This window comes from Dermacentor andersoni, chromosome 10 (assembly GCF_023375885.2).
Source record: "Dermacentor andersoni chromosome 10, qqDerAnde1_hic_scaffold, whole genome shotgun sequence".
Taxonomy (NCBI): Eukaryota; Metazoa; Arthropoda; class Arachnida; order Ixodida; family Ixodidae; genus Dermacentor; species Dermacentor andersoni.
This window is the reverse complement of record NC_092823.1, coordinates 15,868,298-15,940,386: the sequence shown is the minus strand read 5'-3', so window position 1 is coordinate 15,940,386 and position 72,089 is coordinate 15,868,298. Positions and strand designations below refer to the sequence as shown.

At 46.0% G+C, this 72,089-nt stretch overlaps 1 protein-coding gene across 1 annotated transcript; it reads left to right on the top strand.

The window, feature by feature from the left end:
• The first annotated feature begins 24,704 nt into the window (after positions 1-24,704).
• On the top strand, positions 24,705-69,461 carry LOC126518953 (insulin-like). Its single transcript, XM_050168563.3, has 3 exons — positions 24,705-24,824; positions 65,127-65,348; positions 69,099-69,461. The coding sequence occupies exons 2-3, from the start codon at positions 65,135-65,137 to the stop codon at positions 69,281-69,283; spliced, it is 399 nt and encodes a 132-aa protein (XP_050024520.2). The 5' UTR covers positions 24,705-24,824; positions 65,127-65,134; the 3' UTR covers positions 69,284-69,461.
• Positions 69,462-72,089: the final 2,628 nt, after the last annotated feature.

Sequence of the window (72,089 nt, the reverse complement as noted above, 5' to 3'; positions counted from 1 at the left end):
CAATGAAGACAACTCACAGAAAAGAATAATTACACATTTCAATCATGTGACAAAGTGCGTTTTCTTGATTTTACTAGGATGATGGCAGTAACTGTTTAGCGTAGTTGTTGCAAGCTTGACTCTTTGTGTATACCTTTGTTTTCAGGAAAGAGGAAGCAAGAGCAAAGAGATTTTAAATTCCTCGAAAAACGTATGAAGCACGAGATGGAAAAGAAAGGCAAAGACATTATGCTCGGGTCAAAGCACATCGCCCTAGAAGAGAGCGGCCAATCATGGGAAAAGGAATGAGCACTTCTAGACGCCCGTTTGAAAGAAACTGAGCTAGAACATAGGAAGGAGCAATTGCTACATTTCAATCTAATGCAAGAAGATATGATGATGGAGCGAACAGAAGAACGCCGCTGTAATGCAGCTCAACAGCAAGCTGTACTTTGCATACTGGAAAATATTGTGTCAAAGTTAAATAACATAGACTAAACATAACAAAGCATGTACTATCGCGCTATGTACGAGCTACAACACAAACGTTTTCGAGATTATTCTCAGCTACAATTTCAAATGCAATTCCTAGTAACAAAAATGTTCAGATTTTTCTAAATGCTGCACCACTGTCCATGTTTTGGGCACATTTGCTGGCTGGGTTTGAAAGCAGCACACTGACATTGACATGTGCAAATGTGGATAGGGTTGAAGAGTGAATGGTGCTCCAAATACTGAAACTGTCATTGCATTTTGACATATTTTATTTCCATATTGAACATACTCTATACCTTGAGGCATGTGTAAAGATGGATCGGGGTAGAGGTACAACAATCAGTCTCATCACGTGAAAGCAAATATTAGCTGCAGTTCTAACAATGCATCAGGCACACCTAACCAATACATGAATGTACTCTATTAGACATTCCGTGAAACACAAGAAAATTATCAGTAAGTCGCGTCGTCACACCATAAATGTAATGTTAAGAAAATTTCTACAACGTGACTTCATGTGCAAAAACAAAAACAATGTACACAATTTCATACCTGATACCACTGCAAGAAAATATATGGCAGAAAAGGATTTGCCGCACAGAGGTTATGAGGTTTGTCACTTTCACATGACTTCCGTGGGAATGAAAGACCTATGTGAGTGCACAAAGAGATATGGGACAAGACAAACATCTCTACTGTCAAATAATTCTCTACTCGAAGCTTTTCCTCCACTCAGCCGAGTTGAGCACAGCACCTCGACTGAAGAACGCTTACACATCTCAAAATATCGCCAAGGAGTTTCAGTGATGTGACTACTTCTGCAGAGGGGTGTTGCTGCCATCCGCTTTCTTGAGTCAAGATGCACCGTTGAGCGACGTGTATAGATACTTTTTCAGTTTCGCAACTCCTCACGAGCCGGGTGCCACCTGTTCCTGTGGACTGTGAGGGCGCTGCGGTTGAGGTTGTTTGCGTTATGTCTCGTGCTGGTAGACAATTTTATTTTCTCATTGTGTGTGCCTCGTCCCTGTCCTTGTACATGTGTCTGGCTGTAGAGATCTTTCACGTCATGGACAAGTACGCTAACCAAGGCCTGAGTACCTGCAACGTGGAGGTCAATAAGGCACATCGCGTGCAAACTTTGGTTGCAGGTCCACTTGTTTTTTCTTCTCCTGAGATAAATCCTAATCCTGGTGCCATAATATAATTAATATTATAAAACTTCACTACACATGCGGCTGTGTTTCATCCTTGTTTCCTCCAGCAGGTTCAGGAAGGCTCTACAAACGGCACAAAATTGGCTCCGTTGTCAGACTGGCGTTGTCGCTTTAGAAGTGGCAGAAAACCACCTACCCAACGAAGGAAGGTCTGAGCGTAAATAATGCAAGGTTTTTGATGTAGAGTTCCGGGGTGGTAACATATTCAAGTTACATGTTGCCTGTCATAAAAGCAAGTTCATCGAAATTGAGTATGGTGCATGTGTAAATAAATGTACAGTTCCTTGTCGTTGTTTTTTCCAAGTGCTTCAATCTGCTTTTCACGCTCGCACGCTTGGCACAAAGGGTGGCCGCAACGTCGCGGTGGCGGGAACGGCAGCGGGCTACCTGCTACTCGAACACCAGGTGAGAAGTTGGGAAACTAAAGAAGTGCCTATAAGCGTTGCTGTTGAGTGGAGAATAATATGGTAATAATAAAATAGGGCCAACAAAGTCAGCGTTAGCTTGACGCCAATATTACAAGCTTTTGCTGGCCTCATGGACTGCACCTTCTTTTCGCCTGTAGTTCCCTCATTCTAAGTGCACTTACGGATTACAGTGACGTGATGCTGACCATCAAAAATATTTGCTCAAATGCTGCGCAAGTGTCACTAGCTACGTATCATATAGTATGCAGTGAACAGCTGCTACTCTGCAGATTGCAGTGATAACAGATAACAATCATGCTTTGCATGTACACTTGACGACAAAAGCTAACGGACCACGCGAGCGCATGCCATACAACACCCGCAACACTTCGAATGCGTAAGCAGTCGTCTCACTCAATGGGAAAGGGACCGAAGCAGCACAAGAGAACTTTGTGAAAAGTGTACGTCATGGTACCGCTGATTGTGGACGGCTTTTGGTTGAAAAAGGACGAATATGGGTAAGCTGCTTCGCGTGGTCAGCATGGGCAATGGTGTCGTGGGTATACTCGCTGCATACTCGCTGCTGGAAGGGAAGCGTCCAAGGGCAATGCAGTGTCTCAACCAAACAAGTAAAACCGCGAATAACCAGTAGTTTCATGGCGTCGAAAATTGTAAACGAACGTTACATAGGGTTGTGCAATGTCCTAGTCACGGTGGCCGGGCAAAACGTACTTGGGTAACATGTCAGTGATGGTCCGGTTGAATCGCTCAGTCACGCCATTGGTCTGATGATGGTGAGAGCTTTTGCGCTAGCATTCTTGCTCTACCACGCTTGTGCTTGCTAGACCAAGAATGCAAGTTGTGGGCGATGACTAGGGAGAGGAAAGTACGACCACGGTTCGCGAGTAGGTGTCGTGGGAAACCGTGTAATAAATGATGTCGCGGAGGAGGGAATCACGTCACTTGCACAGCTGGTCTGAAGTGCTCAGGTAACGGCGTAGTGTGTCTTTTAATCAGTAGCCACAGCGACCCACCTGTTGCCGGACCTGGACTCGGGGGAAAGGAACGAGAAGGTGGAAACGAACTTGAAAGAAGAACTCTGTTGGGATGTCGAAGGATTGAAGATATCCGACTAGTGAACGAGATGCAAGTTTTTTTCCCAATGCTCACATGATTTGCATACAGCAATGTATTGCCGCACACAACGAGCAGGGCGGGGCCACTAAAAAGGACAAGCGTGCCCCTTATGCAGCAGCTGTCATCGTACCATCACGGAATGCAACTTCGAAATCTCTGCAGATGAAAAAAGGACTTGGTTGCACAGTGCTTGATGTTGCTACTGTTGCGGCAGCCGCAATCACGTGGCACGTATTTGCTGATGGTCGTGCAGCAGCGTGTGTACCAAGTTCCATTGTCGCCATTTGCCCATCCTCTGTAAGTTATTTAAGCCAGCTCTATCAACCACGACACCCGTGGCGACAGTGGATCAAGATGCACCGCGCCTTGCACCGCACGGCACCAGTGCGTCTTCGGTGACATCTGTCTTACCCGATTCGGTCCTGCTTCAGACAGAACTGGTATGAAATGAGTGCTGATGACAAAGACATCTAGTGTGTATTCTTCTTTAAAGCGGCGGCCAGAGCACCTTTATTCAAGCGGATCTCTCGAAGGACCTCATGTGCCCGGTTATCGGAAAAGAGGAGCTCTATCTCTTCTTACGTTAGGCCACGCCTAGCCCCGCCAGCTCATGCACCGTCGTCGGGTATCTTTCACTCTGCAAGGCCAACTAGTTGCAGTAACCGTTGAGGCTCTGGAGGCAAGTAGTCTTGCAGCTTCTGTTCGAGAATAAATGTGACGTTGCGGACAACTTTCACCCGGACACATGGCAGCCACATGAAATTAGCGTTTTACTTGGTTTCGATGTGTACTGGAAGGTTGCCACTGGAAAGATTGATCATTTGACCAGCGATCTAACAGCCGTGGAAACGAAGTTCAATGGACCATGCAGGGAATCGTGGAACTCAAAGGAGGTTCAACACCAACGAGTGCTCTGTTCCTGCATGACTTGTATTCCTAACTGTGATCTGTCTGTGTTGTGGTGTCTTGACATTATTGAATTTGAAATATCTGCAGTGGAAAATGGCAAGGTTCACCCAGAACTTGAGATATTTGAAGAGTGCATCACCAGGATTGATGGGCGCTACCAGGTACCGCTAATGATACAATCTGCAAGGATACTCAAGCTTCATCAAGCTTCAGGCAGCGATAATCGAGAATTAGCTGAGGGCCGTCTGCAAGCTCAACTCAATGAATTTCGACAGTCTGAACTCCTGAAGCAATTTAACATGGCAATCGGAGCGTATTTTAACGAAGGGTACACAGAGGGAATAGAAGAGCTACTGCCAAAGGAAAATGTGTATTATATGCCCGATCATGCAGTTGTCGGCTGAGATGCTGTCACGACATAGCTTCGAGTTGTATTTGACGATTCCTCACACGTGCTTGGTCATTCCTGGCTGAACGATGTTCTGTTCAAGGGCATGAAACTCGGTGTTGACATTGTGCAGCTGCTACTTGTCTTGCGATGTCACACAGTTTCCTAATTGCAGATATCAAAAAGCCATTCTTGCAGATCCTTATTCTTCCGGAAGACCGCGACATGCACCGATTCCTCTCGGTTGACCGGTTTGCCTTAGGTGCTGACCCATCTCCCCCTGTGGTGACGTGGAGGATGACGCGGGTCAAGTTCAGAGCCTCACCCAGTCCTTTTTTTGCTAGCAGCCACCATTCCCCATCACCTATCGGTTTATAGAGAGCTACATCCAGAGACTGTGGCTTTGCTGTAAAAGGTTTTTTTACTTCGATGACCTAATCGTGGGACTTCCGAATGTGGATTAAGGTGCAACAGTGTACAGTGAAACACGCCATATATTATCTGAAGCAAGCATGGAACTACGCAAGTAGGCCTCCAATTCAGATGTTTTGTGGAAACGCCTTCTGCGTAAAAAGATTGGTATGATGGATGATGATGATGGATGATGGATGATGTATGCCGCAATAGACGGCATTGCGCACATTTGTACATTTCGACTAGATTCGGGTCAGAGAATCAAAGAATTCGTTCAGAAGGTGTAAGTTCTCGAAGCAAGCTACCAAGAATTAGCTGTTGAGTGATCACCTGGGGCCCTTGGCAATATGTTGGAAATTGTTGCAGACAGGCGGCGACAGAGAGGAGGAAAAAGAGAAATGGTATGAGTGATAGAATGAAAAGATGGAGTGTTTGGGCTCGAGCTCGGCTCTTTATGACGCGACAGCTATCGCACTGAACTGAACCGTTCGAACTGAACGAAAATGTTCAAAGAATAAATAAATAAATGCAAAGTAATACACTGCAGTAGACACAAAGCAAATTTGAGGTGTCTATAGAATGTAGTAAGGGTAAAACAGGGAAGCGAAAACCTAGGGCGCTATAACGTAAAACTATTCCAAACTTTTCTATTCCAATTCTGCTATCAACTCTCCACGATTGGTCAAAAACTTTTTTCGACCACGCCCACTTCACCTGTCTGTCACGCGACGTCACGGAAACCGTGATACCTCCCTATCTGATATGATGTGTACAGACTGATTATGCATGATTTGACAGAAAAAAGAAAGACAGTTATTTCTGATTCGACCCCTTTTCGCCATTAGCCCTCGGCTATTGGTAAAAAGTTTGCGGGCTGCACCCACTTCACCTGCCTGTAACGCGACGTCACAAAACCGCACCAACTCACCGCGTCAAAGTGACGTGTACGCGATAAAGATGCATTAATATGCCGAACAAAACTTAATTTTCTTCGGAATAGCCGCAGGCTGCCCCGTTCCGAAAGGAATAAAAGATGGCTGCCGCCAATCGCTGAGACGCTGGCTACTCGCACCTGCCGGAGATCATGGGTATGTTTGCGTATAATAAAGCTTCTTGCGTGGCCGTGTAACGCTTACGAGCCCTTTCGGCACATTTACCACCTCATTCTGCCAACTCTTCTTTGCTGAGGGTCAACTTTAGCGTCATTCTTAAGCTTCCGTTGCATGCCGCCGTGCTTTTCGACTAGCCACCACAAGCTAAGTAAAGGAAAGCCGACCAATCGCAGACGCCGGCACCACCCTCTTCATCCGGTTATCGATTTTCAGTGCGCTGGCTCTGCCCCAGTGAATCCCTCTCCACTTGAGCGTTCTCCTCGCCTCTTGTCAGCCAATTAGATACGACAAGCCGCTCATTGTAGGCAGTGTTATTCGTTTTTCAAGCAAAAAAAGTGACCTCCTATGAACGAGGAGAGCGTTTGATTGGTCTGTTGAGACAACCCTGCGGGTGACCGCCCGGTGCTTACGTCGGTGGTTACGCAAATTTGACGTCAGGAGATTGGAATAGAAATATATTGGAATAGTTTTACGTTATAGGGCCCCTAGTTGTAATATAACAAAAAGCACTGCAGTTTGGAATGGAAGGCACTGAACGCAACAAAAGGTCTTCATTCGAAAGGAAGAATTAAGCAGGAATGAGATGTCGCTATTGCACTGAATTGAACCAAGCACATGTTGAAGGAATAACAAAAAATAAATGAGAAATAATACACTGCATGCAGTAGACACAAAACAAACTTGAGACATCTACAGAAAGCAGTAAGGGTAAGACAGCTAAGCAATTACCTACCGTATTTACTGAAATATAGCTCTAGCATGAATATAGGTTGACCCCTGTATATGGAACTGAAGATGAGATAAACATTAAAACTTTAATTTGGTCAGCCCCATATTTTCTAGAAAAACGAAAACCAAATATACCTTTATTTACTGTAAGCTCGGCTACTAAATTTCGTTGGTCGCCACTACAAACTGAATACTCGTCAGAACTGCCAGTAAAGCAACTTTAGATAATCTCCAGACCCACGTAACAGCATGAACGAAGAAAGAAATCCATTAGCTCGGTACGATTGTTTTTTTTTCATGAATATAGGTCAAGATTTTTTGGTCATGACTATAAGTTGATAGCTCATTTTGCGTAACATTACTGAAAAAAGAAACGCTGACCTCTGTTCGAACAAATACGGTAATTTGAATGGTAATTTCACTAGGAAAGAACTACGCAGTGTTCAAAATTCATGCAGGCAGCTTTAGGTATGATACAAGGTCACGAGGGTTCAAGCCAAAATACGATGAAAACTGGCTGCCGTATATGCAAGTGTGGAAGTTATTAAGGATTTTCCCTTCCTTGCACATCTGTGAAACTTCCTATTTGAGAAGTTTCTGGTTGTTCTTGTAGTCAAGGAAAGCAAACTGGGAAACAGTTTTACCGAATCCCCATTCAACTGCCTGTTGGACCTGGCTCGTTCCATAATTGAAAGCCTGCTAGGAAGATGTGGGGAAGGCACCACCATAAGGCTTCATTAGAAGTGGTCTCGATGGATACGCAGGGTCGCCGTCCACCTCGAAAGCGTCCATACCGACAAGCCTCTCAAGCTTTCCGTACGCTTGACTTTCGTGAAGTATGCCTGTAAGAAAGAGTAGCTACGCTATAAGAAACAACTTAACTCCAATGCAGAGTTGTAACTTCGTCTGTACGTAATTAATGACAATGTTAAACAAATTCTGAAGAAAGCAGTTACTAAAACAGCACTGGCACAAGAAACTCAGATCTTTTCTGTTACAATGCGTAGCCAAGAAACCAGTTAACACGTCACAAAACTTAATTTGCTTCTGCGTGCGACAGTTCATTATTTAGAGTCTTGGTTATAGTGACAAGTCCAGGTATGGCACCTGACAGTGTGATTCAGTTCGTCTGTTTTGTCCGTGGTCAGTGGAGCACAATCGACGTAGATAGTGCAGGAAACCTCAGCTGGCACTACAAACACTGTTAAGCGACACTGAGAGCATACAAAGCGGACCAATAACTGAGGATGACTGGGAGTGCAACAATGAAGGACTAGGTCGTGGGACGAGCAAGAGCTTGTACAAGAAGCCTGGTGGCCAACACAAACCAGTGACGTAGCACTGTTGTTATGCCCTGGGGTATTTAAAAATCCGCTCTCTTGATGACATTGTCGCGAGTGCTGCGTCTGGCGGTTTTCTGTGTGCACATACTTTAAAACTGATTTGAAATATGCTTTAAGCTCCATTCGCATTGAATATTTTGCAGGTGATGTGTGTGTGCCCACAGAAATCGATCTTACAAGTTATCTTGACTTCGAAATTTATTGTCAGTATTGCTTTAAGGCATTTTCTTTAGCGATGCCCTAGAACCTAGGCAAAGTAAACCTATATATGTACCAGTAAAGAACCAGGGCTTGCGTTATCTCTTTCGTTCCTCTTTGTGTCTGTGTTTGTACGCTTGCATTTATTAACAGAAATTCCTACCTAATTGCGCTACTTACAATCTTTGGTATCATAGCATGCCCTGCTGGTATTATAACTGCCGCAGTACATAACATGTGTATGGCTCGGCTAAGTAATGTTTCCCAAACAGGCCTGCTGTGTGCTATTTAAAATAGACAAAGAAATGTGTGACCTTCATGAGAAAACAACATAAGCGAAACCACATGTGGTAGCCTGGATGGTTTTACTACTAAGTACTGCAATATCTTAGAAAGGTATCAATAAGACTATGCTAGTCAACTATATGAGGCTTACACCATTAATATGAGGGCATACATGCGTGTTAGAACTCAGTTCATTTTCCGTTAAAAGTGTTAATTGTGTGTTTCTTTTTCAGTCTAATAATCACTGCTTGGGAAGCCAAAGTATCATTTATAACATGTGCTGTACCAAAACATGACTTGCACCTGTGCAAGAAAAAGAGTGGTGGCCGTGTTGAAAGGAGCGAGGAAGAGAACGATGCCAGCAGCAACAACTCGGCACATCACTCTTGAGCTCACCATTGCGATTAAAATAAATGTCCCCTGCACTTGTAACCATATGCGAAAGTCTTTCTAATTAGTGAGTTGCCATGTCAGTCTCTTTGCATTGCACGTTGGATGCTGATTTCACTAATTTAGCCTCTGAAAAAACAGTTCTCTATTCTGGTCTCTTGGCCACCGACGTCACTGAAATGTATCTGCACTGATAATTTCACGTAAATCTAAGCATGAAGGACCCTGGAGGACAGGAAAAACAAGGTGTGTTTGAAATAGTTATGTAGGAGCAGCATCTTGCACTGATTTCATTGTGCATTGACTAGAGCACATTTCAAGTTGTTTGTTGACATTTACTGAGTCAGAACAAGAGTGCACGGACTCATAGTAGCATACAAGGAGGCAACTTACCTGCATCCCGCCGCCTGCCAGGGTATGGCTTGTCCAGTTGGCGTATAATTCCGTTAGGGCACGTAAAAGGCTGATATTTTAAACAGTGCGCCCTCTTGTGTCCCGAAAAGTACGCCTGTTCGTTCCTCTTTGGGCGTCATGTGGGCCGAGCAGTTCCATCCACAAATGTCCAGCAACCATGGAGCGGTGCCCCGTTACTTCTGACAGCCTGTAGCAAGGGAAAAGAAATATATAAGAAATTTACCCTACTGAAGGTATGCAAATATAAATATTGAAATATGGCTACTCCTATTGCTGTACCAATTACAAATGGTCATCAACAAACAAATACAATGTATCCCACACCCAGTGATTTACAAAGAGATGCAACGCACACCACTTTACGATGTTATTCTCAGTTGGCTCGTAGTTGGTGTGATGACATTATATCTTTAATTCCTTTGTATGCAATTGAACACAAAAACTTCTTGCTTGGCCATCTTGGGACATTTCTTTAGCACTTCACATGTGCATGTAAACATTCATTTGATCACTGTAAATCTGCTCCCAGAGTGCCTAATCGATAAGCTTGCTTCCATAACAACACAGAAAGCATATTTACAGTATCTAATTTGCGGATGTTTAGTTAGTTGCTGCTGCTATTTTATGCCACAATCACCTGCAGCTATTAGTACTGGCATGAAGCACCAGAGTGCGTGTACCAGGAAATTGATTCTCAGGGTTTTAGCGACAGATAAGCCTGTACACAACTTCCTATGCAGACACACTTGCTCAGTATCACCGCTTAGTGAAGGAACGACATACCGGCACATTAAGAATTAGTCACTTGGATATTCCTATTAAGAGAAGAAATTCTACGTATCCTCTACATCAAAGACCTTGTTCTTGCCAATCTTAGCACGACAAACTCTAATGTGCCAAAAAATATGCATGCTGCGCTCACTTGCACAATAATGTAAACTGCCCAAGAAATAGCTTATGTAAGCCAGCAATGATGACGTTGCAGCGCGCCTTTGAACACTCGAATGCATTTTTGCAATAATTAAACAATTGCATATGAATCCTTGCACTTGTTGCTGCATATGCGAATTGACAAATGTGGTTTAACCAAATGTCAGCAAACGCTCTGCTTCTGTTGCTGGAAACAACAGAAATAATGCAGTCACACTTCACTTTTAGTACTTGATTAAATAAGCTTCAGCACTACTTTATGCTCTGATGGGTAGAGGCACACAAATCGACAGTGCTTGAATATGAACTTGTGCTGCGTGGTACTTACATTAGAAATTCCCTGAGAGAATCAGGAGAAAGCCAGTGGGGATTGTTGCAGTTACTCAACAGGTAGGCAAAGGTGACGTCACACTAGACATCACAGATTAATGCCTCCCAAAAATCGGCTCCGAATCGCACCATTGCTTGGGGTATACCAGCCGGCGCAATCTGATGCACAAGGCTTCACAGCCAGATACTGTAACGTTCTGAGCGCCGGCGATTTCCTCTGGCACTCTCAACGCAAAGAGCAGTTCTGTAATATCGCTCTTCTCAAATCGAAACTCCTGTCTAAACAAAGATTGTTCGATGTTTCTAATATGCAGCAGCCCATGACGAGAGTGGTACCTCTGCAGCTCTGACTCACGGCTCCGCCTATTTTCATATTCCAGCTCGTCGTCTATGAAGTAGTCGCCTTTAAGATGCGGTCGGTGCACACGCGCCAGCATGAGGTCGTCGATCTCCACCTAGGTTAGCGCGGACAGGAGGAGATGATCACTAAGAATACAATTCGGCATGCCTAGAGCTATTCGTAGTACACAGCGCAGCGATTGCAATATAATAAGCCGCACGCAGCGAACGAGGCAAGTAAACCCACGAACACGCTGCTTTCGGCTATAGTATTGCTTGGCTTAGCTCGATTAAAAAAAAAAAAAAAACTTAATTATGTTTGGCGATGTCGGGTGGCACTGCAAACCACGCTCATACACACCGATCGCACGTTATGCACCTCTATTCAGCTAACTTTGCGGAACTGCCAACTAAAACTGTCATAAAAGTTTGATGCTTAACGTACGCTGTAATATAGCGTATAGCGTACGCTATCATTGTGTACGCGAAACTGAAACTGTCATTTGCTAGCAGAGCAACTAGTTGGCCGCCTTCGAGATAACGCTCATATATAAGCGCACTCGTTTCCATGTACAGAGGGGAAGCGACAGTCTCAGGGTGTGCTTCTTATTGTATTTTCTTTAGTTGTTCGTGATGGCATACGTCATTGCGCGATATTCTAAATCTAAGGTTGATGCACCACGTGCTGGCGAAAAAAAGGACACTGAACGAAATGTCCCTAATTCCTGGGTGTCTTACAAAATTGTTTCTGCATTTCTTCACGGCGTGCCCAAATGCATGGGCATTCTGCATGGTTGTTATGTGAAAACCCTGTTGCAGTGTTGTCGGGGCTTTGATATTTTAGTTCTTTCGAGGTCAATCTTGATTGAATTGCGAAGCAGTACGTTGCGCTGAACCGTCATAGGCACATGAACTGCTTGATTATTTCTTCTTTCATTTCGTGTTGAGTTTTTGTAGTACGTACACATAGTTTCTACCAAGTTGCCAAACTAGTCAGGCCTGAGAATGTCCTTTTTGTCACTATTGGGGACAAGAGGCTGTGTCGGCAGCCAGTAAAGCTTGCAACTGTGTATTTATGGTTTCAGACTTTCTATGTGGCAGATGTAATGTAATAAGAGAATGATCGGACGTGAATAGAGTTCAGAGTTTATTTCTTTCTGAAAATGCTGTAAATTAAACAACCAGGACAATGCCATTCTTAAACATGGTAGATAGTTTATTCCGTATGGAATTTCAGTTTAGAAAAGTTCTCTCTTGTAATTAAGAGTAGATGTAATCATGAAATGGCTACCGGCAAAGTAGATTGGTTGGAGATGATACAAGCCACAATCTTCAAATGGGTGTAGTGTAGTACCCCACCACACCACATCGCCCCATGCATTGCACTGGTTCATATGGAAGCAGTAATTTCCTGTCAGAGACAGAACCGCATTGCAAGTCTTGTCTCGGTCAAACAGCCATCCGTGGTGTGCCGGACGCTACCGGCTCGAACGCTGCCGGACGCGCCGCGGAACTCACGGGCCGCTGGCGCATAAAAGAGCACTGGCAACTCTGTCCCAGTGCCAAAAGATGACAGTCAGGTGTATAGTGCCGTGTATCTACCTTTTCAACATTGCTATTGCAAATGACAAATAAAACTTAAGCGTATTACAAGTTACAGATAGCATGATATTGTGAGCAAACGTTTGGAAGAACTTGGAAGCAATATTTAATTTTAACTTGCTTGTGTAGTAACTAGCGTATGTAATACGGTCTTGATTGGTTGCCCGGTTCTTCTTGTTTGCGTGATCGGCAAACGGCTCTGGATTTGGCTCAAGCTCACTTAAGGTTCCCGACAGCGGGACCTAAAAGTATTTCATGCTTAAAGAAGATATTGTACGTATAGGAATTTGTACCTGCCAGGAAATTTGCGTCTACGTTCTATATCACTCATGCATACGCTTGAGTAATGCAACGATGTATGCGCATTTTCAGAGGACTACATACATGTGTGTCGTTACGCTTGCACTGACTCCAAGAGTGCTTTTCCATATTCATAGGCTGCATGTCTATACTGCTCATACGGATTCCGCAGGGTCCAGTCTGTGAAAATACTGCCATACGCTTTTCATACGCTACTTACAAAGATTTTGCATACGTACGGCACAACCTCTAGGCGCCTCCACAAGCCCGTATGTTGTGCTTATCTGCTTGTGCTTATAGAGTGGGCACGATGGCAACTTCAGCAACATTCTTCATGCTCGGCGCTTTTGCACTTTCCAGGTGCTCCTGGCCTGTGCTACGTTGTGGTTTTCGCCATCGATGGGTACTTCGGCAAACTCTGTTATCCCGTCCGCACTTGTCAGCGATTTCGGAAACCGCACACCGCCTGGCGGTGGCTTCATCTTTGGCTGGTCACCCTTGGTGCGCAGTACCTTCCGCGCATCAAGGTCATCTACGTATTAAGAGTCCGTAGCCGGACAGTCATTTCAGTGGGCGCGAGGGCAACTTCACCAACGTGCTACATGCTCGGCACTTTTGCGCTTTCCAGGTATGTAAAAGATACGCCTTGCAAACTACGAAAACTGAGAATCGTTTTCTCCTGTTGCCCCCGTGCCCACGGCTTTTCTATGCCATTATCTGTGAGTGTTTCTCAATGATTTTTCGGCCCCTGTGCTTTGGGGATATTGAAAGCAACCCGGGCCCTAACACTCGTAATCAAGCTTTACTCGATGTTGAATTGTTAACAGATAACCCTTCAGAACAAATGAAAATTCTTTTCTGTCCTTTATAGGATCTGCAGACGCGATCAATCCACTCGTCTAAGTGTCCCACAGAGATTGCTGCGGACGTAAAGGCTATTAAATCTAATCAGACAGACATAGTGATGAAAATTAACAGTATCGAGGAGAGGCTTCACACAATCAAGCTAAAAACGACGAGACTTGAAAATGTAGAACATGAAATGGTCGCTTTCCAGGATTCAGTGAAAAAAAATGGCGAACCAGATTGACCGTTTGCTAGCAAGATTGATTGAAATGGAAGACCATTCAAGAAGAAACAACCTCTCATTTCACGACGTTCCTGATTCGAATGAATCTTGGGCGGAAACCGAAACACACATCAAAGATATTTTCACCTGCATTACTGGCAGTCACTGCAGTACTCCATTACTGGCATTACTGCCATTACTGACGCCATCGAACGCGCTCATAGGCTGGGATCTTACGAATGAAATAAGTGTCGACCAATTATTGTAAAGTTCTCTGACTATATGCATAACGTGCTTTCCATGCGCGCGCAAATAAAAAAAAGACGCTTGTCAGCGAACATTTCTCGCCCACCACATGGCACGCCCGAAAAAGGCTTATCGAATTCGCTAAACACCAGTTTGAAGGCAGATGTTTTACATTACGATGAAACAAGATATTCATAAATAAAAAATTCATTTATGACACGGCATCGGACACGGTTGTTGCTTGTGCTCATCGAACAGGCGATAGCCCTTTTTCACGCAATACAGCATACACTGCAACGTAGGAACGCGTGAGGTGCCGTGAATGCCATTCATCACCTTTAATAGCTCTTTTCTGCAACGTAAGAAGTGTACTAAATAAACGTGGTTGTCTCGTTTCTACCAATAACACTTGTACTTTTGACATTGTGGCTCTAACGGAAACCTGGTTATATTTTAACCTTCGCGACACTGAAATATTTGCATTTATTGACAGTTTTACAATTTATCGATGCGACGGCGTCAATAGGCCTGTAGGTGGGGTTTTGTTAGCGGTCCCCAAAACTTTTTATTCTCAGAGCACTGAACATGCAACCTTGAAATGCTTTGGGCTTTAGTTGAAAAAACACAGGGAAAAGTTTTATAGGACTTTGTTACCGTTCTCCTTCATACACTAGCACTTTTGTAGATGAATTACATGATGCCTTTAACAGTCGTCTATCATAGTACCCCACTTTGCCACTGTTATTAATAGGATACCTTAACATCCCTAACATAGCTTGGCATTCTGGAACACCGTTGGCTTCCTTACAACAAAGTAGCACAATCATTTTTAGACTTGTGTTCCACATATTCACTCACTCATTCATTCACCAAGTCCGGCAACCTACTAGAATAACGCCGTCCATGTCGAACAATCTTGATCTGCTGCTAACATCGGAACCTGATTTTATTTGTAACGTTAGATGCTTGCCTGGCTTAAGTGATCATTCACTCATTACGTTTCAGATCAACACTTCACGACCTAAAAGAACAAAATATATAAGTTTATTAAAGATTACAAGAACGCTACCTTTGAGGCAATTAACCGTGAGCTCTGCACATATATAGACATATCTTTAACCACTTCAGCGACCGTAGTGTTCAATCTAACTGGAGCATGTTTATAGCAAAAATGGCTGAAATAACCAACAAATACATCCCTCTTCACCATCATCATCAGCCTTGTTACGCCCACTGCAGGGCAAAGGCCTCTCCCATACTTCTCCAACAACCCCGCTCATGTACTAATTGTCGCCATGTCGTCCCTGCAAACTTCCTAATCTCATCCACCCACCTAACTTTAAGCTATATATAAGGGTTGGTTATATTGCGCACATTTCTGTATCAGCTGATTGATAGTGTCAATATGGTCTATTGTTGAGTAGTCTTTACGGAATCCTGCCTAGTCCTTTGCTTGACAGAAGTCTAAGGTGTTCCTGATTCTATTTGCGATTACCTTAGTAAATAGTTTGTAGGCAACTGACAGTAAGCTTATCGGTGTATAATTTTTCAAGTGTTTGGCGTCCCCTTTCTTATGGATTAGGATTATGTTAGCGTTTTTCCAAGATTCCGGTACGCTCGAGGTCATGAGGCATTGCGTATACAGGGTGGCCAGTTTCTCTAGAACAATCTGCCCACAAACCTTCAACAAATCTGCTGTTACCTGATCCTCCCCAGCTGCCTTCCCCCTTTCCATAGCTCCCAAGGTTTTCTTTACTTCTTCCGGCGTTACCTGTGGGATTTCGAATTCCTCTGGACTATTCTCTCTTCCATTATCGTTGTGGGTGTCACTGGTACTGTATAAATCTCTATAGAACTCCTCAGCCACTTCAACTATCTCGTCCATATTAGTGATGATATTGCCGGCTTTGTCTCTTAACGCATACATCTTATTCTTGCTAATTCCTAGTTTCTTCTTCACTGCTTTGAGGCTTCGTCCGTTCCTGAGAGCATGTTCAATTCTATCCATATTATTCTTCCTTATGTCAGCTGTCTTACGCTTGTTAATTAACTTCGAAAGTTCTGCCAGTTCTATTCTAGCTGTAGGGTTAGAGGCTTTCATACATTGGCGTTTCTTGATCAGATCTTCCGTCTCCTGCGATAGCTTACTGGTATCCTGTCTAATGGAGTTACCACCGAATTCTAGTGCACACTCCTTAATGATGCCCACAAGATTGTCGTTCATTGCTTCAACACTAAGGTGCTCTTCCCGAGTAAAAGCCGAATACCTGTTCTGTAGCTTCATCTGGAATTCCTCTATTTTCCCTCTTACCGCTAACTCATTGATCGGCTTCTTATGTACCAGTTTCTTCCGTTCCCTCCTCAGGTCTAGGCTAATTCGAATTCTTACCATCCTTTGGTCGCTGCAGTGCACCTTGCTGAGCACGTCCACATCTTGTATAATGCCAGGCTTAGCGCTAAGTATGAAGTCTATTTCATTTCTAGGCTCGCCTTTTGGGCTCCTCCACGTCCACTTTCGGCTATCCCGCTTGCAGAAGAAGGTATTCATTATCCGAATATTATTCTGTTCCGCAAACTCATCTAATAACTCTCCCCTGCTATTCCTAGTGCCTATGCCATATTCCCCCGCTGCCTTGTGTCCAGCCTGCTTCTTGCCTACCTTGGCTTTGAAGTCGCCCATCAGTATAGTGTATTTCGTTTTCACTCTACCCATCGCCGGTTCCACGTCTTCATAGAAGCTTTCGACTTCCTGGTCATCATGACTGGATGTAGGGACGTAGACCTGTACAACCTTCATTTTGTACCTGTTATTAAGTTTCACAACAAGACCTCCCATCCTCTCGTTAATGCTAAAGAATTCCTGTATGTTACCAGCTATATTCTTATTAATCAGGAGTCCCACTCCTAGTTGTCGCCTCTCCGCTAAGCCCCGGTAGCACAGGATGTGTCCGCTTTTTAGCACTGTATATGCTTCTTTTGGCCTCCTAACTTCACTGAGCCTTATTATATCCCATTTACTGCCCTCTAATTCCTCCAATAGCAGTGCTAGACTCGCGTTACTAGATAACATTCAAGCGTTAAATGTTTCCAGGTTCATATTCCAGTAGTGGCCTGTCCCTCTTCACCATTTAATGTTAATTTACAATACACCATGCTGTAATCTTAACCTCAAGCAGCTAGCCATCAATATTGTTTCGTGTACGGTGATGCTACGGAAGAGCCGCCACAGTGTGGCTGCACTGAGGAGGAAGAAGACGACGTGGCCCCCGCTTGATATAGCGTCGCCATCTTTGCCACCGTTGGTCTACGTGTAAATATATTGTAAACAGACTTGTACATCAGCTACACGTAGCAATAATTTGGTGGAGGTGGACTTTCCCCGTACCCGTCATGGAGCTTCGCAGCGGTCGCAACGGCGACAGTGCAACTTCGGCTCCTGCTGGTGGCACTTCATCTACGCAACCATCTCCGCCTGTAGCCCCGACCTACGTCGCCGTTTCCCCCCCTCAGGGTCCTGGTGTTTGAACGGAGTCGGCAGTCCTGATGTTGACGACTGGCTCCGCCTATACGAACGCGTCAGCACCAGTCACAGGTGGGATCCGACTATTATGCTTGCGAACGTTCTTTTCTACCTCGACGGAGCTCCACTTGCTCACGACAGAGCTCCACTTCCAGACTCACGAAGAGGAGATCTCGAGCTGGGATCTCTTCAAACAGAAGCTCCGCGACCTTTTTGGCAATCCCTTCGGTCGCCAAGTCAATGCCAAGAAATCCCTTGCCAAACCTGTATAGACATCGACTGAGTTCTACGTGTCCTACATTCTCGACGTCTTGGCCCTTTGTGCCAAGGCTGACCGGACCATGTCTGAGGACGATAAGGTTAATCATGTCCTCAAAGGCATTGCTGACGACGCCTTCAAGTTACTGGTGTTTACGAACGTCACCAGCATCGATACGATCCTCAAAGAGTGCCGCCGTATTGAGCATGCTAAAACCCGTCGGGTATCCCAGCACATCACGCGACTTCCCAACACAGCTGCTACGTCATCCTGTGACGACCTCTTCCACCAGCCATCGCGATGTGACAACTTGACCCGCATCATTCGTCGTGAGGTCGAAGCGGTACAACCGGCGGCCCCTTCATTCCCGTCACCTGATCATTCTCTGGTGACAATGTCCTTAATCCAGGCCGTCGTCCGTCAAGAGTTGTCCAATGTCGGCCTGCAATCCATTCGTTCCTTAGGCTCGGAACCTCTTTCTCCACGCACGTCCCCACCGCGCGCTTCTTACTCCTCTTATGGACAGCGCAACCCCTCCGAATGGCGAACCGTGGACGACAAGCCGATCTGTTTTAACTGCCGACGCATAGGACATGTCGCTTGCCGCTGCCGCAGCCGCTGCCGCAGCCGCTGGACTTCTCCGGTGCGCTATTGTCCTGATTACCACCCTCGCCCCTCTAGCGCGTCCTTTTCCTTCGCCCCTTCTATGCCCACTCCATCATCTGACCCTGCGACACCTTTGACACGACGCCGCTACTCCCGCTCGCCTTCTCCCTCCCGCCGCCAATCTCGCTCGCCCCCGTCACGCCGTGCTCCTTCTCCGACCTACTCGCCGCACCTCCGACCGCAAAACTAGACAGTGCAGCTTCTGGAGGTGATGCTGCAATGACGAAATTGGCACAAAATCCACGCTTCACTTTACCCACTAACAAGAATCTTTTGGACGTTCTCGTCGACAATGTTCCTGTGTGCGCGCTGATCGACACCGGGGCGCATGTGTCCATTATGAGTGCTGCTCTTCGCCGTCTACTCAAGAAAGTTCTGACGCCCGCCCCGGACTGAGTTGTACTGTCGCTACTGTTGGCATGTGCTCTGCCCGCCTCACCATTGCTGAGAGACACACCGTCGTTCTCTTCACCGTCATCGAGCATTGCCCTCACGAAATCATTCTCGGTCTGGATTTTCTTGCCAATCATTCTGCTCTCATTGACTGCTCGGCCGGCTCACTTCACCTTGACTTGCCTCTTCTTGCCGACCATGTGGACCCGCCTCCAAGCCGTTTGAGCTGCATGGATTTTATTCGCCTACCGCCTCAATCTGTGACACACGTCGACTTGTCCTCACCAGCTGATGGTAATTACGTGGTCGCACCGTGTCGACAATTACTAGTAACCGCACCTGCCTTTCCCTTGTCAATTTCGCACTAACCGCGCAAGTTCTGCCTCAGGGGATTTCATTGGCTATAATTAGCGCTTTGCAGGATGGTGAGATCGAGCCATTCACAGTGGAAGATCGTCACAGTTCAGCCCATACCGTGTCGTCATCGCACGGTACTGACTTCGACATTGAGAAGATGGTTTCCTCTGACCTTACACCTGTTCAAGCTGAAGCTCTTCGCCGCGTTCTTGAAGGCTATCGCGACATTTTTTTACTTTGACAATCGACCCTTAGGTCAAACGTCCGTCGTGACCCATCGCATAAACACTGGCGATGCGAACCCTATTCACCGACGTCCATATCGTGTTTCTGCGTCCGAACGAGCTGTTATCGAACAGGAAGTCAAAAAGATGCTTGCAAAGGACATTATCGAGCCTTCTTGTAGTCCTGGGCTTCTCACGTCGTACTTGTCAAAAAGAAGGATGGCACATGGCGTTTTTGTTTAGATTATCGCCACCTGAACAATATCACAAAAAAGGACGTGTGCCCTCTGCCACCTATTGATGACGCTCTGACTGCCTGTACGGTGCCACCTAGTTTTCTTCTACTGCCTTACGGTCCGGCTACTGGCAGATATCCGTCGACGACATAGACCGAGAGAAGACTGTATTTATTACCCGTCATGGCCTTTATCAGTTCAAGGCGATGCCTTTCGGTCTCTGTAACGCGCCCGCCACCTTCGAACGAATGATGGACTCTGCTTTACAGGTTCAAGTGGTCCACCTGTTTGTGCTATCTAGACGACGTCATCGTTTATTCATCCACATTTGACACTCATCTAGACCGTCTTTCAGCGATTCTTGACGTGTTCCGCCGCGCCGGTCTTCAGTGAACTCGTCAAAATGTCACTTCGCTCGCTGCCAAATCGCCGTCCTTACACACCTCGTGGACGCCAGAGGCGTGAAACCTGATCCGGACAAAATTAGCGCCGTTACGAACTTTCCTGTTCCGAAGTCTACAGGACGTTCGTAGATTCGAAGGGCTGTGCTCTTATTTCCGACGCTTTGTGAAGGATTTTGCGACCATCGCACGTCCCCTTAGCGACCTCTTGAAGAAAGACGCCCTATCTTTGGGGGGACCTAACCATGCCGCATCTTTTTCGCAGCTCACTACTCTCCTTACCACGCCTCCAATTCTGGCCTATTTTGACCCGTCTGCCTCAACGGAAGTTCGAACTGATGCCAGTGGTCACGGCATAGGAGCAGTGTTAGTACAACGCCAGCATCGATATGATCGCGTTATAGCATATGCCAGCCGACTTCTATCACCCGCCGAGCACAATTATTCAATCACAGAGCGCGAGTGCCTCGCTCTTGTGTGGGCTGTTGCCAAGTTTCGTCCATACTTGTACAGACGCCCCTTCTGTGTCATCACTGATCACCACGCGCTCTGCTGGCTATGCTCGCTCAAGGACCCCACGGGACGACTCGCTCGCTGGGCCGTACGCCTGCAAGAACATACCTTCTCCGTGGTATATAAGACGGGACGCTTGCAGCAGGACGCCGATTGTTTGTCCCGCTACCCCGTCGACGACCCGGCTGATGCGGACGCCATCGCTTGCGTTTTCTCTGTTCCATTTGCTTTAAATCAGCAATGAGCAACGCCGCGATCCTTCATCACGAGCCCTCATCGACCATCTGCAGTCAACACCTGGCGACGCTATATCAAGCGGGGGCCACGTCGTCTTCTTCCTGCTCAGTGCAGCTACACTGTGGCGGCTGTTCTGTAGCAAAGGCGGCTTTATAGATTAGCCCGGTTACGTCCTGGGGACATGCGCTGGGAATCGTACAAACAGGCTTCCGAAGAATACATGACCTCTCATAAAAAGTTGAAGCAGAATTGTCAACAAAATACTTTTCCATGCGTATTGATAACCGTTCCGCGAAAGTTCTGGCGCTCTGTGAATCCCAAGGCTGATACATAGTAACCCTTATCGACAGCTCTGGTGGTGAATGTGATTGTATGTCTGTGTAAATTTTTTTCTTCATCTCTGCTTTGTTATCACTTTACCTCCCCCTCCCCTCTCTCCCCAGCGTAGGGTAGCAAACCGGATTTCCCCTCGGGTTAACCTCCATGCATTTCCCCTTTCCTCTGTCTCTCTTTCTCTGGTGGTGCCCATTCGCAGTTGTTCGTTTTCGAGCAACTGTTCTGATGGCGTGGATGTCTCACTGCCAGAATTTTCATGCTCCAAATACACCATTAAGTTTCATATAGTAATATTTCTAGCGGTGTGGAAAATGTAATGAATAAATTGAAGCTTTCCTCCTCACCAGGCTCTGATAAAATTTCTACAGAACTTGCGAAAGCCACGATTGTGTATTCATCAATTATATCAACGCAGCTATTTCAGCAATCATTCGGCATGGGATCTCTCCCATTTGAATGGAAGATCGGAAAGGTGATTCAACTTGTCAAGTCTGAAAACCAGCAATCACCATTAAATTACCGGCCCTTTTCCCTCACAAGCATTCCTTGAAAAATATTTGAGCATATTTTCTTTTCGAACGTTGGTAGCGTTTTCGAATAAAATTAATGTTGTTTTTCAGCATCACAATATGGTTTTCGCTTATCATATTCGTGTGGAACCCAACTAATATCTTTTACTCACAAACTTCATGCCATCCTTGATCGTTCCTCTCTGATTGACTGCATTTTTCAAGACTTTTTAAAGAATATCACAAGGTATGCCATAAACTGCTTCTCTAAAAACTGCGCCAGCTTAACATAGACTCGAAAGTACTCTACTCGCTAGAAATCTTTCTTACTAACCGTTCCCAGTTTGTGTCTGCAAACAACGTTAATTCATCGCATACTGCTGTTCGATCTGGGGTCCCACAAGCAAGGGTACTAGGCCCTTTGCTCTTTCTTATTTACAATAATGACTTACCTTCCTACGTTCCCGCGTACAATAACCTATTTCCCGATTATTGTATGGTCTATCGAGAAATAACCTGCGCTGATGATACTAAGACCATTCAATCTGACATTGACGCTACTAACAAATGGTGCGACATATGGCTGAAGGAGCTTATCATGAGGAAATGCAAACATATGCGCATATCTAGCGAAAAAGGAAGGTGGAAGCGGTAATGAAGAGGAACGGAGAACAGGGTGAACGGAGAACAGCGCTCACCCTGTTCTATGTTCCTATTCATTAGCCCTTCCACCTTCCTTATTTGCTCATTCTGAGCTGCGCTACAAGCCTAAAAAGTCTTTACATACTAACTCGCCCAAACTGCCACGCTTTTGACACTATTTGGCAGACCACATTTCTCATATAGTTAACAACGCTAATCGAATTTCGGCATACCTCTGTCGTAACTTCGCAAAAGTACCTTCATCTTTAAAATTAGTCACGTACAAAACACTCATTCGCTTGAAACTAGAATCCAAGCATTCGCACGAACTGGGATCCAAGCAAATGAAAACCTAATTCGTTCACTACCAAGGGTTAAAAATAACTCTGCACGATCCATTCTTTCAAACTACAACAGAACAGCAAGCATATCTTCCATGCAATAAAGTCTTGACCTATCACCCCTTCCTTCCCGTCGTAAGTTATTTCGTTTGAGCATTTTTCACGCCATATTTCCTCAGCCTCATCTCCGCAATGAGTGGGTATCAACTACTCAATATGTTTCCTCCCGCTTAGATACGCACTACAAGTTCGAATTATTTTTGCAAACCTGATACTTTTTTTCATTCATTGTTACCACGGACATCACCTTCCTTCGCATGTGACCGCCACCACAAATCACCACCTGTTCAAGAACACCTTAGCTAACATTGTTTAATGGAAATTTTAAGTATTTGCTCGTGTGTGTACACACACACAGACACACACACACAGATATATATATATATATATATATATATATATATATATATATATATATATATATTGTTTCACATGTAACCCATTCCTATCTCTAATGCCTTTGGCCCCAGCTGAGGGTACGTTTAATAAATAAATAAATACCACTTTATAGCCTCCGTAGAAGATTTTTGCATGTATGCGGCGCAACTTTCATATGCTTCCTTAACACTCCACATCAAGTCCATATGTTCTGCAGACCTTTCTTAAGGCAAATATTTGAAACCCATATATTTGACATCTGACTTTATGCGGAACGTTGAGTTATAGTTTTGGATTGCGCTGAAGTTCGACAGATGGCCGAAAAGAGAATGTTCGAAGTTCCTGGGACCATGGTCTTCAAATTTAAACCTAATACCGGCATTATCGCTACTACCAGTAATTATGCCATGGGAAAATGGGTAAACGGCATTGTGGGGCTGCACCCAGCAAAATTTGAAAGAGGAAATCCCACGTGACAGCTGGTCGAAACAGGCCATGAAATGGTGGGGCTGCGACAGAGAAATTACAGCGAAGCAAGTGGCTTTCTGGGTTGTAAGCCAAGGACAGAGATGATCAACATAGGATGATCGCTTGACCACTGCTGATAATTTATACGTATAATACCGTCCTGAAATTTTTGTAACTTGCACAAGATTTATGCTGATGTGAGCGAGATTGGTTATTCTACTTCACTATATATTCCAAAATAGCTTTCTAAAAGCCTGTTCGCGTGCCGACATGGCATTATATTCGACGGTGATGAGTTTTAGCTTGCCAATAGATAATGTACACTACATAAACAGCGTATATGTGCAATTCGTGTGACACGCACTTAGCGCAGAAAGTGAGGAGAAGCACACGTACCCTTCGGAAGAACTTTGCACAGACATATTGCATTGGCAGGAATAATGCAGGAATAGGGCTCACACATGTTTGCAATATTAGTCACAAATACGTATTTGTGCCGTGTCACGACAGCTTTAGGATGTTCCGTTGCTTTATACCTACTCCGAACGGCAAGTGTCTTTCTCGCTGGTTTTCCTAGTTATATCTGTGAGACTGTCGTTTTCTTGGGCTTGACCGTTCTTTTTTTTATGGTGTGACAGACTTCAGAAAGTGTGCAGGCGTATGAAAATGCCTTCATGGTGGACACCTTCGTAGCACACTTGTTTATTCGGGTAACGCAATCGAGTATAACGGGAGACGTTTGTCTATGGAAGTTCGAACAGACACCGCGAAGCAAGGCGGACGATACGAAACAGCGACTCGTTCTGTCAGTTCGTCTTGCCTACACTGTTTTCTGGCCACCTAGGGATCCCTAGGGAGCCTGGGGAAGGCTTCCCTAGGCAGAGTGACGTGAGTGTCGGCTCCCGTGGCAACTAATCCGGCGTCGCTCAGTCGCGCCGGCGGAACGCCAGCCGGCGGGCGCGTATAAAAGCACGCAGCCTACCGCACGTGCTTCGAGCCCGGGTCCTCGCCCAGCACAGGAATCACCACCGTCTGCGCCGCTTCGGAACGAAAGGTGAGCTGCGGCACAGTGTGTGGATAGTCGGGGAGTTCATGGCGCGATTGCGGTAGGCGCCGCTTCCTTGCGAAAGGGACTTCCGGGCAAACTCCTGAAACGTGCCTGCTTTTCACGCATGTGAATTCTCTCGTTACTCTTAAAAAGCCTGGCTACAATTCCTGTATTAGAAGTTTCGTGCCACAACTTTATAGCCGAAGTTTCAGCTGCGATTTGACAGGTGTGGGAGAAAGATTGCCGACTTGCGCTGGGTAAGTCTTTGCAACTGTCTTACTGTTATTCAAATAATTGAAAGTGCCTAACTGAACTAAAGTGTAACCAGAAAACTGTACTCTAACCGAAATTTTGACAGGGACAGGAGAATGAACGGTATTCTTCTACCCTGCGTGAGCGCTAACCTGAAACGAGGCGTTGAAACTTAACGGGTGGGAACAACAAGGTTCCGTATTTCGGTGAAGGTGGGTCAAAACCGCATTAGGCTAAACAATATAGCTCTCTTTCAAATGTTGTAGTGACCCACTGGCAGCATGTTATGTCTCGCATGTGTTGTATACGGCAGTTGGTACAGACTCTGTCTATACGACAGAAAATATGAGATGTAAATACGAGATGTTTGCAGATTAGAGCTGCGCAATTGAAGATTCGCTTCATAACAGAAAGGTTGCTCGACAATTTCTGAGGGACCGCTGGCATGCATTGCAGCTTAATGACTTAGATTCCTACCTTAGAAACTCACATACGAGCTGTGTAAAAGTAAAAGAAAAGGTATGAACTAAGAAGCAAAGGCATAAAGCTTGCAAACCAGGAGGCTTGCATTGCAAATGAAATGTGTGCTCGCCAAGGGAACACGGCACGCAAACCAGAGGAGCCATTTGTAAAAGTTCTTGCGAGATTGCATTGTGGCCACGAACGAATGTCGCTGGACGAAAGGCAAGCACTAGTGTCAAGAAGCATGTGGTGAACCAGCATGCGGCCAGGCGCACTAACTGCCCATTTCAGAGTTAAGAGCTCAGAGTGAATAGTTGAAAGGTCCTTTCGAACTAAATAGAAAATTGTGCGGTAAGCTTCTTTCTACACATGTTCACTAAATTTTAGATCGTCACACGACTCGTTTCCTTCTCTCGAACTGTGGAATCTCGCGTGGTCACTCCTGCTACCGGCGCCCCACAGCAGTCGACACTTCATCACGTTACCATTTGCTTCTCAGACGTTCACGGCGCCCGGTTTTGCATTGGTGCTCAAATTCCGATGGGTATACGTGGTTCAGTTATGCCTAAGCCCAACGTTTGCGCCAAAGCTTTATGCAGCAGAAGAAACTGTTTCTGGCACACATTTCAGGTTGCGAACAAGATTTTCCACTCGTCTAATGGGCATGTGGCAACTCGAGCAGTAATGAATAACCGTGACCTCCAGTATGCCGCCTCCCAGTGTGCACGAACAGCACTGTGTCACGGAGGATGCGCAAAAGAAGTCGCACTTTCGGTACAACGATGAAAAACGCGCGGTGAAACGCTGCATCGGTGCGCCTCACTCCCCGATCTAAGCATGACAAGTATCCGCTTACTGGAACTGCGACATCTGTTTTTGATAGTTTTGATTTTAATGTGCTTCGGTCTTGCATTTAGTGGCGGAGCCGGAAACCAGCTCCTGCGGTTCGAAGTAGTTATTTTTCTTTTCTGCTCAGCAAGCTTCGCTTCCTTTTTCTACTACTGCGCAGCAACAGCTTCAGCAATTGAAGACTACGTTCGGAAAGAAAGAAAAGGAGAGTAACATGGGCACATAAAACTTATTTCTTATTTTTCGTACATTTTGACTGTCTTCCGTCATTTGGATGCTTTGCTTTGAGAAAATAAATTGCTCACGACGCAAGAAAACTGTGCACAGCGGTTAAGCAAACACGGCTACAATTTCACCACCGCCTGTCGCTCTGCCTACACTTAACGAGGCAGCGTCGCTCCATTTGCCACCACTGATCTCATGCTTTTCGCTTTTTACAGCGGAGAGGTTAAGGGCTACTTTCCCCACTATCATGTCCGCATGTAGAAAAGGATCCAGAAGATAGTACAATGCTGGGCCGACGCGCGGCGGAGTTGACGCGCGGCGGAGTTGACGCCGGCGTTAAGCACTTCCACACGTGGGCCGGTCCGAAGATAGTGCAATACCGAGCCGACCCGCGGTGGAGGGGTAGTTCGCACTTAAGGGGCCCACAAACACAGCTTCGCTGGTCATTCTTCTCAAAGAGTACAAGGACACTGAGCTCAGTAACTTGCAATGTTACAGCCTTGGCGGCAAAAAATTGAAAATAAAAATAAGTCCGGGACGACTCTGCTTTTACTAACACATCTTGTCGACTGTTGGGGTAGTTATGTTGCTGAAATGATGAAGGAGTCACGCTGGAAGGGCACGGGAGAGGCGAGGAGGCTTCCTGTGCTCTTGTTAATTATACGTAGTAAAGGAAGGGCGCTTCATTGGACGTTTCTTATGTGTAGAGTTTATGCACTGCCATGTTTTGTCAACGATCGACACTAGTAGTGTGGCCGAGGTAAATACCTCATTGTAAAGTACTTAGCTTCCCAAGTTTCTGTTATATGGTCCAAGCCACATCCCCATATGCTATTACTCGAAGAATGCGCTGGTTGTACGCATTTCTTTTCAAGGTTACTGGTATGTGCCATCTGCAACCTAGAGCGCATGTAATATGTGTTCAACCCGTTTTTATTCATTTGAAAATTTCCTTTTCATGTTCGCACTAACGCCTTTACACTGTGCTTCAAGTGGCTACCAATCACAAACTCTTGTTGTCATCAGAGGCTCTTCAAGATGACCTTAGTCTTCTCCATATTAATTTCCTAACCCAGCATTTGCGTTTCCCTATTGAAACTTTCGGTTATTTGCTATAGGTCATCTTTCGCGGATGAACAGGACCTTCATTTTGAAAACCAAAATTTGCTGTCATTCCCCGTTGACCTGTACACGTAAACATTTCCTGTTTTGCACATTCAGTAATTGGAAGAATACAATGACTAACACTGGAGAAATTGTCTCCTTCTCTACAAACCTTCTGAATTGAGAGTTCTCGTTTCGTTGTGAATAATAATGGCGCAAGTGGTACGTCTATAGATAATTATTTATTTATATCCTAATAATACATTAGGCCTTTGACTGTCGTGACACTGAAGCAACAGGAGGAAACTTCAAGCTTACTCCCTTGCCCCATAATAAATATGGACTCAGCGTTGCGAAAACCTAACGATGCCAATACACGACACATGTCGGCAATTGGAGGACAACGTTATTGCGAACAATACAGCGATGACGGACAGTGATCATATATTGGGTTTCGTGGCGCAAGGGACAATGATGGCCAAACAGCGCCTACCAAAGAGACAACAAGTGAACTACTGAATCGCATTTATCAGTGCAACAACATACGTTAAGTACATCACATGGACATGGCCAAAACAATCCCCCCCTGCCCACACACACACACGAAATGCATTGAAAATTTTGATTGATCTTGTAAACATTAGTTAGGGGTAAGCTCCCTCAGTTAAATAAGTTACCAGAGGCGGATTGTTCAGTAAGTTAGGGAGTTTCCATATAATCCGCCTTTTTCATGGCATGATGGCGCATGCGCACTGCTCTAGCTGATTACTCACGAAACGTTTCGGAAGGGTTGAGCGCACGGCCACGCGGCCCAATCTCCGGGAAAAGCTCTCCGAAAAAAAAAAAAAAATCGCTCCGACGCGCGCTGCTGCAAACACTCGTGCTGTGTACCGCGTTGAAACTGTACTGTTAGCTGGACTTTAGTACGGCGCCGAAAACATGTGTAGCGTGAGACTGCAACTCAACTTTAAAACAGAAAGCGTCCAGGGCTTCGACCGGACTGCACCGTGAGCCACGTAGTTGCCGTCTTTCACTGATGGCTGGCAAATTTAACGAAAATCTCCTTTGTTACTCTTGGGAGACACCTAAAAGCATCCCGTTGCTGACGAAGTCTTCTTGCGGCGTCAGCCCTCACTCGCTGGTGGTAACTACGCGCGCCTGACTTCACGCACTCGTTTAAGGCGCGGTTACACTGGGTCTATACGAGACCGACAAGACGCTCACGCCAACGGTTGGCTTACTGTTCGGCACGGTGTGTCGCTGTGGACACTTCATCATGCCAGGCCAAAAACCGCCGAGTGCGAGTTGTCGTACCTCGATGGACTTTCTTCTCGACGGCACCGACAAAATCAGAGTGCCGACCATCGCTCGACCGCACACCGCGATAGCGGCCGCCGAACAGAAAACGCGATAGCCGTACTGCTCTCGCTTGTATATATAATTAATTGCACTCAAAATGAGTCAAACCACGCCTACGTCGTTGAACTGCACAAGCTTCAACCCTCTCAAGCCGTGCACATGGAGCTTGAGCCAATGGTGATGCTGTCGTGTTCGTGGGCCAGCTACCGGCGGACCTAAACTTAGAAGAAAGCAGTTAGGGCGAAGGGAACTACTTTCGTCGTTCAGTTCTGACCTTAGTGATTTGAAACCAACTAGACTTCACTTCAAACGGCGCGCCACCCTACGTGGCAAGCGGCGACAGTGCTTTGCAAACACCGTTAACTTCACCTTTCTCGTAGGCTGCCGGTGGCATTCGCTACGTAGATTGGTGGCTGCGATTTCTTAATGCTGCCACATTTTTTTAATTGCGGATATGCACTGTTTGCCTCTCAGTCAAACGGGAAACACGAGATGCTGCATTCGGTGAAGCAGCATAAACAGCTGCCTCGCTCGGCTACCAACGGCGTCAGAGATGGCATCCGCGTTTTCGCGAGAGAACAACATGGCCTATAAATGCGCGCTTGTACGAGCACAACTGTCTCTGATAATGGTTTATGGAACGCAAGAAAGCGAGAATAACTAATCCCTAAAATAAAAGCGGGAATCACACCTGAATCAACAGACCGCAATATATGTATCTAGATCACAATTGGGGTTGTTTAAGTGACCCGGCCGCTCATATTGACTTGCCTCAGGGTGTAACAACGCGGCTCATATGCACCGATAGTGCATGTACGTTTCGCTACCTTTTGACATTGTTTCATATTAGCGATGTAGCTTTTCCACACTATTTGACGATCACAACGATCTGTGGCTGTAGATGTCGATGTAAACAATTGCGCCGCTTTGGTGAATCCGGCTCGGAAGGCTGCCATTGAAGACATCTTGAACATGGGCATTGTGTAAAGAAAGTGCAAAAGGAATACAGAAAGCGATGTGCAGGTGCTGAAATTATCGACAAGAAACTTCCAAGGTCGTCGCGACGGCAGACGGACCGGCCGCACTGTTAGCAGAGCAGCGCGCACTCAGGCCTTTTCACCCAGCAGTTGCTAGGCTCAACATAGCTCCCAGAAGTGACATGCTGCCCCGAATAAGCCATTAATACTTATTTGGGATCCACAAAATGCACAACCGACGGGCAGTCAACATGGGTGCAAGTACACAAATCAACCGCCGAAAGCTCCGGCACCAAAACATGTCCAGCCGCGTGCGGTAGAGGACAGCGCAGGAAAATGAAAAAGGCGGATTAACTGGATGCCATATCTAGCTCTTGTTATAATTATAATGAATTTTTTTGTGTGAAATCATGTTTAATTGTACTGTTAGCGGTGTACGAAGAAATGCAGTTTGATGTTTGAAACAGCGCTAAAAACAAGGGGTGGGGGAGTAAAGAGAGGACAGACAGAGCGCTGCCTGTCCTTTCCTTATCTTTTTCCGACGAATGTTTTGTGCTCTTTGAAGCCCCGAATTTGAAAAAGAATTAACAAGGTCGCGTCAAAATATTGCTGCGAAAGGAAATCGTGTCTCCACCGATTTTTGACTCAATGACCGCGATTACAGACAATCTTCTTTCACACATGATATCATTGTCCCATATAACGTTTTGCTTGAGGTATAAGTTAAGGATAAAGTGGATGGCTTTTTTTCCACAGGTACATGTTTGACCAGGGCATAGCTCTCGTTGGCGTAAATACCGTGTATATAACGCGTTTCGTGTGGCCTCGTGTACATCAAAGCAGCGCATCCTTACTACGTATTAGACTTGGCGTCGCGCACAGTGCGTATTTGACAATGCTCTTTCACGGCAGCGTCAGCGGTGTGTGAGCCGAGAAAAGACCGAACGCCGAGACAAGCAAACACAAATGGCAACAGCTACGGAAGCCAAACGAACAGCGGAAGCAGAAGCAATGAAGCACTGGCCGCGTTGACGCCACAAGCATCATGTCTCGCCAGAAGGCCGTAGTGATTGCAAGCTTTGGCGATGCGGCCTCGGAAAGCTGCGGCTGTGAGGAGCAGCACCGCCAGCTGCGGTGGAGGCATCGCACTTCGATGGTGAGCGAAGTGAGGCCCAAGGAAAACTGCGGGCGTTGTGCCAACTCCCAGGGAAAGGATTAGATAGATTTACTTTGACATTTACGGTTCGTTGCACCTACATAAATGTATGCACCGCACACAGAGACACAGACGCATGCGAACAAAACGTGTTCTTTCTCTACTTACTTCAAACCCACGACTGCGTATTCTGACCAGAGAAAGCTCAATCTGAAATGAAACACTATACAGCTAGTGCATGCCTGACGATCGATAACACGTCGTTTCTATGTCTGGCTTTGTTCACGTTGCACTGTATAGTTTTCCTTGGACCTGAAGTGTACCGTCGGACCCATTACAATGCTTCATTGCAGCCTCTACAGTGTTCCTTCGTTAAAATGCACGAGCAGCAGTTCTCTATACGTGTCCTGCTGACTGAAAGTGCTGCGTAGTAGTGGCTAGTGTTGTTTTTGTACCACAAGGAAGTGTTTGTTTTCAAGATTGACTAAACTTAACTCATTCATAAACTTCAAGAGCTATCTGATTACTACCCGCCGTGGTTGATTAGTGGCTTTGGTGTTGCGCTGCTAAGCACGAAGTCGCGAGATCAAATCCCGGCCACGGCGGCCGCATTTCGATGGGGGTGAATTGCAAAAACAGCCGTGTACTTAGATTTAGGTGCACTTTAAAGAGCCCCACGTGAACAAAATCAATCTCGAGACCCCATTACGGCGTGGCTCATATTGTGATGGTGGTTTTGCATGTAAAACTCCAAAATTTGATTTACTTATTTGATAACTGTTACCGTAAGTACCCACGCTAAAGCACAAGTTTTTCTTTGCTACGGTGTAAAAGGCTTGGGTTATCGATACTTTGCGACTTGATCTCTGACGAGACCAGACCATGTAACAAATCCAAGAGCAGAGATCAACGAAGTTCAAGAACTTGTCAAATAATTGTTTAGTAATGCTACCGTGTATATGCGAAGCACATCTGCGCACGAGGATGTCCTCTAGAACCAAAGGCAAGGTGCTTCATAAGGTTTCCGCTCAGCGTCTCTACTCTGCAACAAACATTTAGCAAAATATGCCAGGAGATTACCTTAACGGCTTGCCAGTGATAAGTGCATACACTTATGTGGACAACTTTTTAAACACCTTTTAAGGATTGGAATAAATAAAAGGCATGTAAGAGGACAACGCCTTTTTTGTCAAAACATGTATGTCTCGCGTTGTAGAGCTGTGAAACTGACCCGCCAACACGTCTAAATATCAATTTAAGGCAGAAAGCAGGGCTAGTTGGTGGATATTTGTATAAGGGGACATCGCCCTAGCGCGTAAAAAAGGACACGGACAGGAACATGAAAAAAGACAGCTAGCGTTCGGTGTGTCTTTTTTTCATGTTCCTGTCCGTGTCCTTTTTTACGCGCTAGTGCGATGTCCCCTTATACGAATAAATATCCATCGCGGTCTATTTACGGGCATGACAATCAACGAACGCGTCAACCTATCAGCACCACGTGTCACTATTCGATTGGACTCGGTTGTAATTGAGACGCTGGTACCGCGGTAATTGAAGGTCACGTTAATTATTTTCCTACAAAGCTCATACTTCTAAACCCACGGACCTTTTTAGATGTTACAATTATTAGGACGATGGTATGAAAAACGATGCTTGTGAAGTTACTTTAGATTACATATTAGCGTACGGCAAAAGCGTTATGTTGCTTAACTTCTCTTCTGCTCCAACAAAAGGCATTACTTAATAATTTATAAGGGCAAACAGTACCATCAAGGGGTACAGAGCGACGCAGTCTTTGTTTCGCAGTTTTTGTGCGTTGAGCCGCTTCATGTGTATTTACAGCATCGTGCGTGCAACCGCATGCAAAATACGAGAAAAAAGAGATAAGCACATAAGTAGCGCTAATTCTCAACTGTTCTTGCGGAAGCAAACCTCGCACCGTTATACAGGGTTGCCAGTGATGCTCACCGCAGTCAGGCTTTGAGGAATGCCATGTCTTTTTTTGACAGCGCAATCGACGTCTTCGATACACGATCACTAAGTGTAGCTATAATTTCTGATTCGGGAATTCTTTTGATTAGCGGGATACGGCTCTTCCGGGCAAGGTTGGTTTCACCGGAACTTTTTCGACAACCACACAATCCGCACGAAAAGGCAAGAAAATAATCACCATTCCGCTGCGATAGTATGGGCGCCGATCGTTGACGCCCGTTTTGAAGCACCCGCGGGCCATATCACAGGCAAGCCAAAGAGCAACTTGCCATGGACATAAGTTTCCGGTACGCAAAAAGACAGGAAAAGGACGGCGTCGTAGTTCAGTGAATAGCAAGACAGTGGGACATATTAAGGACTGAATAGACACATACAGCAACAAAACTTCCACAAGCTGACGTTGATTTGTTAACGACATGACGTCGAGGCGTTGCGCTCCTCTCAATCTGGTAGAGCCTCCGGCGTGCGCTCTGCTGGTTTCGAACATCGGCAGGATTGCCTTTCCCCTCTTGAACCAGACTCAGGATTGCACTTCACGCAAGTCTGCCCAAGGTCTCAGAATGTTGTTTGTCCGACGGTGTCCATACGTAAAATTGTTGCCTATGTAGACCCAAATTTCACGCTGTCAATATTCCAAAAAGAAACTCACCATCTTATGCAACTGTGCTGGTATTAGTAGAGTACAAGGAACTCAATCTCATATCGCTTTATTTCCAGAAAACTTTCTCGTCCGAATATTTAATCCAATCATTGGAGCTTTCAACCGCAGTGCTTACTTTTTTCCGACCTATCGTTAATTCATCAGACCACTAGTCGTCTACTACGTGGTAGGTAACCAGTGGTACGTATATCAGACTAGGTAGTGCATTTGATCAGGTATTTAGCGCTGGAAAACGTATAGAAAAGTCATTTTTACTGTTACGTACAAGATTACACACACAGACAAATATTAATCAGATTTATCCCGAAAAGTGAAATATGTGCCAGTAGTTGTGAAAATATGAAGCAACCCAGAACAGCAAGTCGTTCTCGGTCAAGGCAAGAAAGAGCATGCGAACAGAAATACTTAAGTCAGAATAACATCTCGGCTGTTTCGACAGTCTCTGTAGCAGGGGATGAGGGACCCTTTGTGAAACTGAAGAGACAATCACAGCGACGGCATTACTGCGCTAGATATTCTTCATTCCTCTACTAACTCTTGTGGAAGTTTAAAAAGAGAAGAAACCACAGCGTGCTTATGAGACTTTGCAGAATCACACACCAGTTTTGAGCGAAGCCGTTTGTCTCGAGTAGTTGTATTGTACTAATAATTTTCAAGCCCCTAATTACACCGCACGCTTAAAAGCGTTGCCCGCACATTAGTATAAGGTATCCCCACATTCTTTGCCAATATAATCTTGGTGTCTCATTTTGCTCTCCGTTTACACCGGGATATTACATGCCTATATCGGATATGTATCACCCTCAGGCGGCACAACATCTGCTTGACGGATATGATAGTAATTTGACCCACATACTTGATATTTAGATTGCACATCAGATATACCGATTCCTATTACATATGCGCTAGGCGGAACATTCAGTACGCCTGGGCCATCGAGGAAATTTCCACCTAGCTTTGAATTACGCAGAAAAATAGGGAGGGAATGGGCATTCAGTAACTATGTACAAGGCGCGTTTTTAACCCGCAAGGGTTAAACAGCTAGGATGCTGGTGTCATGTTGTTACTAAGAATATTGGAGTGTCTACGCCGGCTACCATTATGGCCACTCATCTAGCATGAGGATTATGCGCAGTGTATGGAATTACTTAAATTCTTTCCTGGTGTCATAGGGCTGCCTCTCGATGTTATGTGTTAAAGCTCTTCAAGCTGTTTATTTTTGATCACAACATCTACGTATTGCCACAATTAGTGTCAATGAGCCTACTATTTCTACTATTCGGTGTTTGAGCGCATCAAGAATCGATATCATTGTTTAAAATACATATGCATCAATACCCATGTCAAGTACTGTTTAACATCCGCAAACGCCGTTGTAGCCAAGTGGTTGTGATGTTGCATAGCTGAGCACGAGGGTGCGGGTTCGCTTCCGGCCGCGGCATTCCGGTGGAGGCGAAATAAAAAAAGGCCCGCGTGCCATGCTACGTGTTAAAGCCCTTTGGCGGTTAAAAGTACAACGCAGCCCTTCAGTACAGTGTTCCTCATAAAGCCCTGGGCATTTTCAGGACGTTACAACGTTATGATGTTTCTTTGACGTTCTTAAGTTTAAGTATTATCAGCTAAGTATGGCGGCACCATAACTAACAAGTATTGTGATCTGCTCACGCACTGTAAATCATGCATTTAAATCAATTTGTTTGGTAATGATGATTTAACTGCTCCAAATAACCGTACGAGTCTACAATGCTTCTCAGTTTAACTAAAGAGAACAATAATTTAAGAGGCAACGCGCTTCTTCATCGGATCTACGCAGGATGGTTATAAGATCCCTGTGCTACCCATGTCCTTCTATGGATACTGAGAGACTTGAGATATCGCTTCGTTAATGCTAGCACGAAACACTATGGCTCGGTCAGGGTGCGCGAGGCCTGCAGAGCACGACGCGAGTCCGTCTTCGCTCAAACGCGGGCGGGCGTCCTTCCGCCACCGAGTGAGTCATGCGGCGCTCCATTGGCCGCGAGGGGGCGATGCCGTTCCCACGCGTGGTCGGACTTCCGCTTCGAATCCATCACTGTGTGCGGCGGAAACGCGTCGTCTATTGAAACTGCCGAAACGCCCGTCTGGCACGCGTAGAGTGGTCAGAAGCTGTCTCTGGTACACTCACTTCGAGCAACGAAGCGAGTGTTGGTTGGAGATTCGCGCTTATAGGGTTCCGGCTGTTTCAGCGAGCCTAAACGGTAGGAACCCGAACACCGCCTGCGTTTTAAAGCGAGAACCTCCCGGCATTACTTTACTGTGGCTGCTGCTGCTGCTGCCGCCGCCGCCGCCGCCGCCATTCCAGCCGAATAACGCCCACATTGTACAGCACGAATAAAATGAATCGCCTTATGCGCCAGTTTTCCCAGCCCACTTTCGAATAGAGTAACGCTGGGTATACACAAGGACATACGACGAAACATGCGGCTGTCTTTCGTGCATGTGTGTGTGTGTATCCTTCGCTACATAATACGAAGTTAATGTACCATTAAGCCGAAATTTCTGCATATTGTCCTAGCTAACTTTCTCGAAGGTTGAAAAACATGCACAAACATTCTAGGAGGACACGATCAAATGAGCATTGTTGCTTATTGTATGGAGTAAGTCGCACTAGTTTCTGTATAAGAAATTTTAGATTGCTGTAGAGCATTCTAGAACATATCTAATTCAACGGCTTTCGACTTTCTACTAGTGGCGCAAGCATTTATTCTCCCAAAAGAAAGCGCGTGAGTTGTAAAAAAAAAGCCCGTCACATGCCTACATGCGAGCGGCGATCGCAATGCTCTCAAACACACCTCGTATGAACAAACAGAACGTATAATCTGTATATACTGTAGCACATAGGCATAGCTTTCTATGCGTTCATCGCCGAGCTTTGGCGCGTCTGCTTTGTCGAACTTTCGCCGAGTAAAAGGGTCGACCCCAAGAAAGGGTAACTAAATGTGTGCCGCTACGACATACAGAGTGGTATCGTTGACTGAATAAAACAAGAGATCGGCCACAATATATTTAGCAAGGTTAATGTTGATGATATGATTTAGTGGTTCTTGCAAGTTCTTGGAGCAGAACAAATTCATCCACTGACCGATACTTGATGCCAGACTTGAAAAGTGAAACCTGCGTTATAGACACTCAGTTTTTACGTTCTAATGGCGCACCCTTTCGACCCACTTTTGCAGCTGCTGTCCTGCCGACTAGAATACGACTTCAGCCACTTGGTGCGTGCCCACTCTTAACACATCTAAAAGGGTATGAGCCCGAGTTTACAAGCAGAGGAGTGAAGAAATCGTCAACGCAAATTTGAAATAGGCTACAGATGGAGGAGTCGACTGGAGAAATTGCCGAATGTGGAACAAAATGTGAACGGAGCGTGCACCGGGCGTGCACAGGACGAGAAGTAGAGATGTTGCTAACAGAAGCAGTGCTTTTAGAGGAAGTGACGCGGGCCGAATAAGACTAAAGAAGAAAAACGACACGAGAACAAGGTGTACACATTGAGATGAATGCTTGACGCTGCACCTGCGTAGAAAAAAAATTGATCTTTATATAATTGTGATGGAGTTAGTTTCCATTAACCACTGTATTGAATTTGTGTAGTATGCCGTCCATTTGCATCATTAGTGTCAAGTTTGTGTAACATTTGCTTGAACATGTGCTAAAACATTAACGAAACCTTTGCTCAACACCGATTCCCACTTAAGCGCGAGATCCTAGATTTTTTGTTGTTGTTGTTTTAGTGAAAGTCTCTGGCGCAGATATATTAGTGTATCATCCCAACATCATAAGCCTTCTTACAAGCAAAGAAAAGGCTGGCCTCTCCAAGCCTTCTGTGCGTTTGATGCAAAAAGTGGCTTCGCCTGTCGCCAAAAAATATACCTATTAGCTCCACCACGCTGATCGATTTTGATTCATTCACGAACACGTGCGATAACAATGCGCTCACTCTAAGCAGTGAGGAACTCAAGAACAAAGACAACAGAAGCACTTCTACGTGGCGCTTCGTTCTGACTGTTGTGGACACACTGTCTTGTTTCGTCTCTCCAGCACTTTAACATCACAAAACGAAAAACTTGATCCATTTCTCCTTCCTTGAGGTGGACTTTTGTTTTCCGGCCTGTATGTTTAAACCTGACGTCCGTGAAAGTGATGACCTATCGAGACGTGGAGTGACGCGCATTCCTCGGAAGCTCAGCCGTTTACCGCGATTGACGTGACCATTGCGTCTGATGCTACAAAACGCGTGCAGATGGCGCAGGTTAAGCTCCGCCATGCTTTATCGCAATATGTGCCTTGGAATGCTACTTCTCTGCTTTGAATAGCCCGGGGCCACGGAATTTCACATCAGCGCGCCAGTCCCAGGGCGCCAAAGCGAGCACTAGCTACCGAAGACCAAAATTACCTCTTTGACCTCCAGCCTTGGCGAATAGGTGAAACCCGTCAAAGCTTTAGCTGGCCGAGCGATGGTGTTGCGCGATGCACAGCCGTCTGGTGCCGACGGGGTAAGTGCCGCAGAGCCAGGCCCGCTCTTGCGCGGGCCCCATTCACGCTGGCTTACTCTCGTGTCCCTCGCAGGATGGCCAGGACGATGTTGCTCCTCCTGCTCCCGCTGCTGCTGGCCTCGAGCGCGGCGACGCAGACGTCCTCGCAGCGGCGCTGCGGCCGCGTGCTGCGCGAGTTCATGGAATTTGTCTGCGACGGAGTCATCTACGACCCGCACGAAGCGGCTGCACCCAAGAGGGCGCTGTTCGGTACGTACTCTTCTGCCGCACATTTCGGGGGCGTAGAGCGCTCCGCTTCGTATTTAGCGGGCAACGGCGCGGAAGCTACGAAAGGTCCTTTCGCACGCCTCGCACTGCACTCGTTGATGATCGGCGACGCTTTCTACGAAAGCGCTGTTTCATGTACAGCTTGTCCACATAACTTGAGCCAAAGTTTGAAAAATGAAAGGCACTGCGGACGCGAGTTCGGCTGCATGCAGAGTGTTGCCACTGGCCTAAAGTTATTAAGACTATTTTCAGTTTTCTCTAAACAGATTAGTTATGTTCAATTAATCAACTTTTTTAAGTATTCGCTGCAGATGCCGAGTGTCATACGCAAAGTTGTGGAGCACCGTGACAAACCTCTCAATACATCGTTTCCAACACAATTTATCTCACGTGTTCCTTTTCTTCTGTGTTCTCAAGAAAGCCCGCGAAATATGAAAACAATACAACGTGACGGGGCGATGACGCACGCACTGTTATTGTGCTGCTATCAAGCGTGCGATGAATGAACAAGGTCGGCTGCAGCGAGACTGACCCGCGACAAGGCGTTATGTCTGGTGTAGGTATCTGGGCATGCGGCTCTTATTGCATGACGGTGCAAATGCATGCTGCTGGCCGGGTGCTGCCGAAGCGATAAAGCGTCTAAGGAAACAAAAAAGAAAACACGAAAGCGGCATTTTATGCGAAGCATATTACTAGAGCTCAACCCAGCTCCTCAGGCGCGGCGGTGTCGCCTTCAATGCCACGTAACACCGTGACGTCACGACAGAGGAGAAACGGGGCTCCAACTCGCGCCGTCGCTCGCGGCGTCGCCTTCAAGGCTGACCACGTGACACCGTGACGTCACGACAGAGGAGAAACGGGGCTCCAACTCGCGCCGTGGCGGCGGTATATAAGCAGCTGCGCTTGTTTCTAGGTGGCTTTGGCTCAACTCTTGCAAGATGGGCTGGGTGGGAATCGAACCAGGGTCTCCGGAGTGTGAGACAGAGATGCTACCTCTGAGCCACGAGTACGGTGCTTCAAAGCGGTACAAAAGCGCCTCTAGTGAATGCGGTGTTGCCTTAGAAACGAGCTGTTTCTAAGGCTCAGGCGTGCGTCGCTTGCTCAGGCGCACATTTCGTTGCCGCGCCGAACGCTGCGTTGCTCGACGCTCACCGCGTCCAATGCGGGGCGCGTAGTCGCTGCGCCGTAGCCCATTGTCTTACACCCCTTGGCGCGTCGACGGGAACGCTGTCGCGTTCCACTCTTGAAGGCGAAGCAGAGTAACGCATGAGTTGTTTCTTCGTATAGCCGAACCAAATATAGCCAAGCAACAGCAGTTCACCAAGCTAAACAGTGGTTCAACAACTAAAATAAAGGCTAGTATGCTTCCCATCCTGGGCTTAACCTTAGCTAAGCCACAGCCATTTTTTTATTCTGCTTGAAAGAAGGGCAAAGCGCGTGGGAACGATGCAAGGCTATGACGGCTGCTACAGTCTCGCCTTCATACACAAATGACCTTGCAGTTTTCATAGTGAACGATGATGCTACAAGTTTAAACCTTAGGGCTCGAATAACAGCGGATAAATCGCACGGCGACAAAACTAACTAATGGTAAAAAAAAAACCTTGGCTATATTCAAGAAAGCTTACGCCTGCCTTCTTCAGACGATGACTCTTTTCGCACCGGCCTCGTCAGCTCTGTTTCTCGTACTTACTGTCTACCAGACGTTCTTTTTTGATTTCGCACCCAGCGCGTGCTCATCGCTTCGTGGTCGCAGTATTGGGTGGCCGCGTTCGGTTTCACACGTGCACGGTGACAGCCGCGTCAGTCCCTGACAGAGTGCGCCAGCAGGCTGTTCTAGTTTACTGGTTGTGTGTCACACCTCATGTACAGTACCTCGTTTGACTGAATCTCAGCGAACTGCAATATATCCACTGCGCCTCAGGAGCCCGTATCCCTGCGTGCTCTACACAGCAAAGCTATTTGCCTGTGACTAACGTTGAGCAGCAGATATGGCTTACTCCAATGAGGAAAGAGCGGATATGGTTTTGGCTCCGGGTACGTCAAGGGGATGTAGAAGGCGCACAGTTGAGCTATTTCAACGCTGGCATCCAGGTACACGTCCGAGCTCAATGACGACTATGCAAGCATATGAAACGCTGAGAGAGACTGGGGCTTTTACGAAGAAACGACATAAATCTTCCATCTTGGGCGAGGACGTGGAGACATGTTCTGACAAAGTTTTCTTCAGACCCAGATGCAAGTGTTGGTGCAGAAGCTGGAGTGTCAGTCTTCAGTGTGGAGAGTACTTAAGAAGAGGCAATTTCAACCGTACCACGCGCAGCTGCACCAGATGTTGGAGCCCCGCGATTCCCAAAGTCGAAAGGATTTGCAAGCTAGATTATTATCAAGACGGAAGAGGACCCAGGCTTTGTCGACAAAATACTGTGGACCAATGAAGCTACCTTCTCACGTAATGCCCAAGTGAATGTCCACAACGGTCACTATTGGAGCGACGAAAACCCTAAATGGGTTTGGAAGACACATCACCAATATCAGTGGCCGGTTATGTGCGGTGTGGAATTTACGGTGGCATTATCATTGGCCCGCGTTTTTTGATAACACGCTTACAGGCGAATGATACGTCAACGACATCCTTGATGGGGCGCTTGAGGATTTTTTTTTTGGGGGGGGGGGGGGATGGGGAGTTCCATTGGCCTGGATAAATGTTATTTGGTATCGCCATGATGGTGCTCACCAGAACGGCAGCAGCAGAGCTTGGAAATGGCTGCATGAAATATTGCCGCAGCAGGGATTGGACCGCATGGGCCCATTGCTTGGCCGGCACAGTCACCAGGTTTAACTCCCCTGCATTGCTTTCTTTGGGGCTACGTCAAGGATAAAGTATACCGGACACCAACCACAACATCAGAGAACCGGACAGAAAAAAAAATAGACAAGTCTGCAGCTCCATCCCTGATACCATGATCAAGAACGCCTAAGAAAATGTGCCTATGAGATGCCAAATGTGCATTGCAGCAGATAGTGATCTCTGCGAGCACGCACTATAATCAAAGGGCGCTTTCTGGATTGAAGGTGACGGGAACATTATTCCGGCCCTAACGCCGCCTCCTCCACCCAACCCCATTACACTCCGTCGGCAGGCTGACAGCTCTTGCCCATTTCAAGCATAATAAAATAAAGCTGTGTTCTTGTTTTCTTTTGTCTCCTTAGACGCTTTATCGCTTCGCCACCGCTCGGCCAACAGCACGCATTTATGCCGTCATGCGATGAAACCCGCATGCCCGGATGCCTACACCAGACATAACGCCCTGTCGCGGGCCAGTCTCGCTGCAGCCGAGCTTGTTCATCTATCCCACGCTTGAGAGCAGCACAATAACAGTTTGCAATCGCCCCGTCACGTGGTATTTCTTCATATTGCGCGGGCTTTCTTTGGAACGCGTGAGATACACGTGAGATACATCGTTTTGGAAACAACTTATTGAGAGGTTTCTCAAGGTCCTCTACAACATTGCGTATCACACCTGGGGTCTGCAGCCAATGCTTGAAAGTTGATTAATTAAGCATAACTAATCCGTTAGTTAAGGTGAAAATAAAATATAGCCTAAGTCTAGGCCAGTGCGAACATTAGGCATTCGGTTCAAGTCGCGTCTGGAGTGCCTTTCGTTTTTAAAACTCTGTCTCAAGCTATGTGGGACAACTTGTCTATTTTTCCTACAAATTGTGGACGTAACACAACGTGAAATCACTTATTTGCCCACTTTTAAACTGCCAGTATTCGATGTGCTGATCGCGAGCGGAAGCGGTGAGCCATGGCAGCTGGTCGTAGAAAGCTGCCACTTGACTCGCACGGCGGCATATAGGTTTAGATCCGTGACGTATTTATTTATTTATTTATTTATTTATTTATTTATACATGCATACATACTGCAGCCCCAATGAAGCTATTACAGGAGTGGGATGAACAATACACATGCAAATATTTATACACAAGCTTGCGTGAATTGTTTCAGTGAAAGTAAGTGGATGTTGCCCGGTAACCAATTCCAGACTTCAATTGCTGATGGAAAAAACTGTATTTAAAGGAATCAGTGCGGGCAAAGAAGGTTGAGATATTTAGATCATGGTGGCTCCTCCTACATGAGGGTTTGGAAAAAGTCAAATATTTATCTAGAGAGGAGAGACGAGGAGAATCGATTAACGTGTGATAGAATTTTAGGCATTCAAATTTTCGACGCTCTGCAAGAGCAGTGAGGCTAAGTAAGGGAAGAGAGTTCGACGGTGAAAATTTCTTGTCATATATCCTACAAACAAAACGCACTGCCTTTTTTTGCACTGATTCTAGTTTTTTGACGTGACAGTGTTTGTATGGATTTCATACAGTGCAGCCATATTCGAGGATGGGGCGAATGAGTGTTTTAGGTGTAATAGGTTTAGTTTCTTGAGGAGCAAGATGTAAGTAACCTATTCTTCGAAGGGCCTTGTTACAGCTGACATCAATTGCTGTCGACTATGACGAATCGTGTGATAGTAGGATAACTCAATATTTGATTTCGAAGACCCTATTTAAAGTAATATTGTTAAAGGCGTAAGCAAAAAAGGAAGGGCATGAGCGTCGTGTAAAGGTCATGGAGAGAGTTTTGGAAAAGTTGATGTTCATTTGCCATTCCTTGGACTAGTTGCAGAAGTCAGCAAAACAATTGTTAAAGACAACATGTTCAGTTGGAGATTTAATTGCATGATATAAAACGCAATCATCCACAAAAAGGTGAATTTTAGCTGAGGAGTGTAGGGGGAGATCATTAATATAAAGCAGGAATAAAAGAGGCCCCAGTATTGAGCCTTCATGAAACGCATCAAGGGTGATTTAGTAGAGTTGAAACGTAGATATTGTGAACGCATGGAAAGAAAGTTCGATATTCAGCCAACCCCAGATGCATTTTTTTAGTATAGCGAACAGCATGTGTGTAAGTTTAGGGTGTAAGAGAGTGTCAAAGGCATTTGCAAAATCTATAAATATACCATCAATCTGGTCACCTATGTCTAAAGTGCTGCTGATGGCGTGAACGAATTCTCTTAGTTGTGTTATAGTGCTGAGGTCACCTCTAAAACCAAGCTGGAAAGTGCGTAAAATATTGTTAGTTTCAAGAAATTCCATAATATGGTTTCAAAATAATGTGTACGAGTATTTTATCTGAATGTGCTGTTAAGGAGATGGGCCTATAGTTGGATAACAATTGAAGGTTGCCTGACCCAAATAAGGGCAGAATTGAAGCAAGTTTCCACGAGGGAGGAAGGGTGGTGGTTGAGAGAAATTTTCTAAAGAGAATTGTTAGATATCTGCTGCAGCAAAGAGAGTATCGAATGAGAAAAGCAGTCCGGATACCGTCCGGCCCACACTACCTTTTGGTGTCTAAGTTAGTGATTGGGTTACGTACTCCCTTAGGAGACAGATATATTGTCGATTGGAGGGGATGATTCGGAATGGAAAACGGAGGTTACAGAGTTATCAGTCAAAAAGACACAGTGGAAGTAGGTGTTAAAAGAAGCTATTGTCTGCGAATCAGAAAGTGCAACATTGTTAGTTATTAACCTGTGTGAGGATGAGCCAGTTGGTAGGATAGCTTTCCAAATTTTACGGGGATTAGTCATCATTAATTTCGGCAAGACTACCTCGTAATAAAATTATTTTGCAGCAACCATTTAGTTCCTTTTTAGCGCTATGGAACTGCATGAGTTTGTTGAGTCACCGAGCGTTGCGATCGTAATCTGGCCACACGACGTGATAAATGCAAAAGGTCCTTAGTCATCCAAGGAAGTTCCGTGTTGGTTTTCTTTGTTTTTAGCAATATGAAAAGGTTGATGCACTTACTGACAAGATTTTCGAAGAAACTTGTCAAGTATTAGTATCGCTAGTGGTACTAGTGGTATTAGTTTAAACTCCTGAAAAGAATCGCATAGGACGTCTGTTATTGCCGAAATATGACGGCGGGTAAAGTCGGGAAATCTGCAGTTGATACAGCGGGATTTAGGGCCGATTCCTGGTACTGAAATTAACAAAGCATTGTGGCCAGATACTCCATCAATAACATCGCGTTCATAACCGGCACTAAAAAGAGATATAATAAGAACAAGATCAAGCACTGAACTTTGCCGAATGGAATCCTGAACAATCTGGTGCAGGCCACAGGACAGTAAAATGTGGACCAACTCCCGCCCGATAGCTACTTCGTGTCCGCTTACTTTGAAAGAAGACCAATCAACACCAGGAGCATTAAAATTGCCCATGCAGATAACGTTGGACGAAGAAGTATTATACTTATGCAAAACTTCACCTAGATTGTATTACTACACACTATTAGAACCAGGCGGATGGTAACGACCCCTATAATCAAATACATAATTTCAAGTTTGACTTTAAACCACAAAGACTCAGTATCAGGTGGGGCATGGAGTACACAAAAGTAAAGGTGACATTGGAGAAAAAGAGCAACATCGCCTCCTCTCCCGAATTTTCTCTCTTACCGAACCAGGGAGGGTGGGGGGTTACCTTAGAATCATGCACACCATCATGTAATCCGGCCTCAGTAACACCGATAATATTTGGTGAGTAAGACGAGACGAAGGAAAGAAATTTAGAGAAATTGTTGACAAGGCTTCTTGCATTAACGTTTAAAATGGAAAGTTTATTGCCAGTACCGTGAAGTAAACTGGATTTGGTCATAGCAAGTGTTTCGGCGGGTTTAATGGAGCCAGCAGTTGATCTGACGAGGGTATTCGATGTGCTATCCCAATCGTATCGCACCCTGTCAATAAATACATGATCATATCAAAGTTGGACAAATGAGCCCCTAACCCTTTGACTGCAGGAGACTTCCCAGAGCTTCTCGGGAAGATTGCGAACCGGGGGCGCCAAGTCTTCTGAAACACGAAAGCTAGTGGTTTTAAGTTTATAGCCATTCCTTAGCGCCAGCACCTTATCCTGAAAATCAAGGAGCTTCACAATAACGAGACGTGATTGGCTTCCTAAATAATTGCCGGGCCTATGACGCCTTTGACAGTGTCCTGGAGCCACTTAACAATGTTGGAAGAAAGTTCCTTATAATTCTCGTTAGGGCCCTCGCTGAGACCATGTATAATAATGTTGTTTGTACGCGACCTGTTTTCTAAATTGTCCTTTCTGCAAGAGAGAGTTGATATAGCGTTTTTTAAATTGCAGGATTTGACTGTGTAGGTTGCCAGTAGATTCCTGCGCACCAGTATACGTTGAGGGTGACTCCAGAGAAGATACACGAGCTTCCAAAGTCTCAAACGTCGTGTTGACCAATGATTGAAACATATTGATTTCAGCAATATCTAGAGCCAGTTTCTTTTGGCCGTTTAGGAGTTCAGGGAGCGTTTCCGCTAGTTCGGGTTGTTCATCGACACCTGTCGACCAGGCTTGGGAGGCAGGATCGCGCTGAGAACGAGCGTTGGGTCTGTAGGCGTTTACTGAGCGGCGATGTAGAATTTAACCAGCTTCCACATCGCCGCTCAATAAAATCCGGTGGGCAGCATTTAACAGAGCACAATACAAAGAAATATAGGCAAAACCATGGTTGCAGTCATGCGGGTGAGGGAACAGCAGCATACATTGGTCATCAGAACGGATGCACCGAGAATTGGCTGGGTGACACATCTGCGTTATAAGCAGACAGCGGATCAGCATGGTGCCAGCGCCGCTCTTACCTCGCCCACTGAAGAAGGGAACGGCCGAGGACGCTTCTGTAGCGGTAAACCATGTCGTTGTGGAACTTGGTCCAATGTAAATATACCTGGTAGCAAAGCTTCCATAGGAGCCCACACGTTCAAAACAAGGCGGTTCATCGGCGGTTCATGGGGTTTAGCGCCATCTGTATGTGGTGGGAAGACTGCATCTGTATGTGGTGGGAACAGGTGAACTTTACGACCGCGCCTTTCTGCACATTTCAAGAGCTTCATTGCATTGCGGGTGATAGCAGCGTAAACGCCCCTGTTACGAAACGATGGACGCTAAAATGTATTTATTAATGAGAATAAAATTAAATAAACTTGTATTTTCTTAAGTGGTGACGAATATATAAAATAGACCAAGAATTTTATTTTCGTTGAATGAATCTAACTGTGTCTCGCTTGAATTAAATAAAACGCTTTTTTCTTTCGCAAAGGTTTGTTCCCTCCAAACATGGTCGCGCTTCAATCGCTGCTCCCATAACCACCCTTGCTGATGACGGTGACAATTTGTACTGAACCGCTTTTCGCCCGAAGCTTCGCGACCTATTTGGATCGACCTTGCTTGGTCTGTCGGTGATTGGGCGGTGGACTGTGACGTTGATGATCTCCAGCGGAGCATGCGGGATATGGAGCGATGACGCGAGGAGCCGCTGTTATCCGCAAGGAAGATAGGGTCGACCGCGCGTTGACCGCCTGGCACATCCATGACACGGCGAGGGAACGATGATAATTTCAAGTGCAGCGCGATGTCAGGGACTTGCGCAGCAGCCTTTTCGAACATGGAGGCAGTAAGGTAGCCGGTGAACTGCGTGATAAACAGGCAGCGGATCAGCATGGTTCTCGCGCCGCCAATTATTACGCCGTATTTAAGGACACAGATGTATGAAACAATAGGTTACATGATATTCCACGACGCCTATCCGTGTATTTCTTTCATATGGGGCGTACTATCTTTTGGTTAGAAATGTGAGCTGTGAGAGAAGTAATCGCTGTACACGTTATCGAACTGCCGTTTGTCAAATACCAGGTTACAGGAGACGTCGACGACTGTACGAACGCTGGTAGCAACATCTTCTGACGCATTTGTACAGTTCGTTAGATACATTTTGCTTGAAGTGGTGTTCTTGAAGAAGAAAGGTAAATATGAGCTGCATGTCAACGATTACGTTGTTTGTTGCCCACGATTAACACGAGCTGCTAAGTAGAATGCGACCGTAGCCCTGGGTTCACTCCGGTGTAATCTTGTGCTACAAGATGGGGCGCCCATGCGGCCGCTGACGTAAATGCGGTGTTAGATGCGGTGTTTCCACGGGAGCTTTTCTAGAAATCCTTTCAATGTACCTGAAGTCGACGCTGATTGGGTGGAGAGATGGCGTTTTTCTGCAGAAATCAGGCATTTGTATTGTCTCAAAGATTGCCCCTATTCTTGACACTATTTACCTGAGTCAGGTTGACAGCGGCTTAGAGAAAACCTTAGGTGATAGCGTTATCAAAATATTTCGTTACGTTGATGATTACCTGATGTTCTGCAATAGGGAAGAATTCGATTCCGCTGCTACCTCAGTAAGTGAGCAATTTAAACTTTATGGAGTAGGATTAAAGTTTACCAAGAAATTTCCTCAGCGACAGGTAATTCAGTTGCTTGACATTTCCTTGGTCTTCGAACAAAATCCCGTTTGTTGGCAGTACTCCCCAAGATCTTTGAAGCCGTTGCTAAACTTTCAGTCCAAGCATTCAAAAGTAGTAAAAAACGGAATTGCCATGTCGTGCCTTAAGTATTCCCTCACCAGATCCTGCATGCACAAAATGAGCGCAAGTTTTAATGCGCAGGTCCGGCGCCTATTAAAAGCAGGTTATCCTAGTGTAGCAGTGGCCACTGTGGCTGAGCGCCTAAAGAAGTCAGTTTCGAGGGGGACGGACGTGATTACAGAAACCAGTAATAACAAAAAATAGGAGTGGCTATTACGTACATTCATTCAGTGTTGCACAGGCTTAAAAAAAGTTGCAAGTCGATATGATGTTAATGTTGCTTTCACTGCTCCCAATAAGCTAGGTAAGATATGCGTTGCCGTACGGAGGAAAAAGGAGCAGGTAAAAGGCAAGAAAACAGATATTTGTCCAGTGAAGCACAATAAGAACAACAGTTTTACTGACTGCCATATGGGTGTGGTTTATAAAATTCCCCTTAGCTGTGGCCAGTTCTACGTAGGGCAAACGGGACGGTGTATCAATCAGAGGCTAATGGAACTTAAAAGGTCGCTAACCGGTGGATCGCCTTCTAATCTTTCCCTACATTTCCAAGATTGTAACTGCATGCCAGAGTTAGATGAATGCGCGATATTGTACAGACATAAGAATGAAGATACGCGTCTTATGGTAGAGGCATGGCATATCTATAATGGTGGAAGTGCATGCGTGAGTCAGCCTTCGATTACTTTACATAAGGAATAGATTAAGTGCCTTAACAGTTATCTCTCTCGTAGATCGGCACACGTAGCCGACTGACACGTGGTGATACTATCCCTGAGCTTGCGCAGATGAGTTTTGTGTCTTCTTTCTTTTTTCGCCTCAGTGCTCTCTTCACTTGATAGTGGGCGTTCGTGTTGTCCACTTCTCTGCTCGTGTGTCCTGTCTGCGCGCCTCACTTCTTTTTTGCATTATGAATCCTTACCATCTAGCTCAGCTTTCTGTCGTTCTAAAATAAACGCCTTGACGTAGTAGTTCTGCGGAAACCCATAAGTTAGAGAAAAATAGTTAATAAAGGGAAAATGAGACTTCCACCTATACGTAGCTAAGTGTTACAAAGGAAACCCACACGGGTTCCTCTAAAGGAAAGCTTCGCAGGACGACTTTTTCTTCAACTGCGAAGCTTTCCTTTCGAGGAACCCGTATGGGTATCCTTTGTAGCACTTAGCTACGTTTAGGTGGATGTCTCATTTTCCCTTTATTAATTAACACCTTTATTACAACAGAAACGCAAGATAAAATACAGAACCCAGAGCACTGAATCTTACTTTTCTACATTTTCGTCTCCGCATTAGGGCAACTGCGAAACTGACGCACGTGGAAGCCAAGCTCATTCAGTTGGCAAAAGCAGAAAAAAGAGCACTGTAAAATGCTGACGGAATATTTGGCGTAAATTAACACACGTTCATGCAGAGCCCCGCGCGTTAATGTTTCCTTCATTGCCACAAACGTTTCTCCGCGAAATATAGACAGAAAATGCATCGCTTTGCTGTTTCCTGTGCTAATGTGGGGCCTATTGTTCCTGTCGCAGGCCAACGGTTCTTGATGTCCGGAGAAAAGCCCCCTGCGCTGGGCTTCCTTCATCCCGAGACGGCCAACCAGCTGCTGGGAAAGCGAAACTCGCCGGGCGGCATCGTGTTCGAATGCTGCTACAAGGCGTGCAGCATCGCCGAAGCGCAGAGCTATTGTCTTTCGTAGTCACAAACGTGGTGGTGGATCGTGAACTCATTTCCCGGAAGGACGAAGTGACGATGGCAGAAATGGCGCGCAAGATAAAATGAAGCCCCGCCGGAGGGGAACCCTTAACTGCGTCGTCTCGTCGCATTTTGCTGCCTTCTGCGTAGCATGCGTCCGCAGCAGGAGGCTAAGCGCTCCAACGTATCGTAGGAACGGCGCGCACTCCGCGTGGGTGGCGCACTTCGAGATTTACGGGAACGCCTCCAAGTCAATTGGCTAGAAGAATGACTTGAAGAAAAGAAATCAGTGCTACAAAGACGCGGACTAAAAGAAGAACATGTACGACGTACAGGCGCTGACTTCCACTAAACGTTTATTTGAAGAAAGAGGAAGAAACAGGATAAAATAAATCTTGCATCCACAAAGTAGAAAGCAACTTTAACATCGAGGTTACAAGGCTGCGCCTAGCCAGTTTCCCTTCTCATTTAGTTTCTAGCGTTTCTGATAAGCTTCTTCAAAAGGTCAAACAGGTATGGGAGGGCAATAAAGGGAAGCTGAAGAGTTTTCCAGAAAAAATGAGTGAATGGTTGAAAATGAGTGAACTGTACGTAATGGTTTTCAACCCTCTGAATTCGAATATCGCATCCAAATTGGGCGAAAGAAAGCGCAAACTGTTTACTTGGACGAAAAGTGCAGCAGCAGACCTGGGGCAGCTCGCGCGCCTCGTTTCCGCCCTTAATTGGTCGGGCGCCTCGTGACGACAACAATTGTGTTCGTCCGGGCCGCCCGCTGCCGCCACACATGAAGCTCGGTGCAAAGTGGTTTGGCGCTGTGGTTTGGTGAGACGGTAATGGTAAATTTCGAGAGCCTACGTTTATCTGAGGAGTTCGGCGTTGCCACCTACATGTACGTAGCCGGCCTCTCCAAAAAGCAAAAGATGCTGGTAGTGCTTTCGGATGGAAGCAGTGCTTTTGACGCGAACGAAAGCGAGGTGGTAGCATCTCCTCGTGTTAGACATGTTCTTTGGTGATCATATTTGTTTGCAAAGCTGTATTCGGCGATCCCGTGAGTTCGTCTCCAGGCAAATAACTGTACTGTTATGTTCCTGCATGCCTCCTCGTGGAACGTAAGCAGGGATGCTATCGTCGGCATTTGTGCGCTGCCCCAAAGCTGTCGGCAGTCTACATAGACGGTTTATATGCGGGAAAAGTTTTCCGGCTCTTGTAGCATGTGTGGTTACCTTGATCAGTGCGCCATCCGCACGCTACTCGTAACCGTAGGCGTAAACGCGGCGAATTCCGTCGGCTACGTGAGACAGGCGGTTTCTCTCTGTGCGCGAGGGGGATCCCAGCGTGCTGGCGTGCGCGGGCTTTCAAACACATGCAAACTCTACTCTTTAACTGCGTTATGGTAACTGCATGTACGCTGTTTCACACCACACGTGCGAATAGAAAGTGAACCGCGGTTTGCGACGAAACCTGCGTCAAGGCTGGGAGGTAAGCAAGTACCTTCCGTTCAGTGTGCTAACCCCAAGGAGCTAGCAGTAAACCAAAATCCAGATTTTGACCAAAATCCAGATTTTGACGAGTTCGTGTATTCATAAGGTTTTCCAAGACCAGTTGCCATCCGTCCGCCCGATCCTGTCCCGCCTTTGCGCGTTCATTGCCCTGACCCTTTCGCGCTGTGTTTAGAAAGCCTGCTAGCAGCAAGTCGTACTCTCACTCATTCGCATTATTGATAAACTCTTGTAGTAGTAGTCGTCACAGAAGTGGTTAGAGCACAACGCTGTTGTTCTTGAGCGCTTCAAATTCTTTCGATTCACATCAGCCTCCCACTTAGCTGGAAGCTTCTTGTCTTGCGGAAAGTAATGGAACATCGTCGCGGCGAGAGGATGCGCTCCAATGTCTTTGGGCTAATAACATGTAATACAACGTCGTTAAAAAATATATCACTGCATTGGTGTCTAAAAGCAGTTCTGCACCAAGAAAGATTACCGGATGGAGAGAAGTGTGTGGCAGGCATCCTATAGCAAAGTGTTCATTTCTCTCGCCTTGTGCTTCGCGAAACTCCTGCATACCGTGGAGGACCATCACCCTCGCACCATCTGTACCACAATCGCCGCGTGATCGTCGAGGCCGCTGGTGTTCGTGCAACCGTAGGCTGCACAGAACGCCGGCATGATCAGCCCACATCTTCAATTGATGCTGCGCACGTCAACTACCACTCAACATACACACAAACAAAGGAATGCAGGGTCGATCGAAGGAGATCATGACGGCACGCACGCAGAAAGAAGCACGGTCAGGCACGGTCGCGGAGGCTGCGAAGGAACGGAACACCAGTGCTGACGTCACTACGCCGCGGTTTCCGGTCTCTCCTCGCATCGTCAGCGGCAGCAGCAGCGCGCGGCGCTCGACGGGGGGCGGAGCGACAGCGCAATTTTAACCGGCGGTCACGTCGTTCTTAAGTGAAAAATCCCGCCCAAAATTTACCTGCACGTTTTATAAAGTTCCCGCATCCATATATGAGCGTCTTATTGAATTCGACAGATTCTTCAGCTTCCCTATAACAAAGAGAAGCCAGTTGATAGGAAGAGCGTACAAGTGATTCCATATTGGCACAGGGTGTCCCATAACTTCATGAACGTTGCGCAAAGGCACAATGTTAATCTTATCTTCAGCGCACCGCGTAAACTGGCCAATATACGCCCTATGCTGACAAAGGCAGAACCGGAACCATGCTCTATAGAACATGCAGCGCAGTAGACGGAATGCACTAGAAATGTCGTACATGAGATATCCCTAAGCTGCAACCAGGTTTATATTGGTCAAACCGGACTGTGTTACAATGAAAGGGCGCGTGAGCGAAATTGGACCGTAAATAACAATGCGGGGAGCCAACTGGCTGAACATTGTAAACGTCACAAATGCCGTCCGTATCTTCGTGACACCATGTTTTTGGCGCGTTCTAGAGACAGACTAGAAAGAGAGATATTAGAAGCTTTCTACATTGCAAAGACCGAAGGCACGTGCATTCGCTGCCCGTCAGTGGCACTTACAGAAAAAGAGATTGCTTTTCTGATGCGAAGAGAGGTCGTGAAGGCACGGTTGTGCTTTTCTTCTTTCAATCTATATATGAATGAATGAATGGTGTTTTTTTTATTTCCTTTCACATTGAGAAAGAGGAGACAGGGCTAAAAGCTGGGGTACAGCTTGACGAGGGTCCCGCCCCCTTATGCGTTTGACAGCAGAGCAGTGCAGAAACATCACAAAATATGCAACACTTGCAAAAAAGCAATATTGGAAACAAATGCACTTTCAGCAAAAGAAAAATATAGTATAAAATTACACAGAATACATGCGTACTTATATACACATACAATTTCGCATTAATGCATATATACACACATGCAGATACATACTATATGCGCAAGCAATGCACGCAGATATATATATACACGTATGGACAGGTGTGCTAACATGCACTCATGACTGTAACATGTGAATAAAAATATGACATTCTAGTCTATTTGGCATAACTGACAAAATAGTCTTATTTCATTATTGGAGTTGCGTAAAAGTTCAAAGTCTTTCTGTGCGAGTTGGTTAAGTAGAATGGGTACTGTAAGTGTTAATGATTGTTTATCGTAATTGGTCCGAGGTGTGCGTACGTGCCATTCCTCTTTATGCCTAGTATCACGGATGCTACGGTTAGCTTTTAAATCAGCCATGGTAAACACAATAGAGTTATTAGACTTCAAGTATGACCTGTAGTTCAAAATTAAACGATAGTAGTATAAAGAGAATACAGGCAAGATTTCAAACTTTGAGAACATATTTGTCGTAGAAAACAAACGCGGGACATTGGCAATGTATCGCACGGCTCTTCTCAGGAGCAAATGCAATTTCGTAAGGCTTACTTTGCTAGTAGTGCCCCAAACAAGGTTAAAATATTGCAGAACTGACAATACTAAAGTATTATAAAGTAAAATTTTAATTTTAACAGGAAGAAACGATTTCAATCGATCTATTATACCTACAACAGAAGATAGCTTTTTACTTACATTTTCCACGTGATCATTCCAACTTAAGTCTTTAGCGAATGTTACGCCTAAGACAGAGACCGTGTTAACAATTTCTAATTGATTCGTATCTATTTTCATGTTTATTGTACTTCGCAAATTTTTGCCTCTTTGCATATAGACAACAACTTTTGTCTTGCTGGCGTTTATTCGCAAACAGTTTCCATCGGCCCAATCTTTAAATTCTCTTGACGCTCTGTTCCCCTGAAACTGTAGTTCAGTTTCTGACGTAGCAGTGATAAACATTGCTGTATCATCAGCATAAGAAATAAAGTCTTGTTGTAAATCCTGTAAATATCAATCCCGTTTGTTCAAATAAACGTTAGTTGGAACTTAGCGCCTGTCCGTCGTACATGTTCATTTAGTCCACGTCGTTGTAGCGCCCATTTCTTCAAGTATGTTAAACCAACTCGCCCACGTCAAGTTTCTGCGGCTTAGAAGAATGACGTCTACGGTACAAAAAAAAAAAAAACATATTTGTCATAATGCGCATCGCTTGCTCGGAAGCACAAGAATGCATCCCGAATGCTCTCGTTACGTTGTCGTTGACGACCTACTTTTATGCCGAACTGCAGAACGTGCGTAATGCCTGCAGGCGAAGCATAGTTGCAGTACTGGATAAGGAATGATTCGGAATGTGCAGAAAATGTTAAAGCACGCAGCGGACACATGGATGGTACGTGACACTGGTGAACCATGCGCCAGTACAAGCGTATGGTCGCGCAAAGAGTGCCGTCATTTCAAGTGAGGCTTAAGAAATGGTCTTTTACACCGCGACGTTTGAATAAAGAAGTAATTGTAATCACTTGGCAATGCTAGAAACATTTGAAAATAAGAAATTGTAATAACGGCAATATTTCTAACGTAATAGATATAACGTTACTATCCCTGGAAGCGACATACGTTACATAACGTTCAACAGCACGAAAACACTGATGTTGCAATTACATTGTCCTGTCATTATTGGTACGCTGTAGGAAATTGGTGCAGTGGTAGGGAGTTCCATAACTCAAGATGTATATGCCGCGCAAGAAGTTCAGATTTACATAGAATACATTAGTAAAATTACAAAAGCCGCATACGACTCTCTCTTTGTCGGCTTACCGAGGCTATTGACGAAGGTGTACACTCTAAGAAAGGTTTGCATCCTTTGGGGCCTATCTTGTCCCACAATATTCATCTTGGCCGCATTTCTTACCTTTAACGCTGCGCGCCCGGTACATCCAACTCGTGAACGGTATGCGCGCGTTGTCTGTGTGACATGGCATTATTCGCAGCAAAGTAGCGAGCGAACAGATTTCAAGAAAGGAAACGCAAAGGACGATTATTGTTTGAAGACAAAATAGGTTTCAAAGGGCGCAAACAGAGTGCTCCTTTATTAGATGTCCGTGTTATCAGGGTTTTATTGTTCCCGAGTGTTTGAACCCTTATGAGAACAGAGCGCCGGGCACTTGTAACGTTAAAAGGCAGGAAAGCGGTGCCGGTGGGTTTAGAATCCAAATGCAATGCGTACACGTCAAGTGCAAAATCACTATGACATGTGAAAGAATTGCCACCGAACCAATTTTTTGCGGCAGTGTACATGATGCGTGGTGACTTTTTTTTTTGGCCGTTTAAAGAAAGCCTGCGAAATGTGAAATACAACCACGTGACTGCCCTCGTGAGCTATCGTGCTGCAGCACCTTCAACCGCGCTTCGTGCGAAAGAATCATGCGCGCGGACCGTGGTAGAAGTGAGCGGCCGCGGCTCGAGGCATCGGCTTCGCGCCAGCATCTGTGGCGGTGGCACACGGAAAGGAATCGCCGTCGTCCCTGATAAGCGATAGGCTCGACGCACGGTTGAGAGCGCTGCAATGCAATAGCGCAGTAGCGCCGTCACGTGGTTTTATTTCATATTTCACGGGTTCAAATTTCACGTGGTTTTATTTCATATTTTTAATACTTCGATTATTTGATTCAAATTCAAGGTTAATATAATATCCAAGATCACATTTTGATGTTCACATTGACCATAAACTAAACACTCCCAGTCCAAACTGGGTAAGTCGAGGTCACCTGTTAATATGATGTTGCATTCACGTTTTGCGAAAAAGTGATCATACAACGTTTGAAAGTACAAGTAATCAGCGTCAGGAGGACGATAAACAGAACAAAGCAAAAAGGATGTACCCCATAGGGATATGTCCAAAATAAGCTCTTGTGGTCAGGTATTTAGTTAGAACAGCAACGGTAACAAATGACTTCACTATGACAGCTACCTCTCCACCACGAGAACAGCGGTCACGCCTGAATACTTTATAACCAAGACGAAAAATTGATTCGTTCGGGAAGCCGTCATGTAGCGAGGCTTCTGTCAGGGTAACTATGTGCGGATTATAAGAAAGAAGCAATTTTAGGCTATCAGGTTTATTCACAGTGCTCCTGGCATTAGGCGAAGGGATGCGTAGTTCTAACTGCTGAGACTGTGACCGCTATCTATCTGATTGAACGGTCCGTCTAGCCGGCACCCGCGTATTTCTTGAGTCATCCCAAACATAAAATGCTTTATCAACGCTAAGTTTATCTCCAACTAGATATACCTTCTTTCCAGCGTCTTTCACTGACTTTCTGCTTTGCCAGAGCAATTTTCGTTTCCTTAACGTTTTTACCTAGACGTTTTGGATAGCAATCTTTGGATCTTTTAATTCCCGCACATTACTTCACACCATTTGCTTCTGAAGATAATAGTGGAAGCAGAGAATCGCTGGGCGAGAAGTACTGTGCCCCAATTTATGAATACGTGCCATAAACGTGCACTTAACCACTACTTTTTCTTTAAGGACGTCATCAATTAGTTTCCGTCGTAAATCATATTCAGTTTCGTTCTCCTCTTCATTACCACCGAACACAATTAGGTTACTTCTTTGACTGCGATCTGCCAGATAGGTTAATTGCGATCTCTGCCAGTTCAGCCCTTCTCGGTATTTTCATACAATTACTTGGAACCTTCGAATCTCTTGTGAGTTTTTGTGCACATTCTTGTCAACCTTATATATGCCCACACCAAAATCAGAAACAGATTTTCAGTCCTTTCTAGTCTATCCTTACCTTCCGCTAGATCAATGCGAATACCTTTCTGGCCTTCCAAAAGAGATTCAAGCAGTTCCGTAACAGAAGGTCCAGGGTATTCTTCTCTATCGCAGCAGACATGGAAACAATCAGCAGCAATAAGCACGATAGTGCGTGGGTTCGGCACAACAATAATACATCTATTACCACTTCTTAACGAACAGGGGTAACCTGTAACCTGTAACAAGATGGGAGGCATGCTGAGCCCACCGTTCGCTCTGGTTTAGAAAAAAATGAAATTATGGGGTTTTAGGTGCCAAAACCACTTTCTGATTATGAGGCACGCCGTAGTGGAGGGCTCCGGAAATTTCGACCGCCTGGGCTTCTTTAACGTGCACCTAAATATAAGTACACTAGTGTTTTCGCCCCCATCGAATTGCGGCCGCCGTGGCCGGGATTCGATCCCGCGACCTCGTGCTCAGCAGCCTAACGCCATAGCCACTGAGCAACCACGGCGGGTCTGGTTTTGCTGAGCCCACTGAGATTGCAAGAGTGCTGCCATGGTTTTATAGCCAGTGCTGTCGGTGACGTCACACGGCCGATACTGGGAGTTGTCGCTCGTAAGAAACTTGTAAATTGGTAGAAAATTTCTGCAAGAAAATCACCATCGTGGTAGGCGTTGTCCCATGTGCTGTAGAATACCGCTACTTGCTGCTCTGTGGCTCCATCGCAATGCGTGTGTGAAACGTTAGAAGTCCGGCAGAAGCTAGCACCAGTGCCTGTAACAAGATGGGAGGCATGCTAAGCACACCGTTCGCTCTGGTTTCGCCGACCTTCCGTAAAACAGAGCCGCCGTTCGCCGACAGCTTCCTAGATGGCGCCACAGCGCCGCGCTGTAGGAAACGAAGGCTTCACTGAGCCACCTAAGTTTACAATTTTATCTGCATAGTATGTGCGCAAGTTCCACGATGCCTGCGTGAAGCGGCAGTTGAAGAGCATGTACTACTTGCATGATGGACCTCAACTGTCTGTCGCAAGTTGACCTATTCCAAAGGACGCGAATATTCTCGCGGTGGTTACTAATTAGGGCAGTTTCTAGATAGTCAAATATAGCCATGTCAGGTATGTCAGGTCTTGTCAGGTCTTCAGCAGTCTTATTCCACGCGCCTTTATTTTCTCTCGATGCCAATAACATACAACGGCGTCGAGTGCTTCGAATTAGGACTTCCTTACAGTGCGATTTCCAAAACAATGCCCTCGTTCCCTCGCACCGACTATTCACAACCGTTGATGGGCGGCGGAAGCACAATTACGCGCAAAGATAAGACTGGCAGAACACATTATTCTGTGCGATCAATCCGACCACACCCAGGATGATGCTGTCCGTTGACCACACCATCCCACTGGCAAATATATGTTGATGATATCGATGCCTTGCCGCCGGTTAAATTGCCTAAGATCGCCAAATGTTTAATGGTGCGCCCAGCTGCAGTCGTCACTAAGCTCAGTAAACTTTGGCACGTGGTTCTGTGGCTTCAGATGTCTCATAGAGACGCAAGGACGAAACATCTCGGTGAATGCCGCTTCACACGAGCTTCGAAATAAAAAAATTAAATCTCGGATTGTACGTGCCAAAAGTCTGATGTAATTATGAGGCATGCCGTAGTGGGGGACTCTGTATAAATTTTGACCACCTGGGATTCTTTAGAGTGCACCCAAGGCATAGTTAACGGGCGTTTTGCATTTTGCCTCCATCGAAATGCGGCCACCGCAGCCGGGATGTCATCCCGCCATCTCACGCTTAGAAGCGCATTGCTAAAGCCGCTGAGCAACCCGGCGGGTGGGATTAATCTCGACCACCGGGGGTTCTTTAACGTTCACCGAAGGCACGGCACACGGGCGTTTCTGCATTTCTCCCGCATCGAAATGCTTCTGCCGCAATTTGATATACGTGCCCTCGGCTTAGCAGCGCAACGCTTTAGCTACTACACCACCACGGCCGGTTTTGTATTACCTTTTTCCTCGTCGAGGTGGCTGATTTTTATATAGCCGTGCGCTGCTATCATGCGTATGGGCAACATTTTGCCTCTGATTTCTGATTCGACGCCTTTTCGCCCTTAGCCCTCGGCTATTGGTCAAAAGATTTCGGGCTACATCCACTTCACCTGCCTGTCACGCGACGTCACAAAACCGCGATAGCTCACCGCGTCAAAGTGACGTGTACGCGCTGAAGATGCATTAATAGGCCTAACAAAACTGGATCTTTTTCTGAATAGCCGCAGGCGGCCCCGTTCCAAAAGGAATAAAATATGGCTGCCGCCGATCGCTTGGGCACTGGCTACTCGCACCTGCCGGAGAGCATGGGTTTAATAGCGTACAATAAAGCATTTTGCGTGGCCGTGTAGCATTATCGAGAACTTTCGGCATGTTTATGAGCTCGCTCTGCCAACTCTTCCTTGCTGAGCATGTGTTTTAGCGGCATTCTTAACCTGCGGTTGCATGCCGCCGCGATTTTCGACCAGCCGCGTCAAGCCAAGTAAGGGAAAGGGGACCAATCGCAGACGCCGGCACCAAACTTTTCATCCGGTTATCGATATTCAGTGCAGTGGCTCGGCCCCATCTAATCCCTCTCCACTTGAGCAGGCTCCTTGCCTCTTGTCTGCCAATTAGAGGAGACAAGCCGCTCAGCGTAGGTAATGTTATTTGTTTTTAAAGCGAACAAAAGGGACGTCCTATAAATGAGGAGAGCATTTGATTGGTCACTTCACAAAACCCGGCGGGCCCCCGCCCGATGCTTGCGTCGGCGGTTACGCAAATTTGACGTAAGAAGATTGGAATAAAAACATATTAGAATAGTTTTACGTTATAGGGCACATGGTCTCAAAATCAGAGAGACGTCTTCGTTAGAAAGCTGTGGAAGCGATGCTAGCACGACTGATGTGCAGAACACTTTGGTAAGTATTTCGGAATGTTCCGTAGTCTTACAATCTTAGAAGACAGTCACCCGACGAAGAGTTTGTCGAGCGCATGTGCAGCCTTGCTCGCCCACTCCTCCAGCAGTGGAACAGTCTCTGGAACGTCCCCGTAATAAAGAATATGCGATGGGCGAGCACGGAGATGCACAAGGTGAATAATGCCAGCGGACAGACACTTTCGGACCTATTTGAGGATGGTGAAGGCTTCGCCGAAAGAGGAATGAGCCAGCAGTAAATAAGACAAACCACACAACTAGGCGTTCGGGTCCTTCGCAGCCACTGATGAACTAATTCATAGAACTTTCCACAGGGCCGGCTTGTCCTTTGACCTTCCTCGAGGCCTACGGCAAACTTCCCTCGCCCTAAGGGAGTGGAAGACCAATCTCAACGTGAGGTGCGGCACATTTATACCGAAAATAAGGTCGTCGAGCCACAACCACATCGAAAACGGTTGCTAGCCAATTACGAGCACGTGCTTAAAATCCTATTACAGATGACCCGACGCAGAAAACAGTTACTGCCTGGCCTGCTCACGGGCCGCATGATTTACTGAGACAAGTCGAGCTCCATGTTGAGCGTATGATCCAGAATTAGGAGGAGATGGAGGACAAAGTGCACAGGCGCTATCTCTACTGCAGCGAAATGTACATGGTCTAGAAGAAACAATCACTCAAGACCCTCTTTGTCAAGCAGCTGCCGACTGAGAAGCGAAAAGTTGTCAAAATATTCGCCCAGCTCACGTCATCATGCCAGGCAGTCCAGCTTTGCGTCGTCAGCTTCGCGCTGAAGTGAAATGTTGGGGCAGTGGCCAACACTGTCACCAGCGTTTGGCTCAAATTCTACACGACGATTTGTGTTTTGGCAAAGCAGCCTGTTCACCATTGTTAAGATTTATTGGACCGGGGAGTCTTATCGTACGCTACATGGTCCCGCCCAAATACGCGCCGTGACTTTCAATCTAAGGCATTGCTGTACAAAACATAGTAGGCCTTTCAAATGTGGGCGTAATAAGGGGGCATGGCGACATATGTGATCGACAATAATGACGAGTGAACAAGGAGAAGAGAGGAAATTCGGAGCGCAGATTGAACGGCTAGACGTGGTGATTGATTAAGCTAGTGGGGGAGACAGTTTAATGTTGCTGCAATATCTATTATTCAGAACCAAAATTTGGGCATAAGAGTACAAATACAAGTGCGTATATGCGGTTCAACACGCAATATAATTAAACAAGGTTAAGAATGAAAAGTGTCAATTCCCGTCGATGGTATACATGCTACGGCATCAAATTATCACATATTTCCTCCTTGCGGAAATAGACTGCGTAAGCTGGAAGTGTCACCGCTCAGACAAATTTGTGTCAGTTAAGCTCCCAGTGTACTGCACAGCACTGCACTGTACACAAGCAACGTAAAAAATTTAGTTCACATATGAGTGAATTTACAATAAATTATGGTGGTTTACGTGCAATACAAGGATTTGATTATGAGGCACGCCATAGTGGGCGACTCCCGAATAATTTGGATCCCCAGCCGTTCTTTAACGCGCACCTGAATCTAAGTACAAGGGAGTTTTCCCATTTCCTGAATCTAAGTACGAGGGTGTTTTCCCATTTCACCCCCATTGAAATGCGGCCGCCATGGCTGGGACTTGATCTCGCAACTTCGTGCTTAGCAGCCGAACACTATAGCTGCTAAGCAACCACGGCAGGTAAATATATGCGTGAAAGTCTACATTTTGTGTGGTGCGTCATGCACAGAGGTGTGCAATAGGCTCACACCGTTGTTATTTTAGAGCGAAGCTTTCTTTGCCCCTTCCTTCGACTTTCCCACTGCTGCTGCTGCTGCAGTCGCGCACACCGCTTCGGGGGTTGGTTCAGAGAGTGTACATAGATGACAGGCGCGAGTGAGACAGGAAAGGCAAGGGGAGAAACTCGTTTTCACTCAAACGTGTCGAATGTGCACAATACCCTCTGGAACTCCCTGGCCGTCGCCACATTAGCCGCTTAACGGCTGTAATCATCCGTCACTCCCCTCAGAAGGATTGCACAAACAGCTGTGCTTCCCTTTGTACTAACGTGCGAGACCAGAGGGGACGCTGATATACCTGTAGAGAAGAGAAGGAGAGGGAGAAAAGGAGGCAGTTCCCATACAAAAGAGGGAAGGGGCGGAGGTGACGTGAGAAGGCAAGGAAACCCCACTACTATGCGACATCGGTTGCGGGGACACAGGACGCGCTCAAGTTATAGTTACGGTGCAGTGCGTTCTCCTATTTCTGAAAAATAAACGCCATAAAAATATGTCAAGCGGGCAACTTATGCAGGGCGCGAACAAGCAGAGCCGCATTAATTAAAGCGCACCGCAGGGTCCAGGAGACACCACGGAAGCGGTCGACCGCGAAATCAAGAGTTCTGTGCCTGTCGCGTCAGCTTTGTGGCTATGACATTGCTAGAGGTCATGGATTCGACCCCAATCGCAGCAGCTGCATTTCGACAGGGGCGAAATAGAAAACGCACGTGCACTTAGATTTTGGGACACGCTAAAAGACATCCCGTTGTCAAAATTAATGCAGTCCACCACTACGGCGTGCCTCATAGCCCGACTGTGTGGCTTTGGCACGTACAGCCCCATAATCCAATTCAAATTTAATACTTCTGCCACAATGCGATGTGCAATATTAGGCAATGACAACGCTCAAACTTCTCAGATGTTATGAAATATGGCGCACAACAACGCCTCAGGAAAAGCCCTCTCCTTGCGTTTTCAGTGTACTACGCATACAAACAGTAGTGGTGTACGCAAGGTAACGTTTAACATAAACTCACCACTCTCGTGTTAGACTAAACGTTGAAGAAATTGAGCTTTAGTCGTCAACATCAACGCTAATTATCGTCAATCAAAGCATCCAGCACAGAAAGCTTGGCTTGCATCGATTCCCACAGAGCGTGGAATTTGCATAATTTTTACCTGAGCGGGTATTTCGTTACACCTAACGAATTTACAATTTATTTTGAGGCACGCACGTGATTCTAATGCAGACCTGACATTTTCGTCGCTTTGGCGACCAGATATGCTTGGCGCATTTCTAGCTAGGTAATGAGACTACTTAGCTGGTTGCGTATCTAAGTTTTTAAGTCGCTTTAGCACAAAAATCTGCTTCAGCGGAAACCTCTGCTTTAGCGTTATCGAAACAGATCTTTATGAATTAAAGAATATCTCCTCAAACGAAGTACTGCAATAGTTCGACGCAAACAGCGCAGTTCGCGCACATATTTAGGGGTCCATTTGAGCTGGCGCGGCTCATTCCTCGAAATAATTCATTCGAGTTGGTTTCTTGAGTGTACAAGACTATCCCACACTCGTGACGTACAAGGCCGACGGATCAGCACGAATGTAATGCGGGCATCATTCAGGTCTCTGACTGAGGCACGCGATATCTCTCTTATTTCCTTACTCACACTTCGCGCACGCGTCTGCAAGTATTTTCCCTCTCTCGAACACCAAAAAACAACGGCTGTACGCTCCTGCGTGTGATCCCGTATTGAGCCTACTCGCCAAGAAACCTATCACCGAAGGACGCGAAGCGCCTGAAGGGTAGGCAAGGAAATCTTTGCTTCAAGTTGCAGCGCTGGTAACGGGTCAGAGAGGAGGTGTCGCACCTGTTTCAAAGGAGTATTTTCTTTTTCTCGGGTGCCCAGACACGCGAGAGCTACGCCATTTTTGCGTGACATTTGTGGACTTCGTGAGTTGCGAGAGAAATGATTGGAGGACGCTTAAGCTTCGCCTTCAAGAGTGTAGCGCGATAGCGTTATCGCACCCCGTTCGCACCGCCTACTCAAACGCGCTACGCCAGCCAAACGTCGCGATCGGCACAGATAGCCGGGCCCCGACGCGCCATGAAGGCGGACGCGATCATGGGGCGAGTGGCGCGCCACGTGTCGGGGCAGCGTCGTACATTGCGAGGAGGGGGTCTTCTGTGTTTGCCGCAAGATGGCTCTGCGTGTGCGCCGAGCGCAGAAGAAATGTAGCGGAAACGTACTTCGCTACTCGTGAAACTTCGACTTCTGTAAGTTGCATGGTCATAATTACCGATATACACCACAGTATAACTTTCTACGGCACGTTTCTAAGGCAACACAGCATTCACTAGAGGCGATTTTGTCCCGTTTTGAAGGAACGAACTCGTGGCTGAGTGGTAGCGTCTCCGTCTCACACTCCGAAGGCCCTGGTTTGATTCTCACCAGCCCATTTTGCAAGATGTTTTTTATTTATGAAGTGCCTTCTGGTATTTATCGCTCACGGCCAACGCCGCCGACGCCGACGACACCGTCTTTTCTGCGACACGAGCTCCTTAACGCTGTCGCGTTAGAATGTTGGAACTGTGCCAAGGTACCACTATGGAAGACGCGCTTTTTTCCATATTTCCCTAGCCGAGAGCAGGGCGCACAGCGCGAGCAGCGGCGTTTAACTTCCGTCAAAATGGGATTACACAGTGGCTCATACAGCGTTCGTAATGGCGAAACATACAAAAGAACGCATTCGTTGCTACAACGTGTCATTAACCAGTCGTCTGCTGCTGCTAAGGCGGCATATATCCAACCTGCCACCCCCATTCACTCCGCTTCCCTTGGCTCCCATGTCAGGCCTAACATTTTCCCATTTGACTTCTGCAATACATCCTGCTACTGCCGTGGGTGACAGGTTGCTTTGCCTTTTATGCCTACGGTTGCTGCTAAGGGGAGCGAAGCGACCCGGCACGCAGCGCAAGGGTGGTGGGTCGAGTAGGTAGATGCCACTACAGCGGCCGCAGTCTAATGACACGGTGCTAGTGCGAATTTGTTGTGTAGTAGGCTTCGCCATTACGCACCCTTTATGGGCCGCTCTGATCCCGTCTGGACTGAATTTAAGCGGCCGTTCTTGCGTAGTGCGCAGTGCCATTGGCTAAGAACAAATGGAGAGTACCACGCCGTCCTCTGCAGTACTTAGACAAACCCAGGTTGCGAGAAGCAAAAGCCTTGGATTTATCTCCCGCAACTAACGGTTGCGCAGAAGGGTCGGGTAAAGGCACGCATCTCTCGCGTGTCTAGGTCCTTGACAATACTCACAATACGCGTTTCAAAGAGTGCTTTCGGCGGAACTTCGGAGACCGAGAAAGTGAGAACGCAAGTTGAAAACTGTGTGTCCCCTTGCAGCAGCAGCCATGGCCTCTTCCTCCTCGGTGGCAAACGTGGCAGGCTGCGGCCTGTTGCTGCTGCTGCTGTGTGGTCTCGCGGCCTCGTCTCTGATTGAGAAGCGCACCCGGTTCTGCGGACCGTACCTGGTGGAAACGCTGGATGCCCTGTGCGGTGGCGAGTTCTTCGACCCTTCCCAGAAGAGGCACGCCGGCCGCCAACAAATGGCGTTGCAGCCCATGTGTAAGTACCCGTGGGCACGTACTAACCTTGCCCAAGGCTTAGCACTTAGAAAGAAAGCTACAGGGGAAAGATTAAAGACCTTGTGTGGGGACAGCATAAGATAGCTTGAAAATTCGTCCTGTAAAGATAGCGAAAATTCATAATTAAAGAGCAATGCTTTTGCGGATCGTAAAATCGACACAAGGCAAAAGTTGAAGGACGATGGAAAATTGAAGTCACCAACTGTGGAACGAAAAGAAAGAGCCACCAGAGCCAACATTTAGGCCAGAGGACTTGTCTTCGTCAGGGCAAATCTTCTTGTCGAGTATAGTCAGAGATCGTGATGTGCCTTTACGAAAAAGACATTCCCGGATCATGAGGGCGATAAACGCACAGGATATATGCCCGAACATTTTATATTACAGGTTATCCTAAGATATGATCCATGTGAGCAATCGGTAGGAGGCAATGAGGGAGCTTATGGCTAAGTGTATTAGAGGATGGATTGCGCAACGTTTCGACCAGATACACAGAAGAGAAACACGCACCAGAGAGCGCTCTGTGGTGTGTTTCTCTTGTGTGTGTCTCGTCAAAATGTTGCGCAATCCAACCTCTAATATGCTATACCAGCACGCCCAGTCGTCAACCTTGGCAAATTTTATGCCTTAGGGCGTATTAGGGCAGAGGCTTGGGCGAGTTGCTTGCGGTGAGTTGCTCATCTCTGTCCTTCCTATCCTACTTTCGTGCGCATGCGCAAACACCGCCGTTATGCTTGGGATCCAACAATGCCGAACGACCCCCATGAGGCGACTTGAGAGCTACTGCACCAGAGGTGTCAGAGCCTAACTCTGAAAACAACGCCTAATCAGCTCATGGAAACGAAAAACAACTCTCCTGTTACCTATTCTAATTCACTGTGCAGAAACACTTGCAGTACCCAACGATGCTATTCAACACCACGTTGAGGATAGACATGGCAATATGGCGTGTGGAATACACAGAAAATATCCTTCGCAGTCCATATTTGCAAAGCACCATCTTCTGTGCACCTTTTACCTCTCAAACAAGCCACCCTCCTCCCATAAATTTCGGATAGCTGAACCCCTTCACTGCAACAGATGCGGCGTACATGAAAAATTCCTAGTTTTAATTGGCCACTGGAAGGAGCGTACAAGATCTGACCATGATTTCGAAATTCTATAAATGTCTCCTGCACTTTACATTGTGCGCACACTATACTTCTTAGAATATTCCTAATATGAGCAGTAGTTTGCAACTAGCAATGGTTTTAGTGCCCCGACAAAACATGAGCACACATTTTAGTTGTCACTCGGGCCGCAAAACACTAACAATTCAGGAAATTCTACAGCATGTTTCTAGTAAAGCATAGAGTGTTTCTACTGAGTTTTACTTTGGTATGTTTGACAGCTCTAAGACTTCGTACAGTTGAACTTCAGTTGCCATTGAGGCCGCAAAGCATTTATAATTTGAAAATTTCTGCAGTATATTTCAAGTAAAGCACAGTTTGTTTCTTTTAATGCTGTTTTTTGGTATGCTTGACAGTTCTTAGGCTTGCAATAGTTGAATACACTCTCGAGCTGCAAGGAGCAATTACCTTTTGTATGGTAATTCCCAACAATACCATAAATCACGCAACACCATAGATCTTCTTAATACCGACGCTGAGCCAATCAAAAGTGAACAGTGTGCTACTGCACTCATAATTATTTTTCATCAGTGTTTTGTAGCTTGAAAACCTATTCTATTGAAAACCCCCCAAAGTCATCTTTGAACGAAATGCCTGAAATAACTAATACCGTTCAGGGTATACATAACCTAAGTAATGGACTCAAACTGCCTTCGTCAGCTGGATGCGATCAAATTAACAGCAAGCTTCTTAAAAGTATTATTTCACCATCAACCAAAATCTTAGCCTAATATTTACGCAATCATGAAACTCAGGCGACGTCCGCAACGACTGGAGAAAAGCGAAAATAATCCCTATAATTAAAACAGGTCACCGCATTAACGTTAGTAATTACCGTCGAATTTCCCTGACAAGGATTTCATCCAAATTACTAGAACAACAAATAGCGTACAATTTATTGACTCACCTAGAATCAATTACTTTTTATTACTCCAACGAGCACGGCTGTAGAAAGTTTTTATCGTGCGAAAGTCAACTCGCCGAGTTACCTCATGACCTTTTACATTACATGGACCGTCACATACAAGTAGACGCCGAATTTTTAGACTTCTCGAGGGTACTTGATCGCGTAATTCATTCTCTATTGCTTAGTAAACTCTCTAACCTCGGCTTACAACGGAACCTAATCTCATGGATTCAGCACTTTCTCAATGGACGCAAGCAATTCATTTCAGCTAAGAACAATCGCTCGCCACTAACGGACGTCGCTTCAGGAGTACCTCAGGGCGCTGGATTATCCCCTTTTTTACTTTGGTATGTGTTAACGACCTACCGGCTAAAATTAGTACAAAACTGCGGCTATTTGCTGATGACTGTGTCATTTACAACCGAATTCACTCGTATGAAGACTGCTTGCAATTACAACTTGACACTGCAAATCGTTGACGACTGGTGCAACAAATGGCATATGCCACTGAATCTCTGAAAGTGCAAATCAATGTCATTTACTTACTAGCACACCCTCATTACCAACACTGACACGATGAATAATGTCTCTATTGAAGCCACATCAGCATACAAATACCTCGGAATACGTATAACGTAATCGCTATGATGGAAAAGCCACACAGCAACTATTTGTCGCAATGCGCCATGAACGCTGGGCTATTTACGTCGTAATCTGAGCACTGCAACACAAGAGGTTAAAAACTGGCATACCTAACGTTCGTCCATCCAAAACTAGAATATGCATAGTCCATTTGGCATAACTCAAAGCATATCTGACCGCGCATTTGGAATCGATCCAGAACCGGTCCGCGCGCTTCATCACCTCAAATTACTCGTCTCACGTCAGTGTTTTGTCACTCAAACAATCACTTGGTCTGTCACCGCTCGCATCACGACGCGTCATATCTCGCCTTTGCCTTCTCCACTCTTTCTTCTATCACCCGAAATCAGGTCACGTGCTGCTAAAACCACAACATGAAGCGTCCTTTCGACTCAACCATGCCAATATAATAGCGCATGTAAACGGCCACATGACATATATTAACCCATCTTTTTTTTTCTTAATGCAATAGTGTTGTGGAATTCCTTCCCAGAACACATAGTAGCATACACCGAACGCGAAAAATACCGCAGAAAACCAAAAATGCACTACGCAACCACAGACGACCACTGTTTCTTACACTAACACATTTAATGAATATCTGACTGCCACAATTATTTTCTACTGTTGACCTTTATATTTTGAATCCAATATTAATTGTATTTTTTTACTTGACTGACTGAGTTTCTGCACTATATTTTGCATTTTGGTTCATGTCATAGAAGTTCACATGTATTTATGTCCCCCCTTTGTAATGACTTCGGACCTTTAGGGAGAAATAAATGAAATGAAATATTTTTCTACAAGGTGCCTAATCACTCAAAACACATCTACCTCAGCTCGTACGTACGCTTCAGATACTCAGCCTCCTCCAACTTTCCCTGTGCTGTTTGCAAAAGCAGTGAGTGCAAGGACCCCGATTGCATTTTCATCCGGAGATTATGCGCTGCATCTGAAAAGAAGAATGACAGCAGCGAGAGGTTCCAGAGACTGAAGCCGCGTCGCCGTTTCGCAGGGCTCCCGTGGGCGATGGAGCCACGCTTGGGTTTCCTGGACGCCAAGACGGCGCTGCAGCTGTTGCGGCCCGCCGCCCACCGCCAGGTGCGGGGCATCATCGAGGAGTGCTGTCACAAGAGCTGCTCCGTCGCGGAGATGATGTCCTACTGCGGACGGGACAGGCCTACCAGCACGAACGAATAATGCAGAGGATGTACTCACGAAACTATGCCGCAACCGTTTGCCTAACTGACGCACGCGAACATTTCGGGTGAGAAATGTGGGTTCTGTTGCGGCGTCGGGAGTGCCCAACTACGCAGTGCAAGTCTTTCTTGTATCAGAGAACGTCGTCAATAAAGCCATTGCAAATTTCCGGTCGTAATTTTATACTTTCTCATTCTCACGGCTGTCCAGTTTCTGGCAAATGTCCAGGTGAGTTGTGGCGCAGAAAGCTACAAGAAGGCACGCGTGATACGCAAGGCTACTGCGTCTTCTCTGGTGCTTATGGCCTTTTTGGCTATTACTCGCTTTAACGTGGGAAGTGAACACCGCATCCCTGAGCAAATCATTTCCTTCCGAAGTGGTCCATGGGGAATGCCATGTTGGGCTTATGCACCAGCCAGATATCTGGCCTCCGATAATGGACGCCAACTACATGGTGCATTAACCGCGTAGCTGAATTCGTGGTCAAGGTGTGCACGTGGTTCCCGATTCCCCGCGACAGCAGCTGCATTCCAGTGAGGGTTGAATGCGTAACGCTCGGGTACCAGGATTTGGGTGCATTATGAAGAACCGCAGGCGATCAATACTAATCTGCAGCCCTCCATTACGGCGTCCCCCAAAACGCACTGCGCTGTTCCTGGACTTGCAACCCCACAATTTATTTATTGTTTGCGCAACTATTCCTGTATTGGAGAAAAAGCCTCATGAATGATGAACCTGACTGACTGAGCTGAGCAAACGTCATTTCAGGCAGTTTCGTCAGGAGAGGCGCAATACTTGAAGCGACAGCAATGTTAAGCATTGGGCTCGAGCTCCTGAGACGGCGTTCTAAAAATACGCTTTGGCGACATTTAGGCGCGATACGGACTCGAGGCAAACGCTACTGCAAAGGAGAATCAGCGCTCTGGCAGCTATAATTGTGATCTCACAACGCTGTTGTGATGAGGCCAGCTGCTACTGTCATTGTAGGCGTCGCACCTCAATGGGTGCACAAGACGAGACAAGAGGAAAACTGTAATAATAATAATAATAATAATAATAATAATAATAATAATACCTTCATTCATGAAAGGAAGTGGTACAATGTGCGAAGGCATTAGAAAAAAATTGCTAAAAAAGCAGCTTGACTGGTCCTAATAACCAGAAGATCAAATAGACAGCAGACAGCAAGGAGCGAGAAAAAAAAAAGAAAAGAAGAAACGAAAGAAGTAGAACGAAAAAAGAGAGAGGAAAGAGAGAGTAAGGGCATATAGCACATATATCTCGCTTAAACAAATTTGCTTCCCACATCAAACAGCTCGGGAAAAACAAGCAATATAGATATATAGATACGCACAACTCTTAAAAAAAGGAAGATTAGGCAAATAGTCAAACCCTATTCTTGCCCGGGGCAATAGAAATTATGCAGTTCTCTGCCAGATCAATTTGCACACCGGTGGACGCAGATGTGAGATTTTTCAGGAAAATGGGGAGAGTGTAACAAATCATCTCCTTACCATAAGCTGAACGCACATGCGGCACATGCCAGTATTCCAGGGACCTAGTGTTATAACATGGTATGTTGTGTTATAACCTATCCAGAGATGAAACAAGGCTTAAGTTCTGTTTGGTTTTTTTAGGTACCCAAGAGCAAGGCGGTAGGTAAAAATATCAGTAACTTTAATTACACGAAGGCTTTTTTAAATAGGGGCTCAGATGGGGAGTCAAAGGGCATATCAATAATTACGCGAAAATTTTTTTTTTTTTGTATTACAAGCAAACGGTTAATATTTGTAACAGATGTGGTGCCCCAAATAAGGCAGCAATAATGAAGGTGGCTCGCAAACAATGCATTATAAATTAACATTTTAGTCCTTCGAGGCATGTAGGGAAGAGAAAAAACGCGTCCAGTAATTTGAAAGAGTTTCCCTGCTAGAAAATCAATGTGATCGCTCCAGCACATTTTTTCATGAAAAAAGACCCCGAGTGTACTCACAGAAGGGACGAGTTCAATTTTAGAAGGCCCTAACACCACGTCCCAACAAACACAGATACTCTTATTCTTCGCTTGAAATAAAACTGCCTTTGCTTTATGAGCGTTAATCTTAAGACCATTTTCTAGAGATCATAAATATATTTTTTCCAAACAAGAGTTAGCCATTGACACTAGCTCCGGAGCATTATTGGACGAAAACAGGGCAGTAGTGCCGTCGGCACAGATTATGAATTTGGCCTCGGGATCAATAATAACGAGATCGTTGACGTAAAGATTAAACAGAAGAGGCCCAAGGATACTGGCCTGGGGAACACTAGCCGTAACAGAAGAAATTTGGACGATTTGTTGTTAATGAACACATATTGGCATCTGTGCTTCAAGTATGACTGAAATAATTTTAAGACAAGACCGCGAATACCGTAGTAGATAAGTTTATTTAATAATAGTTCATGACTGATGGAGTCGAATGCCTTACTAAAATCAATAAAAATGCCTAAAGTAAGCTGGCGGTCCTATGGTATTGGGCTGCTGAGCACGAGGTCGCGGGATCGAATCCCGGCCACGGCGGCCGCATTTCGATGGGGGCGAAATGCGAAAACACTCGTGTACTTAGATTTAAGTGCACGTTAAAGAACCCCAGGTGTTCGAAATTTCCGGAGTCCTCCACTACGGCATGCCTCATAATCAGAAAGTGGTTTCGGCACGTAAAACCCTAATTTTTTTTTATGTTTGGGAAAGGCATATTGCGGGTCAGTCAGGAGGTCTTTAGTTTCAAGTAAGTTAGACACACGGAAAAAAATTAATTTTTCTAAA

What these genes read in the sequence shown, in the direction of transcription:
- LOC126518953 (XM_050168563.3), top strand. Translation starts at nt 65,135, where the DNA reads ATGGCCTCTTCCTCCTCGGTGGCAAACGTGGCAGGCTGCGGCCTGTTG. An exon ending in AATGGCGTTGCAGCCCATGT is followed by an intron (nt 65,349 to 69,098) that starts GTAAGTACCCGT and finishes GCCGTTTCGCAG; the next exon opens with GGCTCCCGTGGGCGATGGAG.